Source organism: Panthera tigris, chromosome A2, assembly GCF_018350195.1.
Source record: "Panthera tigris isolate Pti1 chromosome A2, P.tigris_Pti1_mat1.1, whole genome shotgun sequence".
NCBI classification, from domain to species: Eukaryota; Metazoa; Chordata; class Mammalia; order Carnivora; family Felidae; genus Panthera; species Panthera tigris.
In genome coordinates this window covers 75,433,901-75,505,693 of record NC_056661.1, presented here as the reverse complement: position 1 = coordinate 75,505,693, position 71,793 = coordinate 75,433,901, and the positions used below count along the sequence as shown (strand labels likewise).

The 71,793-nt window shown below is 43.6% G+C and overlaps 2 protein-coding genes across 4 annotated transcripts in view; one reads left to right on the top strand and one right to left on the bottom strand.

The window, feature by feature from the left end:
* Nucleotides 1-8,539, bottom strand: part of SFRP4 (secreted frizzled related protein 4) — an 11,015-nt gene extending 2,476 nt beyond the window's left edge. The window contains exons 1-6 of one of the 2 annotated variants that reach the window (XM_042964177.1): nt 7,892-8,539; nt 6,464-6,544; nt 6,296-6,361; nt 3,972-4,170; nt 830-893; nt 1-39 (exon numbers count right to left, since the gene is read on the bottom strand). The exon at nt 1-39 is cut by the window's left edge and continues 208 nt beyond it. In XM_042964177.1, coding sequence (XP_042820111.1) covers nt 19-39; nt 830-893; nt 3,972-4,170; nt 6,296-6,361; nt 6,464-6,544; nt 7,892-8,336 — 876 coding nt within the window. In that variant the 5' untranslated portion in view covers nt 8,337-8,539 and the 3' untranslated portion in view covers nt 1-18. The remainder of the gene's footprint in view (nt 40-829; nt 894-3,971; nt 4,171-6,295; nt 6,362-6,463; nt 6,545-7,891) is intronic. The other variant, XM_007083040.2, reaches the window with a different exon arrangement.
* A 4,134-nt stretch (nt 8,540-12,673) lies between these two features.
* On the top strand, nt 12,674-40,362 carry EPDR1 (ependymin related 1). Of its 2 annotated transcripts, XM_042964203.1 has the most exons (4): nt 12,674-12,988; nt 37,088-37,296; nt 38,694-38,886; nt 40,243-40,362. In XM_042964203.1, coding segments are annotated over exons 1-4 (702 nt in total). In that variant the 5' UTR covers nt 12,674-12,689; the 3' UTR covers nt 40,244-40,362. The 2 variants fall into 2 exon arrangements, with proteins under 2 accessions (XP_042820137.1, XP_042820133.1); XM_042964199.1 differs by having other exon boundaries at nt 38,694-40,362.
* Nucleotides 40,363-71,793: the final 31,431 nt, after the last annotated feature.

Genomic DNA, 71,793 nt, shown 5'->3' with positions numbered 1-71,793 from the left:
AGCTCCACGGTTTTCAGCTCAGATGGAAGTCATGTTATTCTGAAATGCACAGAGTAGACGAGGCTATGTTCAAACTACCTTCTCCATTAAGTCAGTATTAACATAGACTTCTTCCTCGCACAGGCAGTAGTAGGACCTTTTGTGAACCTGACAGCACAAATTCTCCTACATCTATCTAAACGTATTTACAGGAGAGGGAATGCTTTAAAAACATTTCAAACCAATGACCTGATTTCTTTAGTTCTGGTGTGACAGCATATCTCTGGGCAAAAAATTATTCTAATCCTCTAATTGCATTGCGAATATTTCCATGATGATACCACCAAAAATCATGGATTTGGCCACAAAATGATTATAGTTGGTATATATAATTTATTTTGACAAAAGTCTCAAAACTATTTTAAATATGGGGAGAGATTATGCTTTGTACAGAGACAGTAGCATGGATTTTAGAATTGTGGGTTCACATCCTTACATGTATATGTCTGTTTTAATCCCACTGGATGTGAACTCTGCTCAAGTGCCTGTTTGCTAAAATAGTTAAAAACAAACAAACAACAAACAAAAACAAAAACCAAAAAAACAAACAAACGCTAATTTAATCTGGAAATAACCATTAGATGAAGATTGAGTGTAACAAAATCATCTTTGAGGTTGAAGTGAGAATAACTTTGTTCTTAACTACTTATTCGAAAGACAAATACTGATGCTATTTCAACCTCCTATGAGAGCCTGGAGATGGAAGAAGGTGAAGGAAGAATCCCCAGTTCTATAGAATTTCTTTACCTGCGCTTAAATCCATATGTGCAGGGTTGCTAATTATACTTACTATGGATCTTTTACTAAGTTGGTCTCTCCATTTTTCAACTAAACAGTTTTCAAGAAGCATCATCCTGAAAAAAAAAAAAGGAATTTATTTTAAGCAATTCCGACTATGAAAGGAAAAAGTTAAAAAAAATACAAAAAAATTGTCAAATCCAAAATTCGTTGTTTTCTTTTTCTTTTCTTTTTTTTCCTTTTCTTTTCTTTTCCTTTCCTTTCCTTTCCTTTCCTTTCCTTTCCTTTCCTTTCCTTTCCTTTCCTTTCCTTTCCTTTCCTTTCCTTTTCTTTTTTTTTAGAGACAGAGAGTGTGCAAGCCAGGGAGAGGGGCAGAGGAAGAGAAAGAAAATCTTAATCAGGCTCCATGCTAAGCATAAGACGTGAGGCTCCTTTTCACGACTGTGCGATCATGACCTGAGCCAAAATCAAGAATCAGATGCTTAACCAACTGAGCCACCCAGGTGCCCCTACAAATCAAAATTCTTTATAACCCTTAACTCTACAATCCACATATCCCCCATTTATATTTTACTAGCATTTCCTTTTATTCTGCCTTGTACCTATATTCTTAAATCACACTATATATTTAGATCACACTGTACCTTTCTTTTTATCATTCTATTATATGCATTTTCTCATATAATTAGAATACGGCTTTAATAACCATATAATATTGCAATAATGATACTTAGACGTCTCTTTCCCTACTGTCGAATCCCTTTCATTGCTTCGCTACTATTAACAGCTTTTTGTTGAATATCCTTGTATATTTACTAGTGTGCACTGGCTTATTATTTCCTTAGGACAGATTTCTTAAAGTAGAATTACTGGGTCCAAGAGTATGTACTTTCTCAAAGTTTTCTAAATCGTTTTCAGAATGGTTGAACTTTCATTCAGATCATGTTTTACTCTGGATTGGAGAATTAAAGAGGTAAATTTATTTACTATTTGTATTTCTTCTGGAACGTGTCCATATAGATTTATGTACATATTATTTATATATTGTCGTCTTAATGTGTTAAATATTAACTTACATGAACTCTTTAAGGCTACTCCCCCTTTGCCATAACTATTGCAAGTATCTTTCTCAACTTTTATTGGCTTTCTTTGGTGATTTTTATGTCCATGATATAATGTCATCAAAGGTATGTATGGACATTTCCTCTTGTAATTTTTTACATTAATTTCATGTTTGCAAAGTATTTTGTTATTCAGATTTCATACATCTATCTATTCACCTAATTTTACCCTCTATGATTAAGTTTTAAAAAATATCTCTTGAATCCATTTGAAATTCATTTTATGGTATTAGTATAAAGTGAAAATATGTACTATTTTTCCAAATAAAAACATTTGCAACATTTACTAACTAATATACTCACGTCTAATTGATTTGCCCTTTTTCCTTCCTAATACGTTACTTTATGCATTAGCATCTGTCTCAAGAATGCTTCCTCTGTTTTATTTATCTGCATGTCTACTCTTGCGCCACATGGTTTTAGCAGTCTAGCTTTGTTCCAGTTTTCTGTTTCTCCTAAGGCAGAAACCGATTTCCTTCCAAACGGTTATTTTCAAAATGTCCTTTACACGCCCTTGCCAGTTTGTGCTTCCAAATGATCGTTGTGTGAAGACACAACTCCTGATCATTCGAAAATATTTTTTATTGTTATTTTCATCAGAATGCCATTAAATCTATAAATGAACAGAAAGGATGATGGGAATCCAAATAGAATTTGATGACTAGCAGTCTGGTACATTCCCAGAACTGCACCTAGTCCTGTAGCAGGTACAAACACCATGCGAGAGAAGAGCCCAGCAACATTCAGTCAACATTCGTTCTTTAGAGAGACAAGATATAAGGAGAACAGTTTGAAAGCCAAGAATACCCATGAGGCACCTGGGTGGCTCAGTCGGTTGAGTGTCTAACTCTTGACTTCAGCTCAGATCATGATCTTACAATCGTGGGATCGAGCCCCGAGTCAGGCTCTGCGCTGACCGGGACGGAGCCTGCTTGGGATTCTCTCTCTGCCCCTCCTTTGCTCTCTCTCAAGATAAATAAATAAACATTAAAGGAAAAAAAAAAAGCCAAGGGTACCCAAGGGAGGGTACAGATCAGGAAAGACAGAATACAGATCAGGAAGGTATTCAAGTGAGGTCAGTTGCAAAAGGTGTTTTGAAAAAACAGTCCACAGCTGTACCCAGAAGAAACAGATGAGCATTAATGGCAGGGAATTAAAGGGAAGACTGGTTATATAAAATATGAATGATTCTGTTGGAGATGTATACTGTAGCCAGTTAGGGGGCCCATCCCGCACCCTGGTCTGAAGAGTTTGATTTTTACATTCTAAGGAATGTACCAATATATAAAAATGTGCCAAGAAAAGAGATGTGGGGAAACACACTCCCAGCTAGAGGTACGCGGATATATGTGGGTGAGCGTGAGTGCGAATGTGTGTGTGTACGCAATGATCTATCAAACAAATGTCATGTACTTATATTGTGTGTAAGGAAAATGTGGACCTGTCGTCTCAAATGGCCGTTTTTACCTGATCATTAAAGAGCTCTTTAAAAAAATTAAGTATTTGCCACACCAAGATTGATTTGAATCATTTGAAAAGAATTGTTTTCACTCATAGTAATTTATCTGCCTATGATTTTTGAAGTCCTTTAACGAATTCTGAAATTGATTTTTAAGCATCCCATTCAAATACTCATATTCCTACTGTTCCTTAATGCCACGGGGAATTAAATGATAGTTAGGCTACGTGATTATCGCAACAGAGGCATCTGTTGAAAGTGTATTTTTATTTACTGAACTATTTTTAAATTGTCTATTTATTTATTTATTTAGAAAGAAGGGGGAGAGAGAGAGAGAGAGAGAGAGAGAGAGAGAGAATCTTAAGCAGGCTCCACACTCAGCACAGAGCCTGACGTGGGGCTCGATCCCACAACCCTGGGATCATGATCTGAGCCGAAATCGAGAGTCGGGTGCTCAACCTACCGAGCCACCTAGGCGCCCCTTTAACTGCCTTTGTAAAAAGAACTACTGGCGCCGTTAAAAAAAAAACAAACAAAAAACACCACGACTGGTAAATGGGATTCATGCTTCCATTAAGCAGTGTGCGGTTTCCTCCCTCCCGCTCCGTGCCTACCTGGAGCGCCACTCGTAACACATGATGAGCACGTCTTGATGGGGCAGGATGTGGGGGCACTGGCAGGAAGAATTGGTAATGAGCGGGACCTGCGTCCGAGGGATGGGTGACGAGGACTTGAAGATCTCTTTCACGTCCACCACGGTCGTTACTTCGTTACAGCCGCTCCTCTGCACAGCTTTTATTTTGGCGTGAATGACTGCAATTTAAAAATTGATGGAAGTGTTGATGAGGCCTCTGCAGACAAATAGGGATGGTGTATTCACGCCAAGCCCTGAGCCTCTCTTAAAGAATCCCTCCTGTAATTATGGTCATGTCCAAGCTGCCCAGATGCAGGCCAAAAGCCCACACAATCATACTGTCAGCATTGTCTTTAAAGTTCTGGATCAGCCTGCAAGACGTAAGAGCAAAGCGACAGGCGGGCTCGGTCTGGGCTCTGCCTCTGGGTCAGCGGCTGCTCCTCACTGGGCTACAGCGAGGGTGTGAAAAGAGAACCTTGCAGGTTTTTCTCAGCCTTAAAAACCTGATGTCAGTTTTGTTTGGACGTTTGTTTGCCGAGAACATATCAGGAGATTCAGTTACATAGAACGTCAGTAAAAATTTCATAGAAAAAAGTAGACTCTGCCTTGTGATTATCGGAAGTGAGAATCGTATGTTCTCAGAGTCACAAGCCACTTTACAATTTGTATGGTCCAACAGCCCGTCTGATGCTGGGACTTCCTGTCTTCCAAAGGAAGTTATTAAAGCTGTAACATTTGTGACCTGGACAGAGTCTCTGAAGATCACTATTCTTAATCCTTTAATTTCACAGACTGTCAAAGCGAGGTCTGCGGCGAGCAGATGTATAACTGTTATTACGGATAGCTGTTAAGTAATCATTGTCTGATCAAGCTTAAAATTCTGGCCCTTTTGGTCCCTTGCTATTACTGCCTTCCATGGAATTGTAATCAGCCTAGCATGGATCTCTGTCTTGGATTCCGTCCTAGAGAGCTTGTTTAGGAAGAAGGCAACGGACTTAAATAGAAAATGGTTTCATCCTCAAAGAAGTTATGTGGCAATGACACCATGGACAGCAAGACAGTGAAACTCAGATTAGCAACTAGGGCTGGATAGTGTCAGAGGAGGGGCAAAATCGTTTAGATTAACGTAATATCTACAAAGAACAGTTTTCAAACGACAACAATAAAAGCTACCGGAAAAGTCAGTTGTTTTTTTTTTTTCTTTTTTTGGTAGAGTTACCCACATTGGCTATAATCTCAAATCTAACAACTTCACTAAGAGGTTATTTTTTCAGCCCTTTATATTGCCACGATCTTCCTACTTTCACATGCGATATGTAAGATAAGGTTTATGATTTCAAATTTCAGTTTGAAATATGGAAAACAAAGTTAACAAATAAAATGACCATTTTGCCAAGACAGTTCTGTTATTCCAGCAGAAGTAATTTAAGAAACGCAAAGCGGGGGGGTGCCTGGGTGGCTCAGTCAGTTAAGCATCTGGCTCTTGGTTTCAACTCGGGTCATGATGTCAAGGTTTGTGAGTTCGTGTCCCGCATTGGGCTCTGTGCTGATAGCAGGGAGACTGCTTGGGATTCTGTCTCCCTCTCTCTCTGCCCCTCCCCTGCTCACTCTCTTGCTCTCTCTCTCAGAAATAAATAAATAAACATTAAAAAAAAAAAAAAGAAATGCAAAGGAACATAAAACAACTCAGATATTTTAAAAGAACATATTTTCAATTAAATTTACTTTCAAATGAGAACAGTAGAATTACATTTACTTAAAAAAACTGAAAATAGACGTGTTGACTGTTCTTTCAAATAAGAGAGGAGGGCATTTAAACGATGTCAATACTTATAGCCAGAGGGTCTCATGATTAACCTATTTCTCTACAGTTCCTTTTAGGTGTTAAATATCTATAAGTGTTTATAACTAAAAAGAAACATGGGCAGGTCTTAGTTCCTGGGCCTCTGGGCCTCAGATAATCAAATCCATGGATCACTCACCCATCCTTCCTGCAGCAAGGAAACCTCAGGAAGAGAAAAAGTCAGTTGGGCTGTCCTGGCTGAGTGGCACCTCTCACCGAGACCAAGAGGACCTTGATGTCACATTTGAGCCCTGAACCACATCGCTGTTCTCCCTGGGTAATTTACGTTGTTTTTGCTTGATTTACCCAGAAGGGCAAGGCATTTTATAGTTGTTATTGTGCCTTCCAGAACCCACATCGTGAACCACGTTGGATTGGCTTTCTTTACTTTGGGATTGGCTTCGTGACTGGCTTTGTAATTGGCCAACTCGTCGAGTGAACGGCTTCATCGGACGACTTACCGTAGCTGTAGTTTTTGCTCAGATACGTCGCCAGAGTCGGCTTCACCTTTTTGCACTTGCAGCGGTCTGAAGGAGACGAAAGAGAGGCAGAGAGTCGGAAAAGTGTTCGGAAATCACTCTGGGGAGGAGGCAAAAAAAAAAAAGGGACTTCGAGAAGAAAGAACTCACCAGGGCTTAGGCGTTTACAGTCAACATCAAGAGGCCTCTCCTGTACCATCATGTCTGGCGTGATGTCTATCCACTTAACATCTGAAACACACACACAGCCGCATGGGTGTGGTCAGTGACTTAGCCCATTCACCCCCTGGAATAAAGAACCATCTGGAGAAATAAACTAACACGGCGTTACCAAAGAATAATACTACATTGTAAAAGTGGCATCGGCTTGTCAACTACTTCTTTCATACAGACATTCTTGGGCTTAGAAAAGAAGACTTTTGAGTGAGGTTTTGCCCATCCAGCACAAATTGATGTGAATGCCCGTCCATTTGACTTGGCTGACACATACAGCTAACTTTCCCACCCAAATCCATTTTAAAATGTTGGTTTTTCCAAGTGGACAGTTGACACTAATCAAAATATCCCGAATATTACCAAATCTCCACCTCTCATTTCCCAGTGCAGAAACAGTCCACAGCTATATAAGACTCCCCCCACCCCCCACCGGCCAAGGCATAACCCTCTATCATTTATATAATTTAAGCAACAAATATGTTTTTCTCTAAAGCTCTGAATTAGAGAAGAGTTTCGATTTTCCCTTCCTTATACTTCTCTTTCTTCACGTTACGGACAATGCTCTGAGACATAACCTCAGAAACTACACTAAGGCAACAGCATAATCTCTTTAAAAGTTCAGTAACCTGGGTCAGGGATAAAAAAAGCATGCAAAAATATTCTTAGGCTTGACTTCAAGAAGTGGACTTAAATTTGTTCCTTCGTCCTAGAAAAGCAGCAAAATGACCGAAAAAAAGAAGCGGAAGTTGATATCCAGTTAACCAAGATGCCGCAAGATAAGATGTTGACCGTGAAACAGACATCACAATTTTCCAGAAGGACTAAATTTACAAACTGCACTCCTCCTGGGGAGTGAAGCCTGCCACTGCTTTTTTTCCCCCCCCGAAAAGAGTTTTCAAGAGCTAGCACTAAGTGGAGAACCCTGATGGGGCTGTTTTAAGCATTAAACCGTACACGGAAAGCGCTGAACGCTAGCTCGGACCCCACCTATATACGTGTTCGTTGCTATTATTCTATCATTGTCAAGGAAAATGCTAATGGCTCTCTTTAGAAGCACCTCCCTACCCGCCCCCCCCCCCTTACATTCTCTATGGGACATAGTGTTCTTCCGCCCCCTACGTTTCTGGAGGGAGAGCAGACTTGTACCCACGTCAGGTCACCGCCCTTCCCACCTCCTCCAATTGTCGGAAGTGAGATTGGGTGGCGGGGGTGGGGGGGGTGGGGGGTGGGGGGGTACCGACAGCCCACCCACCCACTGGCATCGGTAGAAGGGGCCGCCCGGTGGGTTCTCCCGTGGAAGCCACAGCCAAGAATGCCCCCTCATCCCCCTCGGTCCTTCCTTTCCCTCCGGCTCAGGCTCACCCTCGGGGAGGTCGGTGACGATGGCCTCCGGCGAGATGCACACGCCGCGGTCGTAGACCGGCAGCTCTTCGCAGGCCAGGCTCTCGGGCCAGCTGTGGTTGTACATCTTCATGAGGGGCTCGCAGTCGTCGCGCGCGCGCTGGCACACCGACTTGCACGGCTTGATGGGGTCGTGCAGGAACTCCAGCGTGCAGATGGGCGCGTACATGGCGCAGAGGAAGAAGCGCAGCACCGCGCTGCAGTTCACGTCCACCAGCTCCTCGTACTGCTCGATGGCCAGGATGGCGTTCTCCTGCGTGCTGTGGTGCAGGTGGTTGGGCATCCGCGTGATGTTCCAGGGCATGTGCCGGCACATGGGGATGCGCACCGGCTCGCAGGGCGCGCCGCGCACGCCCAGCGCCAGGCGCAGCCCCAGGCACAACGCCGCCAGGACGGAGAGCAGCATGGCACTGCCCTGGCGCTCCGCCGCCCCGACAGGCAGAAGGGGCCCTCGGCTCCCTGCCCCCCTAGGCTCTCGCCCTCCCTTCCCCGGGGAGGAAGTCCCGCGGGGCACCGGAGAGGCTCTCCGCCCGCGCTGCCGTCCGCGGCGGTGCGGGGCCTCGCGGGCCGGCCGGGGGTATCCGGCGTCCGGCGCACTGAGCGCGAGCAGCGCCGGCCCTCAGCCTGTGGGGCGCGGACCCGCCCGGGCAGCTCCAGTCCCGGCCCCGGCAGCTCCGAGCGCGGCCGGCCCCGGCCATTGCGGGACCCTATTTATCCCGACACCTCCCCTGACGTGGGCTCCGAACGCTCCCTTGGCAGCGGCGGGCGCGGCGCGGGCTCCCCCTCGGCCGCCCCCCCCTCCACCCCCACCCCCCACCCCCCAGCCCTCGCTTCGCTGGAGCGGTGACATCATCTCCTCCGGGCCGCAGCCCAGGGCTGGAATCCTGCATTTCCCCAAAGTCCCTTCCTTTTTAGTCTGGCCAGTCTTTTTTCTTCGCACCAAGAGAAAGAGTCTCTGGCAGTCGTTTGGGACGCCGGATCCAAGAGGGTGCAGGAGAGGATTTGGGGAGAGGGAAGGACGCGATCTGGGCCCAAGCTGAACTTTGCGCCCTCTGCCTTAGAGGTTTCCCGAGTACAGAGTTGGAGGGGAAGGAAAACTTCGGCCGCCCTTTAATTCTGAAACACGCTTGCTTTCTCCAGGAGGGGGCGTGAGGAGCGCTGAGCGGCGAGACCACGGTGTGGGACCCGGGAGCCATTGTTGGAACAGGATGGACACCTTGTAGAAACAAACCTCCCCCAAGTTGCATGGAGTTGGGTTTTGTTATTGTTGTGTCTAGAAGCCAGTAGCTGGGGCTCAGGTTTTTTCCAGAATGGCATTCGGTCTGTACCTGCTCCAGGAACAGAGCTGCCAGAGGTGTAATAATAGCATCTTCCAGTGTGGAAATGTTTTCCATCCACCGACGTTCCCCTTCCTTCTTCTCACTCCCTATTCCTCCGTCCAACGTGAACGAAACCCGGGAGAAGGGGGAGAGTACCGGACATGACAATATGAAAAAAAAAAAAATTTCCCCCCTCATGCCCAAAGCGATTTCCAACCCAGCAGCCTAAATTCTTGATTTTTGATGTGCTTGGAAAGAAAGTATTTGAATTGAGTGAGAACCTGTGTACTATGGAAAGCAAGCGTGTATATTTTGTTTTCTTTTTTCTTGTTATTAGGAAGAAGTGATAAAACCGACGACTGGCTCAGGTCTCCACAAGAACCAAAACAAAACAAAAAGGAGGCTTTATTGTTGCAAGTATATTAATCTCCAGACAGTAAGAATTCCGGTATGTGGTATTTTCATGGGGTGTTGGAATATGAAAATGTGGTTTCTAAATGTAAATCTTTAAAAACATAGTCTAATTAGAATCCTGAACACACAGTAGGTAATTGGTTTTGGTTTTTTTGTTGTTGTTTTGTTTTTTTGTTTGTTTTCTTTCCAAAGCTTAGCTTGGTCACAGCTTAGCTGTCGTCACATTGTGACCCACAACGATAGTTTAGTTTGACTCTGACCAGGATTAAGAAATAAAAGGAACAGAAACTACAGCTGACATTTTATTGAGCATTTACAATGGGCTAGGTATGGGGCTAAGCACTTTAAATACACCGTCTTATTATTATTTTTTTAGGGCACGTAAATTAAACATGGCAAGTGGAGAGGACAAATGACACAAATATTATTTCGAGATTCATCCAAGGAGTCAGGTTCTATTTAGGGGAAGCCAGAGCGTCCAAACACAGCGTCGCCAGTCGCCAACTCGAGAGGTATGCCAGTTTCAGCTAGAACGGGACCCAAGCTCCCAAGATGCCAAACCAGGCCAGCGAAATATCAAGCACAGGGGATAACCCGGATGACATCGGAAGCCATTCCCAGCAGTAGAATCCAGTGAGTCGAAACCCCCTGGCTTAGTGAAAAATATTTGCAGCCCAAATTCCTACAAGGGAAGAAAGTACAGTTTTGAGAAACGGCTGAACTCCTGACTCTTTTCCTGCCAGGCGGCTGAAGAGGCAAACTTGGAGAGGCTCTTCCTTGCGCAGCCGGTTGAAACTTGCTGCCTCTGTTTAACCGCAAGTCCCAAGTCCCAATGCTGCAGGAATTTCCCTTTCTCCATGGCCTGTCTTTTAAGCAAGGCTGAGAAGAAGGTAAGAGGCCTTCTCTATAAAGCTCTTTGGCGTCCCCAGGGGGTCCACTGGCAGCCGGTCTGTAGCCTTTCTGCTTGGGGTGGGGCAGCAGTGAAGGATTCATCTGGAGATTCCCTCACCAGCCTCCCTCTTCAGGCCCTGCCTTAGCACTTAATCCATTACCCTGTACTTGACAGTGATTTGCCAATAGCTCACGTAACAGGAAGCTTCCCTGGTCAGTGGCTTCTCTCTGATGGTTCCTTTTCAGCCTCCCTAAAGGCCTGCTTCTCTGCTAGGGCTCCATAACCATCCTCTTCCTGCTCTTCACACACCCCCATCTCCAGGTTTTCTGGACCTCAGCACTGCTGACACTGAGGTCAGGTAATTCTTTACTGGCTCCAGGTAATTCTTTACTGGCTTTACTGGCTCCTTACTAAACTTCTGGGAAGTTTAGTAGCCTCTCTGGCCTCCTCCTACTAGATGCCAGTGGAAGCTCAGCCCCTACCCCACTATGACAATCAAAAATGTCTCCAGATATTGACAGCAGTACCCCCCACCCCATCCTCCCCTGCTGCTCTACTCTTGGCTTCAATTACCACCTAGATGCCAATAGCTCCCCAAACCAGACCTCTGGCCCTGCTGGTTTCTGGAAGTGCTTATCCAACGGTCCCTGGGGTATTTCCACCTGCCTATCCCACAGGCATCTCACAGTCAACCGATCCTAAACTGATTTGTCTTCTTTCCTCATTCAGGACTGAACTCCCAGTGGCCCCAACCAGAAAGCTCTTCCACCTTCTCTGTAGTTCCCAGCTCCGCTCACCCTCTCCCTTCCACCACTTGAGTTCGGATGTCAGTATCTGTCCTCTGGGTCATAACAGCCTCTCCCACCTCCTTCTCCCCCGCCCATCCTCTACACTCAGGCCAGAGTGAGCTTCCTAAGACTTACACCTGATGGTACTTCTCCCTGGCTTTCAAGGCCCTGAGCGATCTGGCTCCAAATCACTCTCCTTAAACACCAGCGCTTCACCCATTTTCTCTTGTCCCCTTGTCCTTCATCCAGGAATGTTCTCTCCCACGTCAATTGGCTCACTTCCTCGTCCTTGAAACAGAGCAACCGAAAAGATGCTACAAACTTGGAAAGCGAGGGTCTTTTTCTGTTTTTTTAATGTTGCTTCTTTTTTCTTGATTCCATGTGGTACATCCTGATATTACAAAACAGGGGCACCTGAGTGGCTCAGTCGGTTGAGTGTCCGACTCTTGGTGTCAGCTCAGGTCTTGATGTCAGAATTGTGAGTGCCAGCTCTCCGAAGAGCTCCCTGGTGGGCTCTGTGCTGGGCATGGAGCCTACCTAAAAAACAAAACAAACAAAACATAAGCCATAAACCCAATTAACTTTGTTCTTGATGCTAAACTCCCAGACTCACACACCTCCAGGGTTGTGGTGTAGTCAGGTGATGGGTGAGGGCTGCAGTCTCACTGCAAGCATATCCTGAAGACAAGGTCTCTGAGTCCTATGCCCAAGGGCAAGGGCTTATCCCCTAATACCCCAGGCGCTAGACTAAGAGTGGTGGCTTGAAAATGGCCACGATGCATGACTGCTATCATTCCTTCTGGAAGGGACCCTTCGATTTCTAACTTGGAGGAAGAAGGTGTCAATTTTGACAAAGGGGCAAGGTGTGGGGGGCACAGCAAGTGAAGCGGCACTGCCTTCCCGACTTCGAACTTGAACTTATCTCCTAGTTTGTGGTTATCTGCTGCGCGCTTCAGTTACTGGAGGAAACGAATTTCTTCTCACCGTCCTGCTCCCCACCCCGCCCCCCCTTTAGAACGCGGATGCCCTTCAGGATGCTAGTGGCACCGCTGCCACTGCATTTCCTGTTGGCAGCAGAGAGCAAAGCGAAAACACGAGCCGCAGCGGGCAGCGGCCCAGGCAGAAATAGCTCCCGCGATTCCCCGGAGCCTTCCCGGGCCGCGGCCCCGGCTCCCGCACCGAGCGCGACCTGATCCCAGACCTGGGCAGAGGCCGCGCGGAGACCACACGCCCGCACGGCCCCGCACGCGGCGGACGGTTGCGCGGCGCCCGGACTGCTCAGCGCCCCCTGCGGCTCGCGCCGGCCCTCGGGGGGGGGGGGGGGGCGGCGAGCGCGGCGGACGGCGATGCTGGGGCGCGCTCCGCTCCGCGTGGCCCGCGGGGCCCTGGGCGCCTGGCTGCGGGGCGGCCTCTGGATCTGGGCGCTGGGCGGCCTCTGCGCCCTGGGGGCGGCGGCGCTGGGGGCGGGGGCCGGGGGCGCCCCGGGGACCCCGCGCCCGTGCCAGGCGCCGCAGCAGTGGGAGGGCCGCCAGGTTCTGTACCGGCAGAGCACCGGGCGCAACAGCCGCGCCCTCGTCTCCTACGACGGGCTCAACCAGCGCGTGCGGGTGCTGGACGAGCGCAAGGCGCTGATCCCCTGCAAGAGGTACGGGGGCCGCGGGACGGGCGGCGGGGGCGAGGTCGCGGGGGCCGCGTCGGGCCGCTAGATTTCCAGCCGCTGGCGGCGCCTCCCTCTTACCGAGGAGAAACTTCGCGGGGAGGGTGGCCGGGGCCAGCCCGCTTGGGGGGCTGGGAGGAGGGCTGGCCCCACTGCGCTCTGAGATCCCCAGCGGGGCGGTGGCGGGTGAACAAGGAGGTAGGGGTGGGATCGCATCCCGGCGTCCCGGGGCCCAGGTTCGCCCAGGTCCGCACGCTGCTGAGTCAGGCTCTCGGAGCCCCCTTCAGCCTAGGGCGTGTCACCTGCACTATCTCCTCTCTTCCAGGAGCCATCTGCGAGGGAGGCGCGCAGGATGTGTATATTTTAAGAATTCTTGTTGCATTTTAAAAGCATAGGGCAGCACTGCAAAAGGTGTGGGGAATCAAAGAAAATATCATCACCCCGTTACAACAAGTGACATTTTGGTCAACTTCGTTAAATTTTTCTAAAGCAAGTTTCACACACTGTGATTAGAAACCATGATCTTTCTTTATACAAGCTCACTTATGCGTTCTTATTTGCCATTTTATTGGCTGCCCCCCCTCCCCCCGCCGAGCTATTTTAAATAGCTGCACAATATTCCAGGGAGGAGCGATGCCATTTTTTTTTCAAGGCCATTGGTCCCATGATTCACCTTTCCACGTCTGCTGCGACAATGGACGTCCTCTTCCTGAGACCTCCTGTTGCTCCTGCCCCGTTTAAGACCTGATTTCTATTTTGGGATCACTACCTGTCAACTCCACAGCTTTCCTGTGGAAATTCGTATGTGTGTGTGTGTGTGGCGGGGGGTTATGCGGGCCCACCTGTGTGGCATTTGCATCATCAGGAGGTAGCATGTGACCTCCATGGTTTAAGGGCCCAGAGCAGTAAGATCTGGGGCAAATCTTGAAGGAAGTACCGAGGGAACAGAACCTTTCAGAACAGTATGTTCGAGAATGGGAGCTAATGCATTTGGAAAGGTAAAACATGAGTCCTGAGGAGATCTGGAGCAGCTGAGTCACCATGGGGGCCTGGGAATATCTCTGAGGCCTTTAAAGAACATTCTGGTTCCGTCTCAAAGGACATAGTAGCAACAACCAATGTTTGAGCGTTTATTATACACCTGGCACAGTGCTGAGGACTCTCCATGTGTTACGTGAAAATCTTACAACAGTTTACCAGTGGAAGCTTTATGGATCTCTGTGTTATAGACAGAGAATCTGAGGTCTAGGGAGATTCAACATGTTTCTTTCAAGACCCCACAGCTGGGACTCGAGGAAGCTGGGTGGTTTCTGACACCTGTGCTATATTACCAGGCTGTCATTCATTCATCGTGCATTTTTTTCATGGCAAGCACTTTGTTCAAACAGCGCGGGTCCTGGGCCTCAGGGAGGTCACAGTCCGGGGTTGGAGTCACACGAGGAAAATTTCCACTTGGTGAGATGAAGGATATAAGATGGGCAGCTAACCCAGGCTCCCTGTGGGAGCTGAAGCATGAGTGAGTCTCAAAGCCAGTGCCAGTGACCGGAGAAGGGAAGACTGCCGGGGGCGGGGGGGGGGGGGGTAGGGTGGGGTGGGGTGGGGTTGCGGATATATTCCAGGACATTCTGGAGCACACAGGGCTGGATGCGTTCCAAGAACTGCAGACGGATCACTGTTAGGACTGCAGACAGAGGATGTGGAGAGGTTGGGACCCACTGAAGGATTTTCAAACAGTGTAATGTCATAATTGCGTTAGGGACTAGTCACTGGGCGTATGGTTTCGAATAAAGGAGAGCAAGAGTGGAGGCAAACACGTGATCTAGGAGACTCTGGTCAAGGTCCGGGTGGAAGATGGGTAGCGGCCATGGAGGCAGTGAGAAGCAGACTCGTTAGGGAAGTATGGAAGGGGTTTACCCACAGAGGAGGTGAGGAGAGAGAAGAGTCAAGGAGAGGTGGCCATTTTTGGCTTCTGATGGCGTGAAAGAGATACCGGCGCCGTTCACGGAGATAGGGTTGGCTTTGTGCGCTTCTGATCCAGGAGAAATCGCTAACCTTTAGCGCCCTGATGGGCAGGCTGGCACAGTAGTGGTGTATCGATGAACAAGGTCGTGTTGCAGCCCGACTGGAATGGCCCAGAGTACACTGCTGAAGCAGAGTAGTGTGGCCAGGAGAAAGGTAAGGGTCCATTCCCACAGAGGTAGTATTTTCACCATGTAAGAGGTTAAGCTTCAGAGGTGGATAAAGCTGGGTGGAGTGCAAGCGTCCTGAGGCGGGTCTTTGGGGGAAATTGCTAAAGCGTTGTGAGCCTCAGTTTCTTCATTTACAAAATGGAAATATCAGTGGTGTCTAATTTACTGGAGTGTCCTGGCGTTTCAACCAGTTCAAGTATGTAAAGCACACGGCACAGTGTATGACACATACCAGGTGCTCAGTAGGTGGCTGCAGCTGTACGTGGCCCGCCTGGTCAATTGACCCTGGCCCAGAGACTCGCTGCCAGCCCGTGGGCTCAGAAACTTGATCAAGGGCCCTTCCTTTGGGAGCTGACTCACAGGAAGCAGGCTTAACAGCTAAAACGTATATTTGAGTGAGTGCTATGGCTGGCATGGGGGCCAGAATGCTCAGATCCACAAGACGAGGTCATTCTCTCCCTGTAGGCAAGCCAAATTATAATCAGGAGGTTGTGAGCAAAAAGTGGGAGCCAAGTCACTGAATCTAATGATTGCTTGCTCCAGGCCAGGCTGTATGCGCAATGTTGAGCTTTCCATCCTGAAGGAGACAGGCCAGCCCAGGGTAATGGGGCTGAGATTAAGTGATGCGTTCATTTCCACCAGACAGATGTCTTGTCACTGGTTCTCTGCTACCCCAGCCCTGCTGGTCCAGACTCCCTCCACTCCGCATGGAGTCTTGGTGAGTACTGCTCAGGCTGTCTTAGCAACCCTTCTTCATCTTTGACTCCATGATCGATTGCTATAGCCTTTATGTGTGTGTGTTATGTCTTTAGTGGGGTTGCAGCCAAATCTTGCTGGCCTAGAGGTTTTTGTCCCCATGCGGTGATTTCTCATTTCTCTGTCCTGACCTATCAATTGTTGATTTCACAGTTTAGTTTTTAGAAGGCAATTTTATTCCCCATCTTCCCAGTTTCCTGGCGAGGTTCCGTCTCACAGTCCCATCTCTGGCCTTACGTCAGATGTAGAAAAGAATGTTTAAGTGCGTAAATGCATTTTTAAGCTCTTTAAATGTAGATTTGCTGGAATAAACTCAGAAACTTTTTCAGGTATTAGCAGTCCGGCCAAGAAACCAGATGTTATTTGAAGAAAATATGGATGGGTTGTCTCTTCATATTTATTAGTAAGCTGAGAAGTAAGTTTTAGAATTGGATCAACTTCTTAAGATTTTTATTTTGCATCCAGATAGTTTGGAAAATCCCACTGATAGTTACTGTGGAATGACTAGGATTTTCCAGGCTCTCTTTTCCCTGAGATGATGGAAAAGATTAAACAACTTTATAAGCTTCAGATAAGACAGCCTCAGCAGAGAATGGGAAATATTAGTAATTGATACTATTTTGTTTTCTGCTTCCAACAATCCTTCCTGACTCCTTGGCTAAACTCACAAGTATTACATCTGGAAGACCCAGGAAAAGAAAGAAGATTATTTTCATATTTCAGCGAATGTGTTGAATTTTGTGGAAGAAGCAGTGTGGGATACTGAATGAATTTTGTTGGGCCACCAGTAGCTTACCGCGCCCACTTACAAAATGGTGGCTTGGCGGTGGGAATTAATGGTGCTACTGATACAGAGTGAGCAGAGAGGGGTTAAGAGAATATGCCTGGGTATGGTAGGGATCATATCTTAGAAGACTATTTGACTACCAGTCCTACAGGTTCAGGGATTTTGGCGGGGTGGGGGGACGGGTAAAAGATGAAAAGAAAATAGATTCTCATTCAAATTCTGATCAGTTCATGTCAGTCTCAGTTTTCCCTGAGAATTCTATTCTTGGAGAGCAGAATATCATTTCTGTTTTGTATTTTTAGAGAAAGCCACACAGTGTTGTGTAGAGAGCACGGACATGCAGTGAGAAAGTCATGGGTTGCCAGACATGGCCTCTAGCCCTGGCTTCACCACTTGCAATGCGATCCCTTACTTCTCAGGATATCAGCTTTTCATCTTTGAATTTAATTTTAATGATCTACAATGTTTATACTAAATACTCTTAGGCCTTCGTCCTTAGAGATTAAATGATACTAATCATTTAATGATTTAATGATACTAATCGTGCTTTTATTACATCAGGCTGATTCCTGTTTCTACCATGATACAATGAACTTGACATGGATTCTAATTTTTTTCTCAGCTTGTCCCTTTGTGTAGATAAAACCAAAATGCTTTTTCTTTCTTCTCTTCTTCACCTATACCTGTGTTCAATGGGTAGAGGAAAGAGGGGCCACCCTTAAATGCTTTGGTTGCAAACTCAGAAGGCTCTCCTCTGAGTGGGAGCCCCGAGTACACCAGGGCATGAATAGCACTGCTTCCAGAGTGTTCCTCCACGTATCTGCTTTGAAAGATTAATTCCAAAGGCTGTTATCACACTAGGTAACTCCAACGATCATTGTGTTTCAACAACAGGATAAGGGTTTTTTTTTTCCCTCCAAATATCGAGTTTTATTTTATTTTGCAACCATCCCGCTCTTACAGAAAGGTCACAGTGATAGTACACAGCCACTTTTTCCCCCTGAATCATTCGAGAGTGAGTGGCCCACTTGATATCCCCACGACCCCCAGATACTTCAGCATGATTTCCTGCAAACAAGGATATTCTTCCGCGTGACTGCAACGCAGCCCTAAGAATCAGGAAATTAACACGGATTCATTTCTACCATCTGAAATGCAGTTGTTCTTTTATGTTGTGTATCGCAAAAAGGACCCAGTTTCTATTCAAGCGTTGCATTTAGGTGTCCCGTCTGGAACAGTTCCTCGGTCTTTCTTGCACTTTTGACGACAAACCAGTTGTTTGGTAGAATGTTCCTCACATTTGGGTTTTTGGTTGAAAGTTTCCTTACGTTGATATTCTAGTTATTCACCCGCGGCAGGAGTATCACAGAGGTAGTACTCTGTTCTTGCTGTACCCTGTGATCACTTGGTTCTCTTTGATCGCTTGTCACTTGGTTAACTGATGGCTGCAAAGTTTCTTCAGCGTCAAGTGACACCTTTTCACTTTGTAATGAATAAGTATTTTGTAGGGAGATATTTTAAAACCACGTACACATCCCATTTTTCATGACACCGAATTTATTCACTTACTTATATCAGCACACCCTCAAGGATTCTCACTGTGATGCATTTGCTCTCATTGTTTGGTTTGATGTTCACATTGTCCCAGATCTGGCCAGTGGGCACCGTTCTAAGTTGGCTTTTATGTTCTTTTAACAAGCACCTCTCATTCTTTGAGCACTTTTTTTGCTTTTTTGCTTTTTTTTTTTTGCCACCATAAGACATCCCCAAACCATCTGTACTCTCTCTGCTAGAGTCTTGGAATAAGCCAAGATTTGAGCCATTTCTCAAGAAGCTCTGGTTACTTTTACTGGAGGATAATATTTGGGTGCCAAGATTTCTGCTTTCATTATGCTCATGGCTATTAGGTGGCTGTGCTCCCAGACCCCTCTCAGTGGACAAAGGAAGGGGATGTAGATTTGAACACACCCACATGCACACACACACACGCACACACACACACACACACACACACAGTCACTCACTCATACACATACACATAGATTTACATGTACATACGTTGCTAAGCTTCCGGTTCTGATCCATATATGTATTTGCCTAGAACCTCCAGTTCCACCCCGCTACCACATGGTTTGTTTTCATAGGCCCCTTCTCAGAGAAAACTGGCTCCCATTATTCAGTTGGAGTAGGTCACTGATGGTGCATTGCTGTGATGTCCCTTCCTGACATGGGTGCCCTCCTCACCGCACTGGGCTCTGCACCCTAGGCCGGGCCATGCAGATGGCTCTCTTGCTTGGCCCTCCCTTGTGACTTTAGACGACATTGTTGAACGAGGGGAAGGCAAAGATCAGTTTATGTTTTTTTATATGTTTGCCTTCTTTTGGATTTCTCAGGGTGGTATGGTTGTAAATCCTCAGAATGCTTCTGTGTGGCTGGGGGAGGTAAATTCGTATGAAGGGCTCCGTGGATTTATTTCATCACCAACCTTGTTTTGCATAGATGAGGCCTTCCATCTTAAGAAATCATGCCTTTCAGAATTTCAGAATGACTCTTTTTTGCCTTTATTCCCTCCTCTTGCTCTCTGCTGAGATCAAGAGCCAGCATTTTCTTTTATTATTAGCTCAGGAAGTCTGACTGCTTGTGGCCTTTTGATCCTCGAAAATAAACCATGCTGATTTGCAAAAGTGAGTTTTTCTTCAAGGAAGAGATGTTCTTGGAAGCCTGTAAAGTTTGCTTTGAGTCTTAATTCAGTGGGTGTGTTGACCCTGGATTTCAGAGAGTTGATGCTGGGAGGCAAAGGAGAAGCAGGCAGTGAGGAGCACTTAGTGCCAAGGAAGACAAGCCCCACACGGTAATAGGGCTGGTGGGGTGTAAGACCAACTTATAACTAGAAGCCGGAGGTGGTCCCCCAACTTTTGTGAAAGCGTCTTTACTTCTCTCCGTCAACCTTGAGCTGTTTCTTCCTGATTCTGCCCTCGAAGATGGCGGTCGGGGGCACAGTGCCCGAAGATCTGAAAATATTCTACCAATTAGTGGTTTGTTTTTCCTGGAATGAATGGGATTGTCTTCTATTTCCCCAATTCCAGTAAAAATCTTCTAGTTTCCCCTTTATAATTTCTTTTATTTTACCCATCTTTAAAGAAAAAATTCCTCTCTTTATCCCACCAGCTGAAACACCATGCTCCCCTTCTATTTAAAGCAAATCTCACGCTAAGTCCAATTTTCGCGCCCCCTCCCCGCTGCTCCCTTGAACCCCCTCCGACCAAACTTAGAGCATCATACCTCTGCTGAGATTGCTCTGCTCAAGTGCAACCCGTTACTAATCGAATGATCTTTTATCAGTCCTCCTTTTACGGTGCTCATTTCCTCCATTTTGATATCTTTCTTCACAGGGTCTTCAGGACCCCACGTTCTGCCGGTGTCCTTTCTTCTACGTCATTTCCTTTTCTTCTCAGTTCCTTTTGCTCTTCCTCCCCTTCTTGCAGACCACTGATGGTAGAATGTCCCAGGGCGCAGGCTTTCCATCCCTTTACTTTTTTTCTTTTTTTTAAACAATTTTTTAAATGTTTTATTTTTATTTTTGAGAGACAGGGAGAGACAGAGCATCAGTGGGGGAGGGGCAGAGAGGGGTGGGGGGGAGACACAGCATCCGAAGCAGCTCCAGGCTCCAAGCTGTCAGCACAGAGCCCGACGCGGGGCTCAAACCCACAAACCATGAGATAATGACGTGAGCTGAAGTCGGACGCTTAACCGACTGAGCCACCCAGGTGCCCCTCCTTCCCTTTACTTATCTGTCTACACTCCTCTATTGGTGCCCTCAGCTAGGTCATGGCTTTAGATGGCATCTCTGCACAGAGGACTCCCACACGTGTGTCTCCAGCCTTGAGTTCCCCCGTGAGTCCTGTGTCCTCTCCCCTGAACCTTTATATCCAAATCCTGAGTTGACCTCTTCCTTTGGATCTCTGACCGTCATCTCAGACTCAGCATACTCCAAACCGATGCCTCCCCTGAAAACAAACAAACAAGCAAATCAAAAATCATTCTTCTTGCAGGTTTCTAAAGTGCAGCTAACTGCAACTCCATTTGCTCAGGACCAGCTCTTAGGGCCATCTCTGATTTCTTCTTCTCCCACATGCCACAAGTAATCCATAAAGCAAATCCTATTGACTCTAATTTTGATAGAGACTCACCATCTGACCACATGTTCGCTACCATCCTGAGAGTCAAACCCTCATCGTTCTTGCCTGGGCTTTTGGCACTAGGCTCCTAATGGGTCCACCTACTTCGACCTTTGCCCCCTTTCTGTTCTCAGCACGCCACCTTTGAATGATGATTCTGTTAAAAATATTGTATCATATCGCTTGTCTGATCAAAACCCTCCAATGCCTTTCTGTGTCTGAGAGTAAATGTCCTTACGCGGGCCTGGCCGCCCTAAGGGGTCTGCTCCCCACCCCCTCCATCCCTTGTCCCTGACCTTGTCCTGCAGCCTCCCTGGTTGCCAGCTCGCTCCCCCGCTGCTGGCACTTGTGTTGTTGTTTCCTGTGCACAGAAGGCCTTTTCCCTAAAAAGCTGCATGGCCCCTTCCCAAATTCGACGGTCTCTCCTGCCAACATTCTCCTACACTCCGCGTCACTGCCTTACATGCTCAAGAGGCTTACCGCTATCTGACTTACTATTTAATGTTTTTTCAACCTGTTTTCTCATCTCCTCTGCCTCCCCTTGCCCCAAACAAGGCTCCATTGTTAGGACTTTTGCTTGGGTTGTTGCTGTATCTCTAGCACCACAGAATCAGATTTTGGGGGGAATACTTGAATGAGGGGATGACTAATAACGATGACATATGTATCTATTGTAGAAGGATAAGCAAAGAGGAAAAAAGTTACCCATAACTGCTCAACCAGTAAGACTACATCTTCCGAATAGCCTAGGAGATTTTTAGATGCCCAGCACGCATACCGTAACACATACTGTTTCACAACAGGCTTATTTTCACTGAACAACACACTGGGCAAGCTCATCCATACGGACTAGTCCCCTTCTCTCATCTTTGAACTGGCGTCTCCTCCTTTGGGTCTCAGCTCACCATCTCCTCAGAGGGACCTTCTGCGACGCCCCCACCAGCCACTCTCCATCACATCCTGTTCTGATTTCCTTGGGGCATGATCCCTGTGTGACATCGTCTGGTCAGTTCATTTGGTGTTTATTGTCCATCTCTCCTCCGCCAGTGAGAGAACTTTATTGGTTTGGCCGATCACCCAAACCTCGGCACCTGGAAGTGCTTGGTGTATCGTAAGACTTAGTTCATGTGTGTTGAGCAAGTAAACACCGTTTTGATGGCTTTGGGACGACTAGCGTTATACGTGTTCATGGTGGAAAATCTAGACAACACAGAAGAGCAGAATAAAGATCGCTTATAGTCCCGCCATATAGACTTAAGAATCCTGATGCATGTGCTTCTGGATTTCTTTTCCTACTCCTGTGTATGAAATTTTGAAATTAAGAGGGAAACATGGTCTGCATTTTTTTTATTTAACAAAATGCTGTGCATGTTTCTCATGCTGTAAGTACCTATCAACGGAACCATTTCTTTCTTTCTTTTCTTTTTTAGTGTTTATTTATTTGCGAGAGCAAGAGAGGGAGTGCAAGTGGGGGAGGGGGCAGAGAGAGAGGGAGAGAGAGAGAGAGAGAGAGAGGGAATCTCAAGCAAGCTCCATGCTCAGTGCATGATCCCACGACCCTGGGATCATGACCTGAGCCAAAATCAAGACTCGGATGCTCAACCAACTGAGCCACCCAGTCGCCCCAGCAGAACCATTTCTGATGACTGTGTGGTATTCTAGCTAATGGATAGAGCACAGCTTCTTTAAGCTGTGCCTTATTATGGGATAGTTATGTATCTTTCCTCTCTATTGTCCACATAGCATTATCAACTACGGGTGAGATGGAACTTAGGAGGGATGAACCACGAACCCATGACTTATGAGGCCATGAACCACCAGACTAGCTGGCGAGGCGTCCAGGTTCAGCCATGATGAATGCAAGGCCTTTTGAGTTTGCCTGAAAATACTTGCAGGGAGGACTATATAGACTACTACATGTATAACCTTGTATTTGTGTGCAGTTCTACGTGTACCATTTTTTAACGCATTTTGGATACATTCCTAGGTAAGAAAATGATAGAAAAGGGATTTGCACATTTTTAAGTTGTGACGACTTTGCCCTTCAGGAAATTGTTCCACCTGGCAGATATTTCAGCTGGCAGAATGTGAGTGGTCATGTTTCCCACACTCATGCCTGTAGGCGGCTATTTTTTTTTTAAGATTTTTAAAAATGTTTATTTATTTTTGACAGAGAGTGAGAGAGCAAGGGAGGTACAGAGAGAGGGGGGGGACAGAGAATCCAAAGCAGGCTCTGGGCTGACAGCAGCGAGCCTGATGCAGGGCTCGAACTCATGAACAGTAAGATCATGACCTGAGCCCAAGTCAGACACTTAACCGACTGAGCCACCCAGGCGCCCCAGGAGCCTAATTAATTTTTTTAATGATTTCTAATATGATAAAGAAAAAACAAGGGCAAAATGACATGCCTGTGGTGCTGTCACAGCCCTAGTGACTCTCACTGTGTTGTGACTGTTTCTGAAATTTTACATGTAAGTCTCTTACGGGCTGTTGGTTTAACTAAGACACTCCATCATGTTCAGTAAATATTTTTCTGACCTATTTTATAAAGAATTTATTCTAATTGGGATGGATATGAAACTTCACCAACCTAGTGGTTTGTACTAATAGATTGCTTTACGTTAAACCAACTTGGCTCTCCTAAAGTAAATTCTAATTTATCGTTATGTATTAGTCTTTTAATAGTCTGCCTGATTTGACTCACTAATATTTAAGATGTGGTTTTAATCCACAGCCACAATTCAGCTTGTGTTTTAGTTTTTAATTTTCTTTCTGTATTTTAATGTAGAAAAAGCTTTGTAAAATGATAAAAGAATTGGCAAGCTTTCTATATGTCTTTATTGCTGTATAGCCTTGAGGTTGGAAAACATTAATTCCCGAAACCATTAGGACCCAACTCCTTTTGGAGAAGTAACTCTTTGATCTCTTAAACATCAAAGATCTAAGATCTCACTAGACCTCTGTAAGAGTTTTTTTTTACCCCCCTCTGGTTATTTATTCACTTAATTGTATGCTTCATTCTGCATTCGTTTTGGTTATTTATATTTTCCTAGAAAATCTTCCATTTCATCAAGATTATATTTATCACCCTAATACATTTGTATGTGATGTTCTCCGAACTCTGAAACAACTCCACCTTACCTATCAATATCCTTTTCTTCTTCCCAATATTCTGCATTTGTATTTTCTTTTCCCTCAGGATTACATGTTTAACAATCAACTTGTGGATTTATGGAATGGTTTCATGGTTTATTAATTATCGTATTCTACATCATGTATCTCTTTTGTCCAGAACAATTCTTGACACCAAATGGCAGTGCCCACCCATATTTTGAAAAGGTCTGTAAGCGGGCTTGAGGTGGATCCCACCTAGGAGAGCATACCAGGACCTCCAGAAATGGATCCTCCGGGTTCCTTTCATCCATGAGCTAGTCCCCAGCTCTTCCCTCATCAAACACTATCTTCAGTGTTTCTCTTGCTCCACAGTCCTGGTTTTGGAGAATTTTCCCTCATATGGGCATTGAGAGTTTCCCAAGCGCTGATGGCTTCCTTCAGAAGCAGTGCCTCTTTGAAGGGAGAGGCCGTGTGAGGAATCTGACCCCCAGCAGGGTGCCCCCCTGGCCCTCAGACCCTCCAAACAATGGGGAAGCTTTTGGACAGAGGGCTTCTAAATAGGAGGCAGCTGTCGCTGGACAAAAAGGCTGTGCTGCCCCATTCACGGAAGGCTGCTTTTGTTGTGGCTGACACTAGATCAACTGGGAAAGTTCCAGAGTGTGAGCTCTGCCAATGAGTGAGAACCGTCAGTTTGCCCGAGAGGAGGCACCAAAGTAACTCCTCCAAGCTCCTACAGTGTCTTAGTTCAGGCTGCTGTAACGAATACCAGAGACCTGGTGGCTGATAAGCAACAGAAGTTCATTGTTTACAGTTCTGGAAGGTGGATGTCTGAGATCAGGGTGCCAGCATGGTTGGGTAAGGCCCTCTTCTGGTCGTAGACCTTCCGTTGTATCTTCACATGGTGGAGGGCGCCAGCTAGCTCTCTGGGGCCTCTTGTATAAGAGCACTAATCCCATCCATGAAGCCTCTACCCTCAAGACCTAATCACCTCCCAGAGACCTCAGTCCTCCTGCCATCACCTTGGGCATTAGGTTTTCAATATCAGTTTGGTAGGGTTAGGGGAGGGACTCAAACACTCAGATCATAGAACCCAGAGAACCTGCTATCCTGGAGCATCTCAGAAGTTGCCAAGGAAGATGCTGTCAGATGGGAAGATGGTGGAGGTACAGGGCCAAGGGCACATCAATTTCTTGGGCTGGCATAGCATCATCAGCTACAGGTGAGATGTAACTTAGGAGGAATGTATGAGGCACCCTGAACTACCATGCTAGTTGACATGGCATCCAGGTTCACCCCTGATGAATGCCAGGCCTCCTGAGTTGGCTTGAAAATACTTGCAGGGAGGACTGTGGTAAGCGAGACCATCTGCATTGACTCCAAAGCTTCTAAAACAGTCCTCCCACCCCCACCACCTCACCGAGTCCCTTACTGCGAGATACATTTTATATTCCCAGGAATTATAAATTCTTCTTCCCAGAATGTCTCACCAAGGAGCTGATTATCCAATCAAGTTGTGAAAGGCAGATGTTCCTCTGAGGAAGATGCCAGAGAAACCATGGAGTTCTCTGAGTTGGAACAGGGCAGTGGACCAGTAGACAGTTTTACCAGCTCACCCTCTGGGGAGGAGAGGTGCTGGGGAGAGAATCTGCTCCAGATTTAATATCCACTGAAATGCCATGTTGAGCACCGTGTTCTGATGTGGCTTATGTGTTTCTTCTGCATGTGGGAGTCCTCTCTCTCTGAATTGAGCCTTCTACCCATCCCCTTTGTCATACACTGTATTTTGGATCATGATCCCCCCTCACCCCCCTCCGCCCCATCCAGCGCCATGTATTGTCTGGCTTGCCCTGAGGACCCCCAAGGAGCCACCCTCTTGATGTCTCAGTTCCCCTAAGGAGTTAGAGGGTGAAACTTGGGAATCCACTTTTCTGTCACCAGAACACAATTTCTTTTGTAAAGGACGCGTGTTTACTTAGGTCCCACTCACTATGTCGAAAAGAATTTAAAGTGTTTGGATGGTTTCTAGTGTTTCCTTCTTTCACTAGGCTGAGTCAAGCCTCTATAAGGTCAACTTCTTCACTTGTTAAGCACAGAGGACTTTTTATTTTGTGAGTGTTTGTACAAACTTCTAAGTAGCTTTGCCACAAAAGAAACGTAGATTATTTTATTCCTTTTATTATTTGCTGCAATTTCTTTTATGCTAATATTCTTATCTACCTGAATCCTTTATTTTGATTCATGTTTATGTCAGCTAGAAAATGTATTCAATTAATTTTCCTCCGCAAGGGTACTGGTGCCATGGTATACTTCCAGAAAGTTTGAATGTCTGAGAACATCTACTTATTGCTATTTTGCATAATGGTAACTTTGGGGTGTATACAATTCATTGGATAATAGGGGCACCTGGGTGGCCTAGTCACTTAAGCACCTGACTCTTGGTTTTGGCTCAGGTCATGATCTCACAGTCTCCTGAGTTCGAGCCCCGTGTCAGGCTCTGTGCTGGCAGTGCAGAGCCTGCTTGGGATTCCCTCTCTCTCTCTCTCTCTCTCTCTCTCTCTCTATCACTCCCCTACGTATGCTGTCTCTGTCTCTCTCAAAATAAATAAGCAGTTCATTGGGTAATAATGGTATTTTTTGTTTAAAATTTGCTGTGGCATTTAGAGCTCTAGAAGAGAAGTCTGATACCAAACTGATTTTCGTTTAGTTTTAATAATTTTTTTTCTGCCCTAATTTTTGTCGGTTGTTTCTATTATTATCCTGGAACATCATTAACATCTCCAGGCTATGTCTAGCTCTAGAGGAAATTTCATCTGCTGTTTCTGGAGCCTTGATACTCTCCAAGCAAGAGGGAAGACATTCTCTTTGTTCCTTTAGAATATCTCTCTACTTACATGTATTGGTTCTCTTACATCTGTTCCCCCCAAATTTCTTTTTTTTAATATTTATTTATTTCTAAGAGAGGGAGAGAGAGCAGGGGAGGGGCAGAGAGAGACAGAGTGACAGAGGATCTGAAGTAGGCTCCACACTTTCAGCACAGAGCCCGACGCGGGGCTCGAACTCACAAACCATGAGATCGTGACCTGAGCCCAAGTTGGATGCTTAACCAACTGAGCCGCCCAGGTGCCTCATGTTCCCCCAGATTTCTTAACTTGTAAAAAAAATTTTTTTTTAATGTTTCTTTATTTCTGAGACAGAGAGAAACAGAGCATGAGTGTGGGAGGGGCAGAGAGAGAGGGAGACCCAGAATCCGAAGCAGGCTCCAGGCTCAGAGCTGTCAGCATAGAGCTCAACGCGGGGCTCGAACTCATAAACCGCGAGATCATGACCTGAGCCAAAGTCGGTTGCTCAACCGACTGAGCCACCCAGGCGCCCTGATTTCTTATCTTTCCATTAGCCTTTTCATCCCTTCCTATGTTTTTCCTAGAGTTCTGGAATCATACCTTTTAATGTGCTGTTCTGTTGTTTGTTTGTTTGTTTGTTTCCTATAGCCCAAGCATTCTGTATCATCTCTGCTACATTTTCTATTTTGATAATCATGTTTTTCATTAGAGAGCTATCTTTGTGGTCACATATTCTTCTTTTTTTTTTCTTAAATTCAGTATCATCCCAAATCCCAGTGAAGATAAAAAATAAGATTTATATTTTAGAGTCATTAACGTTAGCTGGAAGAATGTCTGTGTTCATATTTACACACAGTGGCAACTGATAAGTTTCTACTGAAAAGCGGAGTGCTGACGGTATGAATCTGACTGTCCTTGTACCCTCCCAACCTTCTTAATACCTTCTGATGCGTAGTTCCAGAAATCACTATGTACCATGGCAACATGGGTACCTTGGTGCTAATGAGGATCTTTCTTTTAATGTTGAAAAAAAAAAAAAAGACAACTTGAACTATTGTCTCATGATAATTTTTCATTATCTTCCATCAGCGGGAAGAATATATGCCTGTGCCAGTATTCCTCCTGAAACATTTTTTGGGGAAAAAAAAAACCGCTTCAATTTCTTGAGCAGGCTTTTCCTCTTTTGAACTAGAATCCAAGCAGTGGAGGCCCGTCACCTTACAGCTTCTTAAATTGCACGCAAAATTATTCTTTGATTTTACTTTTCCTAGGGCTGCATTCTCAAGTAATTTAATATTCCTTTTGTTGTATGTGGTTGGTATCAGCCTACACAATGAGTTTGTGTCTAACACAACAATTTTGAAATAGCGTTTTTCTTTTATGTCTCATAATTACTGTAGGGTGTAACTCAATCCCGGTACACGCCAGAATGGCAAGTGGCCGAAGCTCCATTCTTCCGGCCTCGAGTCACAGAGCTGGCATGAATTGCTAATATATTATATTGCATATTAAACGAATCCAGAGTTGGTCCAATTTCTTCCATAAAAGCCAAAGTCCTTTTGAAATCACAATATAATATCTGTACACTCCCTTTTCTGTAATTTAAGATATCTTGGATGGCCAAGCAGTTATACGTGGATGGGAAGAATCACAGTGTTAGTGAATTAGGACAAATCTGATAGGAGATCAGACCTGGAGTCCAATCCCGGCACATTATTTACTACTTAGTTATTCTCTGAGCCTCGTATTTTCTCATCTGGTTAAAAAAAAGAAAGAAAGGAAAAAGCTAATAACGTGTCAGCCAGCTGAATTTGCCAGTCTGTAACCTCTGCCTCAGACTGTATTTTTTTCCCCTTGACTACTCTGATTCAAGACAGAAAAACAGTTGCCTCCTGGCTGTACGGGCAGTAGCTATTAAGGTTTCTCCACACCCAGGTCAGGCTCTGGTATTGTGGGTCCTGGGATTAGCCAAATCCTTGGGCCCTGCTCATTCTGGAATGAAGGGTTCCCAGAGAGCTGTTAAAAAAAAGCATCTGATAGATAATAACTATAAAGCAGTGGATTTTACTTATTTCATCTAGGGTGCTTTCAGCTGCACGTGTCAGAAAATTGACTAATGGGGGCTTAAACTATGAGTATCGTTGTAGTTTACCTCAGAATTCTGGTGATACTTGTTCCTAGGTCTGACTCAACAGTATCATCAAGGCCCCTGGTTCTTCTCCATCCATTTACTCTAGAATGTTGGCTCAGAGTTGCAAGATGGTGCACTGACTTGTTGCCTCATGGCTTTAAGATGGCTATCTCCACTCTAAGCATTATATCCTTATGTTCAAAGACAGGAAATGAAGGACATAGAGCAGGACAGGGAGTCTGCTTTTTTGGGAAAAGAGAACTCTCCAGGGCATTTCTTCACCCAACAGACTTCCTTTTATATCTCCAAGGCCAGAACCAACTGTACCCCCAGCTCCAAGGGAAACTAAGGAAGTGAGTAGATGAGTGTACTTCCTCAACCTCTATATTGAGAGGCAGGCAAGAGAGAAAGGGTCAGATGCCTGCAGGGCTGCTACAGAGGGGTCCGCTATCGCATTCAAGATTGGTCTCCCCTTCATCCTTCACCCCACCTGGATGAACTAGACCTTCTTTGTTACACAGCCGATCTGGTCTTACATACACAAGTCAAATGCGTAGTTTCCCTATTAAACATTAACGGGTGATAGTAAACGTACCCACTGCCAGACTTTTCTACAAAGCTATAATCCCTTGCATTTATATAACAATTTTATATCTGCTGTCTCAAATCATCTTCATAAAAAACTTTGAGCTTCAAATTTTTGGTCTTTCTTTACATATGAGAAACAGGGAGATTAAAATTATGATCGCAGGTCACCAGTAGTAGATTGGGAACCTGGATTTCTTCACCTCAGCTTTTTTTACAGTGCAGTTCATGCTGTCTGTAAACCTTACCCTGAACTAGACAGAAAGATTTCCCCCTGCCTTAGTATAGTTGGGCAAACTTTTTAAAAAATGTTTATTTATTTATTTTGAGACAGAGAGAGAGAGCAGGGGAGGGGCAGAGAAAGAGAGGGAGAGAGAGAATCCTAAGCAGGCTCCATGCTGTCAGTGTGGGGCTCAGTCTCTCAAACCCTGAGATCAAGACCTGAGCCGAAACCAAGAGTTGGACGCTTAGCTGACTGAGCCACCCAGGTGCTCTTAGTTGGGTAAATTTTCAGTACTTTTTTTTTTTAATTAAAAAAATTTGTTTTAATGTTTATTTATTTTTGAGAGAGAGAGAGAGAGACAAAGAGTATGAGCAGGGGAGGGGCAGAGAGAGGGAGTCACAGAATCCGAAGTAGGTGTCCAATGCGGGGCTCCAACACACAGACGGCAAGATCATGACCTGAGCGGAAGTCAGATGCTGAACTGACTGAGTCACCCAGGCACCGCCCGCCAGTACCTTTCTAATGAAAAAAAAAAAAAATGAATGAAGCTCTACATCCAGTTAAAATTCCTTTTGGGAAACAATATCTTGTAAAATATAAAATGGGAATTTTATTTGATCCAACAATTCCAGTCTATAAACTTTTCATAGAGTTGTAAACAGAGAAAGCCAAAAGTGTTTACCTCCAATTTATATTCAGCTTTGTTAATATTAACAAACTGTGGAAATAATCTAAGTGATCACGAGTAGGAGATCACTAAAGCAAAACATGGTGTGTGTGTGTGTGTGTGTACATAAACACACATGTGATGCATGTGCATATATACACAAACACATACACACACATATATACATATATACACAAGCATATACATATATACACATATATACACATACATATACACACATATACATGCATATTTATACACGGGCACATACATATATATATATACACATACATATACACACATATACATGCATATGTATACACAGCATTCAAACACTAAGGGGGCACATCAAAGCCACAAATACCAGCTGGAAGCAGCTCCCACTGAGGGAACTTGGGACAATTTGAGCATCAAATGGAATAATGACTTTGTCGTGCATTGAGTACATAAAAATCCTTGTGTCCTGGGTGGTGATTGATAGATAAATAGATAGATGTCATTTGTTATACCATTGGTACCAATCTACCAATCTCCAGCGACAATTGATTCAGGAAATGGTTTTACCTAAAACCATGAGGTGACAATTATTGGCTAACGGGCTGTTCCCCAGCTTCACCAAGTATTGCTGATCAATTACTTGCTAACTGCGAAGGGAAGCACCTCTATGCTGAAGGCATCTGGAGTAAGGACAGGACTTGGTGATCAGAGTTGGTAGCATTGATAGTGGCATGGGACATCACCTGTCTTCTGATGTGATGCACCAGGAGGTACACAGCCCACTCAATTTCTTTCCAAGAATCTTTAGCCCAAAGCACATCAAGACTTTAGAATCCACGCCTAGTTTGGAGGAGTGACAGGATATAGAGGAACAAGTTAAATTAGGAAACTGACAAAAATGTAGAATGGGGAATATGTGCGGATCTGGAATCTTCAGAGAGTCAAAGGCCACATTAAAAATAAAAAAGATAGTAGTGTTCCAGATTTTTAAAACAGTAGAAACATAACAACCAAATATATTGCTTGAGACTTGACTGCATTCTGATTTTTTTTATTTTTATTTAAAAAAATTTTTTTTAACGTTTATTTATTTTTGAGACAGAGACAGACAGAGCATGAACGGGGGAGGGGCAGAGAGAGAGGGAGATACAGAATCAGAAGCAGGCTCCAGGCTCTGAGCTATCAGCCCAGAGCCCGACGGGGGGCTTGAACTCATGGACTGCGAGATCGTGACCTGAGTTGAAGTCGGACGCTTAACCGACTGAGCCACCCAGGCGCCCCGACTGCATTCTGATTTTTATTTTATTTAAAAAAATTTTTTTTAACGTTTTTATTTATTTTTGAGACAGGGAGAGACAGAGCATGAACAGGGGAGGGTCAGAGAGAGGGAGACACAGAATCTGAAACAGGCTCCAGGCTCTGAGCTGTCAGCACAGAGCCCGACGTGGGGCTCGAACTCATGGACTGCAAGATCATGACCTGAGCTGAAGTCGGCCGCTCAACCAACTGAGCCACCCAGGCGCCCCTGCATTCTGATTTTTAAAAAAGAGTTTAAAATACATTTTGGGGGACAATTGAATATGGGCCAGATATTAGCTGGCATTAGGGAATGAATTTTATTTATTTATTTATTAAAAAATTTTTTTAATGTTTATTTACTTTTGAGACAGAGAGAGACAGAGTGCGAGCGAGGGAGGGGCAGAGAGAGAGGGAGACACAGGATCCAAAACAGGCTTCAGGCTCTGTGCTGGCAGTACAGAACCCAATGCGGGGCTTGAACCCACGAACCGTGAGATCATGACTTGAGCCGAAGTCGGGCGCTCAACTGACTGAGCCACCCAGGCGCCCCTGGGAATGAATTTTAATTTCTTAGGTGTGATAGTGGTAGTGTGGCCAGAAGGCAGAAAGTCCTTGTTTTCGGCAAATACTTAGAAAAAGCTAATATAGCAAAATGTAACAATTATTGAATCTAAGTGGTAGACACAAAGGTGATCATTGTACTAGTCCTTCAACTCTTCTGCATTTAAAAAATATTTCAGGGGTGCCTGGGTGACTCAGTCGGTTGAGTATCCGACTTTGGATCAGGTCGTAATCTCATGATTCGTGAGTTCGAGCTCTGCGTTGGGTCTGTTGCTGTCTGTTGCCCCCTTCGGATCCTCTTTGCCTCTCCCCTGTGTTCCCTCTCTCTCTCTCTCAAGATAAACATTAAAATAAAAAAAATTAAGGTAAAGTGTAGGTTAGAGAACATTATATTCGCCCATTAAAAAAGACATTAGATTCACTCATTTTTGTAAAACGTGTCTAGTACACATAATGAAAACTCAGTACGATATTTGCACAGCCATGTTCATAGCAGCGTCATTCACAATAGCCGAAAGATGGAAACAACCCAGGATCCATCCACAGATGAATGGATAAGCAAAATGTGCTATATGCATTCAATGGAATATCAGCCTTAAAAAGAGAAGGAAATTCTGACACGTGTTATCACATGGATGAAACTTGCAGACATTATCCTCAGTGAAATAAGCCAATCACAAAAGGACAGCTACTGAATGATTCCACTTGTAGGAAGTCTGTAGAGCAGTCAAGTTCATAGGGACAGAAGGGAGAAGAGTGGTTGCCAGGAGCTGGGCGGGGGAGAAATGGGGAGCTGTTTCATGGGCATAGAGTTTCAGTTTTGCAAAACGAAAAGAATTCTGGAGACTGGTTGCACAACAATATGAATGTACCTAACACTATTGAACTATGCACTTAAAAATGCTTAAGATAGTAAATTTTATGTTCTATTTTACCACAATTTTAAGAAATTTAAGTGAAAATATCACTATATGTTTAGCCACAGAGGCAAAGAGTTGTTATTTTTGTAAGTTCGAGTTTCTGGGCAATTTTTACTTCATTTTCCATTTCTGTACTGTTTGGATTTTTTTTTTTTAACTTTGAATGTGAATCGTTTTACAAAAACCAGACATCCATTTTCAAAAGATCTAAAACTTCTGCAGGTTTTCAGTGTTTTGGAGAACATGCGGGTGGTAGAGGCTAATATTTAGGAAAATGGATTTTCAGGAAACAACAGAAATGGTCAATGTAGCCTGAGAATTTTGTCAGAAGCAACAAAAATCCTTGGTCCCACGAGGCGAGCGGCAGAATGGAGCCCTGCCTGGGCCCTGCGTCTGCATTGAGGCTGCTGTGAGAGCTCAGCCTGCTGACCCCTTGGCCGGGCCTGGATGGCCTGACCTCGCTCACAGCCCAGGCCTTGCAGGGCCCTCCCGGGAACTGTGCTTTGCTTGGAGTCTGGCCAGCAAGGAGGAGTTTGCAGGCTGTTGTTGACCCAGGCCTGGCCTGCCCGCCTTGTCCTCCAAGCCCTTTCCAGCACCTCACCTTGCTTGCACCCCGGGGGTGTCATTTGTGACTCCCATCCTTACAACTTCCTTTGCTTTAGAGCCAGGCTTTGATCTTGCTTCCCGGGATCGAGTTTCTGTTGAAGACAGTCAGTCCTTTGGGTCTCCGGAGGTAATAACCCGCACAGCATCCCAGGCAGATGATTCATTTCAACCCTGGCTGATCTCTGCATTTTGACCTAATGGCTCTATCAGGCTCCGGAGCCTGTATCCTATTTGCGACGGAGAACTTTACGTCTGAACTATGAATGTGTTCCCATAAACACCCAAGCCACAACAGCACTGTGAAAAGCTTCTTTTCCAAAACTGCCTATGGATCAGTACTCGCTTTTCTACCCATATGGGATTTTGAAAAACAAAAAACAAAAAAACAGTTATACGGTTGTATTTGGTTTCCCGTTGAATTAATATTTTCTGTCTTACTTAAGGCACTGTCAACATAACCTCGGTATCAGATTATGGCCTCTTTTTAAAATACTAAATATTTTGAAAGCAGAAAAGTTACAGAGAACACTGTAACAAACACCTGTGTTCAGACCACCCAGAAGTAATAAAGGTTAACGTTTTGTAACGATTCCTTCAAGTCTAGAGTTCTCATTTTGAAATTAAATTTTACCTCTGTGTGTGTATGGGCAGAGCTGGCCTCGGGACAACGGCGCAGCTGGCAGAATTCCTTTCCCGCTGCCCCTTCCCTTCCCCAGCTGGTGGCTGCCCGGGCAGGCGGAGGTGGCCAGGGGTCCGCCATGACACCGCATGACACACAACACAGCTGTCCCAGTGGCTGTTCTCCAGGGCTCTAGGTGGAAACCGCGGAGTCCTCAACTATCTTAGAGATGAGTCCTGGTTATGAGTCACACAAAAAGTTCCAAGCAGAAGAAAGGAAAGTTTATTACAACAGAGGACACAGGAATGCATCCGGGGGGACCAGCTGTTGGAATCCCCGCTTCCTGGTGCCTCTCTCTGCTTCATTCTTCCCTCTTGCTCAGTTCACATGTTGGAAAAAGCCTCCCAGAGCTTCTGAGTTTACATATGACCTGTGCAGGCGCAATTCCACATGTTTGTGGGTGAGGATCTGATGGTCTTGCCCTGGGCGGGATGTTCACCTCTGGTCCCGTAAGCTCCGTGGAGGGGAGCCCGCCCATGTATGGCCAGAATGGCTGCCAGGCTCCCACCTTCTGCGACCTGTGGGTTTGGGAGCTAAGGGCTGTTCTCAGGAAGGACCCCGCACCTCTTCCGCCCATGGTGCATATCTTCCAGGGGGCAGTCACTACGCTTTGAGAAGCACGCCATCGGGGTTTCAGCAAAAGTGACGAATGGCTGTCTAGGCTAATGCCTGGGACTTGGGAAGGCACAAGGGGCGGGTGCTGATGGTGAGGAGAAGAATAAAGAAGACAGTCACCTCTGAGGGCACACGGTGTTCTGTGGGGCCCGCTGTCAGAGAGGATCGTAGAACAGGATCTCTGTACAGAGTCCCGTGTTTATGAATGGACAGTGCTCTAAAATTGATACGGATGTCTTTGTACTCCTTTTTTTTTTTAAATAAATATTTATTTAGAGAGAGTATGTGCAACTGGGGGAGGGCAGAGAGAGAGAGAGAGAGAGAGAGAGAATCCCAGGTAGGTTCATGCTCTGTGTGGAGCCTGACTCGGGGCTCAAACTCATGAACCACGAGATCATGACCTGAGCAGAAATCAAGAGTCGGAGGCTAAACAGACTGAGTCACTCAGGCACTCTGGGTGTCCTTATGCGAATGTTTAGACTGATGTGCCAGGGATTTTTCTGGGCATGAGAAGACAGTGACAGTCCAACCCCATCTCCTTCGAAGGGCTTTCAGTAGGGTGTGAACCCTGCATGTGTATTATAATGAGAGGTTGGCTCCACGTTTATGGGAGCACTGTCGGAGCAAATGAACACTTCCTTTTCTTTCTGTGATCACTCCCATTTCTAAAAGTCTGCGCTTGGGTTTGACCCTCATAAGCCATTTCAAGTGTTTCCTGGAACGAAGCAGGATAAGTATACCTAAATCTATAAAATGAGGTCATGTGTACATTTCCATACTGGCTCAGTAGAAAACGGAAGCATAACGCTAAAATAGTGGTACTATTTTTTGACCACATAGACAGTGATCATTTATAATAGTTTTTCTAGAAAATGCTTTTTAAGCTCGGACTTGGGATGGTGAACATTTGCCCTGGAGGCAGACGTAGGCTGTGATGTGGAGTGAGCCTCACATACCACAGATAATATGTTGGTTGTCTTTTATTTGCCCATCGAAAGCACCCTCTGTAGGCTCTTCACTGTGTGAGTTCAAGGCCTGCAGCCTCACTCTGCTGGACCAGCAGCAGTGGCCCGAGTCTCAGACTGATGATCAAACACATTTCAGAGGACTCCCCCTCCCCCCATCCCCCACCGTTGGCTTCACCCAGCACCAGGATTGCTTAGCTTTAAGATTGATGCAGGATTGGTGACAAGGCCGTGTGCTGGGAGACAGGGCACATCTGCAGACTCCTGGCCCAGCCTGGGAACACCTCTGGCTCGCTCCACACATGGGGCGTGCACGTGGGCAGGAGAGACGAGGCCTAGAGCATGTGGACAAACTGTGTGGAAACCAGTCGTTCTGGGGTCCCCTCACCTTCTGCCTGCTTGTCTCAGCCTCCTCCAGATGTGGGAGGAGGGCCCCATTTTCACACCGCTGTGCCTCACCCCAAAACCCATTACTCATGACTGACAGTTGAGACAATGGGGCACAGGTGTGTGGTCTGACCTCAGCATCTTCTCGATGCCCTACATAGGGCACCCCAGTAATGCCAGATTCAGTGCTGCAAGGAGAACTGAACCAAGCCAAGGATCAAATCCTCCTGCGTCCCTGTGCTACAATGTCACAAACCAGCCGTTAACCCAGGGCCCCGTCTTCCCCATTTTGTAGCCTAAGCACAGAGTCTGGCATATAATAGGTGCTCAGTTATTCAATATTCAGTTTTGAACTCTTAGTTTTAATTATTTTGTATTTAGGTTATCAAAGTGTCTAGTGCTCATAAATAAATAAATAAATAAATAAATAAATGTTTTTTATTTATTTATTAACAAGCCAAACTGTTTTTTTCTGCTTGTTCTATTCCAAGAGTAATTCATATTGCAGGCCTTTGGATGGTGTGCTGACAAAAGGCATGACGACTGACAATAAAGTCCTGATATGGTCTCTCTATATCTGTCTTTCAGATTATTTGAATATATTTTGCTCTATAAGGATGGAGTGATGTTTCAGATTGAACAAGCCACCAAGCAGTGCTCCAAGATCACCCTGACGGACCCCTGGGACCCTCTAGACATTCCTCAGAATGCCACCTTTGAGGACCAGTACTCCATAGGGGGACCCCAGGAGCAGATCACCGTCCAGGAGTGGTCCGACAGAAAGTCAGCTAGATCATGTAAGGCTTCAAAAACTATCCAAGTGCTGCGTCCCAGAAAGCATGATGGGAAAAAAGGTTAAGTTCACTAAGGAAGGTAGTTAAGGAAATTGACAAGCTTAATCAAATTGTTTAATGTCCCCCCCCCCCCAACGTGCTTAATCTGCTAGTGGTTTAGCTCCAGGGTATACGCATCACATTTGAAACACCTCTGCCTTCCAGCACCACCTGTACCTTTCTGCCACCTTGGCTGTTAGGGGCTTAGCCTTGGCTCTGACGTTTAATGACCCTGAGATCTAGGACGCAGAAGATGTCTGTCTAAGGTATACGTTCGAGTCCCCATATCACTTCCTGAAGTTACAGTGACCAGATCTTCTCCTGTCATTCTGAGTGTCTGCTTTTGCGTATAGACGGAAAGCTGTTCTCGGTGGTGCTTCCATATGCCCACCCCGAAGCTGTTTCGAACACACAGGCTTTATGGTACCTGCGGGAAACAGTCGAAAACAGTGCGAAAACAGTTCCCTCCGTCCCCGCCGCTGAGTTTAGCGTAGAATTAGCATATGACCTAGCGATTCCACTTCTGAGTGTATATCCGAAAGAACTGAAAGCAAGGACTCAAGAAGATATTTGTGTACCCATGTGTATAGCAGCATACTTAATGACAATGAATGAATGAATAATAATTCCTCCAGATGGTGGAAACCAACCCAAGTGTCCCCCAGCAGGTAAATGAATCCCCGAAACGTGGTGTAAACAGACAATGGAGTATTATTTAGCCTTAAAAAGGAAGGAGATTCTGTCACACGCTACCATGTGGATGAACCTTGAGGACATTACGCTGAGTGAAATAAGCCAGTCAGCAAAGGAAAACCACCATATAATTCCACTTACATGAGATGCCAAGAATAGTCGCATTCCCCCAGACAGAGAGTGGAACGGGGGTTGCCAGGGGCTGGGGGAGGAGAATGAGGAGTTAGTGTCAAAGGGCACAGAGTTTCAACTGGGGAAGATGAAAGAGTTCTGGAGATGGAGGTGGTGATGGCTTAATGCCGTACTTAATGCCACTGAACTACTTAAAAATAGTTACAATGGTAAATTTTATGTATATTTTCCCACGAGAGAAAAAGAAAGCAAACAACACAGGCATTTTGCCTTACCTTCTACGTTAAAAAGTCACCCCCAGGGGGCGCCTGGGTGGCTCAGTCAGTTGAGCTTCCTACTTTGGCTCAGGTTGTGATCTCACAGTTTGTGAGTTCGAGCCCCGCGCTGGGCTCTGTGCTGACAGCTCAGGGCCTGGAGCCTGCTTCGGATTCTGTGTCTCCCTCTCTCTCTACTCCTCCCCTGCTAACACTTTGTCTCTCTCACAAAAATAAAAATTAAAAAAAATTTTTTTAAGTCACCCTCTCTTTCTCTTACAGATGAAACCTGGATTGGCATTTATACAGTCAAGGATTGCTATCCCGTCCAGGAAACCTTCACCAAAAATTACAGTGTGATATTGTCCACGCGGTTTTTTGACATACAGCTGGGTATTAAAGACCCCTCAGTGTTTACCCCGCCGAGCACCTGCCAGATGGCCCAGCCGGAAAGGATGGGTGAGGATTGCTCCTGGTAAGCCCGTGAGCACAGAAGTGGTGGCCTCCGACGTCATCCCCACCTTGAGAGGGATTTGAGGCTTTTGAGAAACGAGAACCTTCACTGGAGATAAATGTCATCATTGTAGGAAGATGCACATCGATAAGAGGTTCTTTGTATATATGATTTTTTTGACGATTCAAGCTTTGTTTACAGAAGGGAGTGGACTGGAGAATGGTGACAAGAATGGGAAGAGAGGGCAACCCTGGGGGTTTCAGACAGGTGCACAGCCTGTGCGGGCGCTGTGTGCTTCTGCGTGTGCAGGTGTATTTAAGTGTGCTCTCTGCCTGTGCAGGTGTACCCAAGCGTACTGGCGTGCATGGGCGGGGGTCAGCAGGAGCACTTTGCCTTGGCAGGGAGGAGTGTTTCGCTACTGACTTGACTGAGGACTGCTGGACTGCTGCCACGTGGTGGTAATAAAATGCAGGACGATTTTGGTCAGCTTTACTATAAATTTTTATGTGCTCTACAGATAACAGCTCCTTTATTGCCCGCACCGGGGTGGTGACTGCTCCCCCAGCCCCGCCTCCTGCTCCCATGGCCACTGACAAAGTGATTCCTTAAAATCCCTTCCAGACGTAAGGGCTTTATGGCATGACCCCACTGATGGAAATTTGGGGAGGAAATGAGAGGCTGTAATGCAAAGTAATGATTCCTCCAAGAGACACTGTAAACAAGAGGGTTTGAAAATCTTACCTGGGTAAGCATGAGCCACGTATGCTTTTTCTATGCAAGAGTATTGATATGTATGTGCCGAATCACCACATATTTGTCAGGGGACCTAGAAAGATGGATAGTATTCTCCAAATAGCTTTGAATTGGAAGTCAGGAGACTGCTGTCTTCAAAATCCAGGAGTGGAGTTCCTTTGTACTTGAACTCCTTGGGTTAACGAAACGCACTGTGCTTTCCCTCACCCGGGCCTTCCCGGGGCACTGTTTCACAACCTCTTTGTCTATATGAGCTCCGTGTATCCCTGCCAGCTCAGCTCGCACTTGACCTTCAGAGAGCTGCTCCTGAGCCTGGATCGGGTGCCCCCGATAGCTTGAGCACGCTGTTCTCACAACACTGCCTCGGCTGTGTGTTAATTTCCTACTTACTGGACACTATTGCCCACTAGCCTGGCTACGAGCTCCTTGAGTACGGGTACCACGTGGTGTTAGCTTTTATATGCCCAGCACCGAGTAAGTGCCTGGCACATGGTCAGTGCCCTAAACATTTGTAGAGTGGACGATGCCAGCCTGTCTGGTCCTTAGTTTCCTCATCTGTTCAAGGGTTGGGTTGGGTTTGCTGACCTCTGGGGAGAGTCTCAGTAATAAAATTTATTATTCTAGATTCTTCTGCTATCGTGTTTCATCTGGCTATCATCTGTTAGTAGGAGAAACGTGTGACATCTATAACATGCTGAAACCAATCTGTACTACAGTTTATTTCAATAAACAGATTTAATCGCATTTCGTGTTCTTTCATATATTTACTCTTGTCATATATGTGGATTCTCTTGGTTATTCGGGGGTTCAAACTCTGCTCTGATGAATAACGTGCTTCCAGTGATCGTTATCCTCTCTCAGAGGCTTGCTCTTCCCCTCAAAGCCCAGTTGCCTGGGCTGGAAGCCTCAGGGGCGTTCTTGGCCCATTTCTCTCCTTTATCCTCACAGGCGATCAGTGTCCCCAGTCTTGTCAGCGTAGCTCCTGCGCGTGCCCTCGGCCTCCATCCAGGTCCAGGTTCTTCTGCTCACTGGCCTTTGCGAGATCTTCATAGCTTCTGTCTTGCCCTGCTCTTTTCTCTTCAAAGCCATCCTCTGCTCAGTCCATCAATCAGTCAGTTCCAAGGCGGTACTGAGACCCCCGTTATCTCCAGGGCCCACGCCCCTGGAGTCTCAGAGCAGAGCGAAGCCCGGGCAAGGCCGGCATCTGGAATGCGCAGATGGGGACTTCTAGCTGCCTTCCAGCCGGTCCAGCCTGGTAAAGCCGTTGTCACAGTGTCTGCCCACTTCTTATCTCTCCACCCACAGGATGGTCCCCAGTCCTTGCCGAACTGCCCATGTCCTCTCAGCCCCGGATCTCTGTCTCTGCCCGCCCCAGTGCACATTCCCACTGGCAGGAGAAAGGAAAGGAACTCCTTTTACTTTGTGCAGGGACAGGCAAAGCAGGTGCCCTTTTTTAGTAGTTAGGCCATTCTGCCGATATGAATACAAAGGCCCTCTTGCAGAAGGATTTTACATCTGCGGGACTTGACTTCACCTCTGTTGGTGCCCCGTCCTCTGGGTCCCCACTGTGTCAAAGTGAGGGGGAGGCTCCTTAGTGTGGTGCCCCCGGTCCCGTGGATCCGGCCTCCCTCCTTTCCCAGCCTCAGCGCTCACACTGCTCTCTCTTTCCCAACTGCCACCCGAGCCTGAGAAGCAAGGCCTGGGTCCCCCTGGGTGGCAGGAGGCCTTCCCTAGTCACCACTCTCTGGGACATCAGAGTCAAAAACAAGAGGGTCTCATCTGTCGACGTGGCATTGCTGACGACGAGCCGGAGGAGGACCCGGCGCCATGTTGGGCACACCCTGCGTCATGTGTCTCTGACGGTCAGGCCACCTGGGAGCCACTTCTACGTCTCCCGAGACAAGTTGCCAGGACCCACGAAAGTGCTGGCGTGTTCTCTACCCTCTGGCTTCTACTCGGAAGGCCCATCCCCAGTCAGAACCAGCCCTCCTGCTCCTGCTGGCCCACGGGGAGGCGAGGAGGCCTGGCCTCTCTGTCCCCCACTGCTCCCTTATCAGGGTGACTTTCTGGCAGGAAGTCTTGCTTTTGGAGATAATGTTGCACTTCCTAAAGTTGGGGCACGTTTTAAAATTATTCAAATGTGTCAAGAAGGCCAAAGAGTTGGGATCTCTGAGGGTGTTTCTGACAAAGTACTCTTAATTTGCCACCGCACCTAAACTCCACACCCTTTGGAAGGTCATTTACTTACCTCTTGCTGCATTTCCTTTATAAACTCCACCCGCTCAGTGTTCCCTCTGTGATTTTATTTTTATATATTTTTAAAAGTCTATTTATTTTGAGAGACAGAGAGAGAGAGAGAGAGAGAGAGCACGAGCACAGGAGGGGGGCAAAGAGAGAGAGGGATAGAGAGAGAAAATCCCAAGTATGGAGCCCAGCTGTGAGATCATGACCTGAGCAGAAACCAAGAGTTGGGTGTTCAACGTACTGGGCCACCCAGGCGCCCCACCCCTCTGTGATTTGAAATCCCTTTGCCTGTGTGTTCACCTGTAATACAAAGGGTGTTCTTCACTTTTTCCAAGTATGTAGGTCTTGTCTTCCTCCTTCAGTTGAAAGCAACTTCAATGCAGGAATGGTGTCCTGGCTGTTCTCATTGAGCTAAAATGACATCAGCTGGAGGAGGCAAAGAGCTGCCTCAAAGTCTCATGAATAATGTATGAGATTTAAAGGCATCTCTTTAAAAGACAAACTTGGCTTTATATATGGATATTCTGGCATCAATAATCTTTTCTACCAAGAACTGTGCTAGGATAATGACCAAAATACATTTTTATTTGCTTTATTTTATTATTATTATTTTTTTAATTTTATTTTTTATTTTTTTTAATTTACATCCAAATTAGCATATAGTGCAACAATGATTTCAGGAGTAGATTCCTTAGTGCCCCTCACCCATTTAGCCCATCCCCCCTCCCACAACCCTTCCAGTAACCCTCTGTTTGTTCTCCATATTTAAGAGTCTCTTATGTTTTTGTCCTCCTCCCTGTTTTTGTATTATTTTTGCTTCCCTTCCCTTATGTTCATCTGTTTTGTCTCTTAAAGTCCTCATATGAGTGAAGTCATATGATTTTTGTCTTTCTCTGACTAATTTCGCTTAGCATAATACCCTCCAGCTCCATCCATGTAGTTGCAAATGGCAAGATTTCATTCTTTTTGATTGCCAATACTCCATTATATATATATATACCACATCTACTTTATCCATTCATCTATCGATGGACATTTGGGCTCTTTCCATACTTTGGCTATGGTTGATAGTGCTGCTATAAACATGGGGTGCATGTGTCCCTTTGAAACAGCACACCTGTATCCCTTGGATAAATGCCTAGTAGTGCAATTGCTGGGTCGTAGGGCAGTTCTACTTTTAGTTTTTTGAGGAACCTCCATACTCTTTTCCAGAGTGGCTGCACCAGCTTGCATTCCCAGATTTTTATTTGTTTTAAAGCAGAATTATTAGCTCAGCTACAGGTGATGAAAAAAGGCTGGGCCTATAATTTGGGGGAAAGTGATGCTCACTTTTACGGAATCCCAATTTAAAAGTTTACATTGTTTCCATTAGAGCAAAAATTAACGCATATTTACAATATATTTCATACTTAATGGTGGAAAACATAATATAGTCTCAGCAATTGAAAAGTGGGCTATAATTATTCTGTAAGTTAGTAACAATTTTCAATGAATACAACATACACAGTATTTAGGTAATCTGAACATATGTGTGTGTGTGTGCTAAGCTGCCACGGCAGCTACCTTATTCCCAATGGCATACTCTTTATTTATTTTAACACGCATTTGTTCAAATCACATAGTTAAGTGTTCTTTTTGATTTTTTTAACGTTTATTTATTTTTGAGACAGAGAGAGACAAAGCATGAACGGGGGAGGGTCAGAGAGAGGGAGACACAGAATCTGAAACGGGCTCCAGGCTCTGAGCTGTCAGCACAGAGCCCGACGCGGGGCTCGAACTCACGGACCGCGAGATCATGACCTGAGCCGAAGTCGGACGCTTCACCGACTGAGCCACCCAGGCGCCCCACATAGTTAAGTGTTCTTATCCTTCCTTAAGATAATTTGTAAAAAATTTTTAAAATGTTTATTTATTTTTGAGGAAGAGAGAGAGCATGAACAGGGGAGGGACAGAGAGAAGGTGACACAGAATCCGAAGCAGGTTCCAGGCTTTGAGCTGCAGCACAGAGCCTGACATGGGGCTTGAACCCACAAGCCATGAAATCATGGCCTGAGCCAAAGTCAGTCACTTAACTGACTGAGCCACCCAGGCACCCTCTTAGGATAATTTTTGATGGCAAAATAGGTACTCTTCTTACGAAAACATTACTGCCATCAGTGTAATTTTCAGCTGAGCTCTATAGTTTCAGCAAAGAAAATTATCAAAAAAACAAATAATAAGTCAAAGGGTTATTTTGTGAAATGGTTTTTTGAACCTGAGGTACTTCATTTGGTAACTTCTCAATCTGCTTGTACTCAATCTGGGTACTAGTTTCCCAACCAGGAGGCACCAACCTAAACTACTGAAGTTTATAGTTAACTAATATATATATTATATATATATTACATCATTGTAGGGTCTCTTGGTTTTGTTCTACTCCTTGTGGTGGAAATGGTGTCTTTGCTTGGAGTCATGCCATATTTGTCCTATCTTATGGAATGAGATAAGTTTCTCATCAAAGACAAGTTTCATCAAATTCCATCAGGATATGCAGAATTTCAGGAAAAACCAAGTTTTTAAAAAATTACATTGAAACTTTTGATGAGCAATAGACTCAGATAAAAGTTATTTCTCGGGTGCCTGGGTGGCTCAGTCGGTTAAGTGTCCAACTTCTGCTTAGGTCATGAACTCATGGTTCTTGAGTTTGCACCCCACATTGGGCTCTGTGCTGACAGCTCAGAGCTTGGAGCCTGCTTTGGATTCTGTGTCTCCCTCTCTCTCTGCCCCTCCCCGGGTCATGCTCTGACTCCCTCTCAAAAATGAATAACATTAAAAAAAAAGTTATTTCTGAAACATTCTGTAATCACATGGTCAATACGTATGTGTGATCAACGGTCGTAAGTTTGTCTCTTTTCAGCAAGGCTCTTTGTTTTGGCAGAAACTTTTGAGCCTAAAGTGTTAAACGACATTTTCTTAGTAGCTCTAGCCTCTTTGAGGGCTTGGGAATAATAATAAAGTGAATACATAGATTGGTCTGTCTTGCACAATCTCAGGAAACTTTAATGATTTATGGTATACATTAGCATCATGGAAGTGATGATGAACTCAAAGTGATGTCTCAAGCCCAACAAAGCTGTATGCTCTTATGAAGTTTATTTTTGGTTAAACTGCCCTTCACTTAACCAGCTTTTATAATTTCCCCTCAAATCAGCAACTACACACAAGTTCTTATCACCAGAACTCATGCTACATAAAAAGCAACCAATAGCACTGCAAAAATTTCAGATGGGTCCCAATACTCCTTATGTGTCCTATGTAATATCATCACATATCATGATTATAGAAATCCTATACATTCTAGCACACATGATGTATATCCCAAATAGCAAAGAGAAGTGAAAAATAATGATAGATTGAGGAGGAGAAAGGGGAAGGGAAGGAGAGGAAAAGGAAAGGAAGAGAAGGAAGAGGAGGAAAAAGAGGAGACATCATTTGGTTTATCATCATAAATTCTCAATCCAAAGCTATTGATGTGTATTGAATAAACATGAGAATAGCTCAAGCCATTTCTGAAGCAACACTTTAGTGATTTTCAGTTCAGATAGCTCCCCTTTAAGTTAGCATTTCCATAGTGACAGTTCTTCCTTGAACCATGAACCACTGGCCCCTTCTACCAGAAATTCAGAATTATTCCCATGCTTGGGATCTCTGCACCTAATAGTAGATGTTGCCATTTAATGAGGAAGGAAAATAGCTTGAAGGAGAAAACCTACTGGTCTGGGGAATATTGCTTTTCAGTTCACTAAATGTAAAATGATTTTTATTTTGTCTACTAAGAGCAACTAATGTTCAGTATTCTGGTGTGCTCAGATGTGCAATAATTGAACCTAGTGGGACACTTTTCAGTTTAATCTTTATGGAACTGTATTATTATGCAGACAGTTCTTGGATCACAACGGGTTACCACATGACTTTGAAAACTCACTAGTCTATCTTACTCTTCCTTAACCCCTTTATCTTCCTAGTTTAGGTGTGAGAACTTTGTATTTCCTTAGTCAAGGGCTAGGAAAAGTGGGAAACAATTTAGATAATTTATATAGTTTGGATAATAAAAGAATTTAGTATGGTATTTGCAGTGGATGTTCCTGGAATGGAGATAAAGTTTTTTCCAGATTCTTGCTATATATAGTCATTCAGTACAGGCAGTCTGTTAAAAAATAAGTTTGTTAATAAATTGTCCATTTAGATGAATCCCATATGTCTCTGGAAGAGTAGAAGTAACACTTTTACTGAATGAAGTCAGACATAAATGGGCTAAAACTTAGTTGCCTCCCAACTTGGAAATAAGGTTAAACTCTGTGATAGAAAGAATAGGACCAACTCATAACGAATGGATAAATGAGCTCTTCAGAGATTCAAGCCACAGAAGGAGAAGGTCTGCCTGCCCAGGGCTGAAAAACTGGAGAAATCATGAAGTTCAACTAAAGCAAGATTGCCACAGGAATGCAGTCCCCGCCAGGTGCTGCCAGAATGGGGTGGGTGCACTGGAATGTCATCGTTTTGTTTTAGGACAAAATGTTTTAGCAGAAAGAAGTTGGTTTACATGGAATTTAGTTAGGAAATTAAAGACCAAGGGGGCGCCTGGGTGGCTCAGTCGGTTGGGTATCTGACTTCGGCTCAGGTCATGATCTCGCAGTCCGTGAGTTCAAGCCCCATGTCGGGCTCTGTGCTGACAGCTCAGAGCCTGGAGCCTGCTTCAGATTCTGTTTCTCTCTCTGCCTCTCCCCTGCTTGCCCTGTCTCTCTCCTAAAAATAAAATAAAAACATAAAAAATACATATATATTAAAAAAAGGAAATCAAAGACCAAGGATTTGGCAGTGTTTACCTAACTGTGTCCAGGAAGAAAATGATGGGATCTGGCAGATACATGGAGAATGTTGGGGACAAGTATAAGATTAAAGTCATGTGTTGTTACTTTGGCCAAGATCCAGGAATACCCAGGTTTTACTTCCTTCTTTCTGTCAAGGATCCACAGAGGCGCGAGCTCAGAAGGCAGGGCCAAGCGAATCATTACCATTATTGAGCTGGGGCTTTGGCCTCCAAGTACTTCTGTAGAACTCTAGGGAAGTAGGCTGGACCAGCTGGAGGAAGTAGAAGCCAAAGAAGCTTCAACCCGGAGCAAACTAAATTATTAAGTCTGTCTACTATATTAGGAACCGCAGCTCACATAAATCTTAGCATTCCCAGTTGAGCAAAAGGGCATAGAGAGCAGACCCACTGGCCCCAAAGGAAAGGAGCAAGAGCATGGGAAGAAAGTATCGGCCTCAGTGCCTAATGCTACCTTCCTTAAACCTTGGCAGGTCAGAGCCATAGCCAACCTGCACGAAGAAGAACGCTCAAAACCAAGAGGAAGATTTAGCCAGGTGTATGGGTCAGGCAGAATTTAGTACACTTCGTGGCCTGGAATATTTTTACAGACTTGGTGGATTCCTTTCTGGTTGGAAATTTACTTCTCGAGAAATCTCGTGAATGTCCTAAGTGGCAGATTTAAGTATTCCACTCACTGGAATGGCTGAAAACACCACTGTAAAATAATGCATTGTTGTTCTAACATATATACCAGCCTCTTACCAAAGTTAAGTTGCTTACTATATTTCAGCATCTGAGAAAGGCTGTGTGGTATAATAGAAAGGACGATGGTTTGAAATCATCCATACCTGAGTTCAAATGCTGATTAGGTCACTCATTACCTGCGACAAGTTATTGAAACTCCCCATGAGCCTAAGTTTTCTCTACTTACTTCTTTAAAGGGTTTTGTTAGTATTAAATGAAATCCCATTTATAAAGTGTGTAACAGATGGCTTGGCAAGTAATAGGCACCCAGAATGTTAGATACTTCCCACCTTTGGTGAATTTCCCCTGAGAGTCTGACCAATCCTCCACGAATCAACAAAATCAAATTTTTGTGAGCTTGTAAGTCATAAAAGGATTAGATGTGGTTTATAATGACCCATGAAGTTGGTGCCCTCTAGGGACTCACCTTGGCCCATTAACTGGCCTGCTTTCTGAGATACATGTCTATTCTCCATTGTTTCATACCCACAGGCAGAATTGTGTGCCCCCTAGCCACACTCAGGTACAATTAAGGATATGATAACCTTAGTTTGTAAAATAACAGTGACCTTCTCTTAATATTTATGGTTCCCATGGTTCTTGGCATTTTATATACAATGCACCAAGGATAGAGAAAATCAAAATAATATTAACCTCAATCTTAGAGAACATTAACCAGCACTTACTTTTTGTCAGGGTCTCCATCAGAGTTTTATGCTGATTATCTCATTTAATCTTTACAACAACCTTTAAGCTAGATACTATTATTATTACCATTATTCCCATCTCTTAAATGAGAAGACTGAGGTGCACTTCAAATGCCTTTGACTTGGGAGGATAACTGATAACAATTTTAAAGTATTATTTTATCTGGTAGGTGTATGCTATTAGCATGTTACTTATAAGAGTCACATTTATTAAATGAAGAAAAGGCTAATATGAACACATAAAAACACAATTCTCTACCACCAGTTTTGAACATGGGCTGAATATAAAACTATGTCACTACCACCTCTGTTTGATTGCCAGCTGGGTTGTGGTGGCACCTTCTTCTCTTTCCCCCAATTTCATGGTCAAATGTCCACTTAAACAAACAAACAAACAAAAATATAAAGTTACAATAGTACTAGAAACAAGAAGTGTCCATCAGGAGTTTGCCAAGGTGTGTAAGAGTTACCACTAACTAGCCATTAGAGTGCTAGGCTGAGCAAGGGTCATGACCATTTCACTTCTGAGGCTTTGAAGAACAGAGTAAGTATGAATAAGGTAGAAAAGTGTTCCCACCAATGACTACCACTCCTGCCAAAGGTCTGGCCTGATCAGTCAGAAAGCAGCTGGTGCCTCCCCTACTGGGAAACAGCTATTTTCTGAACTCCATCACTGGTCCAAATTATCAGGAACCCCTTCATTCATTAAGCATTACTGAGACCCTCCTGTGTATGAGACTTCCTTCCAGGCAGTGGGATACAATGAGGGACAAGACAGGTACTGTCCCACCTCAGGGAGCTTCATTCTGGCAGTGAGCGGGCAGGCAGGCACAGACGGACCATTTACAAGCCAGAGAGTGACAAGAACGACACAGAGAACAAAAGGAGGGTGATGGAACAGAGTGAAAAAATAGCTACTTCCAATGCAGATGGTCATGCCAAGGACTCTGACAAAGTGCCCTTTAACTAGACATATTAACATCAAGAAGCAACTGGTCATGGAAAGATCCAGTGTCTGTGTGCAAGGAGTTCATCTTGTTTGAGGAAATGTATAGGCCCAAGTGGATGCAGCCTTGTGGGCAAGACCTTCAAAGAGAGTGATTCTAGATGGGGCTGAAGAGGCAGGCAAGGGCCAGATCCCAGATGCTTGGGGGACATAGCATGGAGTGTGGACTTTAAAGTTCTTATTTGTGTATTATGAGAGAGAGAGAGAGAGAGAATAAACGAGAGGGGGGTGGGCAGAGAAAGAAAGAAAGAATCCCAAGGAGGCTCTGCACTGTCAGCACAGAACCTGACATGGGGCTCAGTCTCACGAACTGTGAGATTGTGACCTGAGCCGTGAGTCGGACGCTTAACTGACTGAGCCACCTAGGCGCCCCAAGGTGTGTGGACTTTATTACGAGGACAATGGGGAGCTGATGGAAGGTTTGCAGCAGAGGACTTAAAAAATCTGACCTGTATTTTAAAAAAAGATCCTTCTGTCTGCTGTGTGAAAGTGGACTATAGGGGAGTGGGAGGGAAAGTGAGAACAGGGGAGGCTGTCGTGGTTGCCCAGGGGAGGGATGGTGGCAGCTTGCACAGAGGTGGCAGTGGTGGGCTGGGGAGAAAGGACCAGAGTCAGGATGTGTTTGGAAGTAGAGCCAGTGGGATGGATTGATGGATTACATGTGGAAGGTGAGGAGGAAGAAGGAATCAAGGATATTCTAGTCAAGTGTTGGTCACGATTCAATGTATATCAGGTTCAGAGAACCGGATAAAGAAAGCAAGAGAAAATCTTTCCTCGGTCTAGAAGAGTAGTGTGTGCGTGTGTGTGTGTATGTGTGTGTGTGTGTGTGAATTATTAGCACTATAAGGAACACTGATTAGTTACAATGTACATATATGCATGGCCATGTCTGCCTGTGATGCTGCGTAATAGGTTATCCAATTGAATTTTTTTTTTCTTTGCATGGAATTGTGCTGAGGACAAAGTTTAGAGAGCCACCAGCACTTGAAGCCAGCCACTACCTTTTTTTTTTGTTTTTTAATTTGTTTTTAAATGTTTGTATTTATTTTTGAGAGGGAGAGAGAGACAGAGACAGAGCACCAGCAGGGGAGGGGCAGAGAGAAAGGGAGACACAGAATCCGAGGCAGCCTCCAGGCTCCGAGCTGTCAGCACAGAGCCAGACATGGGGCTTGAACCCACAAACTGCAAGATCATGACCTGAGCCAAAGTCGGACACTTAAGCGACTGAGCCACCCAGGCGTCCCCCACCTTCTTTTACTAATGGAGAATTGGCCTGCTATAGATCGAATATTTGTTTCCTCCCCAATTCATGTTGATATCCTCACTTCCAAGGTGATGATATTAGGAAGTTGCCTTTGGGACACAATTAGGTGAACGGGATTCATGTTCTTACAAAAGAGGCCCGAGATTAAGTGTCTGACTCTTGACTTTGGCTCAGGGCATGATTTCATGGTTCATGGGTTTGAGCCCCACATGGGGCTCTGCGCTGACAGTGGAGCCTGCTTGGGATTGTCTCCCTCTCTTTCTGCTCCTTCCCCACTCTTTCTCTCTGTCTCTCTCAAAATAAATAAAAAATAAACACAAATTAAAAAAAAAAAAAAAAGAGGCCTGAGAGAGATCCCTTGCGCCTTCCACCAGGCCAAATACCATATAATCTCACTTATATGTGGAATCCCTCCCACCCCCCAAAATCCTAACTTATAGATACAGAGATCAGGGGTGGGGGCTGAAGGGGTGAAATGTGTGAAGGTGGTCAAAAGGTACTAACCACCAATTATAAAACAAATACGTCATGGGAATGTAATGTACAGCATGGTTACTGGAGTTAATAACACTGTATTATGTATCTGAAAGTTCCTAAGAGCAAATTTCAGAAGTTCTCTTCACAAGAAAAGAATGGATGTTAACTACATGTGGTGACCACTTTGCAATATGTACAAATAACAAATCATTACGTTATATAGCTAAAACTAATATAATGTCACGTGTCAATTGAATCTCAATTAAAAAAATAAAATTATGTTGAAAAGCTTTTAATCACATTTCCGCCAGTGTTTAAGGGACACTTTGGTAATAATACCAAATATTTTGGCTTTAATACCCCACCCAGCCAAACCCGGACAGTCATTTACTACTTTTAATGTGAGACTGATTCACGGATTCCCTGCTAGACTTCATTTTTCTCAAGTGCGATCCCTGTTTTAAACTTTTCTTACATTCGCTGTAGTTATTCACATAAGTAAAAGATAAATATACATTTGCTAATTGAACTAAACTTATAAAACAATAAACTCTGAGAAGAAAGAGACTCTAGAGGGTTCTGGGCCCATAACCACAGCTACAATTTAGGATTTAGGGCTTAGCCCCATCAAGGAATGTCACCGAATCCCCATCTTTCCATTATCCCAGTTGTAGCTGAGGATAAGCTGAATAAACTTTGAGGTTGAAGATTTTAATGACTGTAAGTCTCCTTTAGAATTCTCTGGATGTACTCTACTTCAGGATGCCAATAATAATGGTAGATAATCATGGGACAGAGATGGTATTATTCAGTTCATCCCTATCCTTAGTGAAGTTGTGGGGGAAATGGGAGGGGGTGTGACAGATGCAAATAATGGAATGAGCTTTTACTGGAAAACAGTTTTTAAAAACCAACAGTTCTCATGTATCTGCCTGGGAGGATTCTTCTTCTTCTTCTTCTTCTTCTTCTTCTTCTTCTTCTTCTTTTAGGGAAGATTTCTTGGAATGAGATTTCATGGTTGCATATTGAATATTCTTTGTCTTTTAAAAAAATGTATTTATTTGTTATATACGTATTTACTTTTATCCCAGAGACCTTGGGCAATATCCTATTACTCGTGAAGCCATCTGTTACACACTTTATAAATGGGATTTCATTTAATACTAACAAAACCCTTTAAAGAAGTAAGTAGAGATAACTCAGGCTCATGGGGAGTTTCAATAACTTGTCCCAGGTAATGAATGACCTAATCAGCATTTGAACTCAGGTATGGATGATTTCCCCTGATGAAGCTACTCTTTCTAGTTATAATAATAGTAATGGCCAACTTGTTTATAGCATTTACTAATCACTAGGCACTGTCTTAAGAATGTTATAAGTCCTAATTCACTTAACTCATAACAGTCTTAGTAGATGGATATTTTTATTATCTATTTTATAGTTAAGGAACTGGAAGCACAGCAACAGTCAGTAGCTAGGTCAAGGCCACAGAGCCAGGAAGTGATAAAGCCAGGATTCACACAGGTCAGGCTCTAACCACTATGTAGAGCTTTGGGCCTAAAGCAACGAAGCTGAACTACAACCAGGGACAGGGAACCTGTGGGCTTTTAAGTCAAACCACCCATGTGAGATTCTGGTCCAATCTATCGACCTCTCAGGGTGACATTTTCCGTAGCCATAAAAATGAGACTCCTAATAATTACTTGACCGGTTTATCAGAGTAAAAGATAATGTCTGGGCAAAGAACTACAATAGTGCCATTCAGGCACTCAGCACATATGAGATTCTGTCTTTAATGAAATAAATCTTCAGAACAAGGAGAATCTGCTTTATCTGGTTCCCATACATCTCTGGGTTCCATCCCCATTCTCAGATGCCCCATGCTGGAGATGAGAGCAGCATACATGTGACCTTAACTTTCATGTCCCATGGCACTGCACATTTGGAAGAGCTGTCACTCATACCCACACGTATTTTGGCTCTAAAATTGCACCTGAAGGAGACAAGAGGGAAGGCCTTAACTAAACTGAATTTTCTGACATTTTTCTACGGCAAGTGAAGCAGGGTGATAATTTTAAGTATTACTTCCTTCCGGCCTCAATGAAGCAAAACCCAAAAGCTTTTAAGCTTTTTTAGAAGCTGCAAAACAGGGGCACCTGGGTGGCTCAGTTGGTTGAGCATTCATCCAACTTTGGCTCAGGTCATGATCTCGCAGTTCATTGAGTTCGAGCCCCACATCAGTCTCGCTGCTGTCAGGGTAGAGCCTGCCTTGGGTCCTTCGTCCCACCCCTACCCTTTTCCCTCCCCTGCTTGTGCTATCTCAAAAATCGATAAACATTTTTTTTTTAAAGCTGCAAAACAGGGAATTATGGCATAAAGATTCAGATGCGTTCAGACGTTCAGCAAAACCATTACAACAACGCTCACCATCCCACAACCCCAAGTGAGATTAGCTTTGGTGAGCTCCAACCTGACAGAGAGTGTGGGCCTCCCTGGGCCACTGGCCCACAGCTCACCATTAAATGCCTCATACCCTGGACTCGGCCTGCTGCCCCTGCCCAACGAATTGCCTGTGGACAGCCTGCCTGTGACCAACTAGGACCTTGACTGTGAGGATGGTAGAAGGAAATACCTCACTCTCTGACCAATAGGCCACACCTGTTGGAAACTCGTGTATGATCCAGCAGGGCTGTGGGCCCAGCACCACTGCCGCACTTGCCATCAAGGAGCAGTGCTCAGGAGACAGGTGCAATGAAAGGCGTCGTGTTTGGAAAACAGCACCTGCCAGTGACACAGGCCTCTAGCAGCTCTTGCCTGTATTACTATTATAATACAGGAGCTGATGCTGCCAAAGGTATAATTCTCGGAGTACTCCATGGAACGAGTCATTTAGTCTCTACGATGGCCCTTGTTACCTCTTATGGTGAGGCGACTGATTCCCAGAGAGATGAATTGACTAGCCATAGCCAATAGCCCTCTCTCTAGTACTCTGTCCTCTGTTGCCAATCTGTGATGGCTTCCCACAGCTCCTGATTTCTGGAGGAAACCAGAGACAGCTCTATCACACAGCTGCTTTCAGGGACCTTTAGGGTCTAGCTCCTGCAACCCCCTCCACTGTCTACTTTTTTGCCCTTCCCATTCCACACTCAGGATGTGATGAATTGTGTTCAGGTCTTCAACTGTATTATATTCTCTGTTGCCTCAGGACCTTTGTACATGTTTCTTCTGCCTGGAACCACCTCTCTCTCATCTCCTGGTACCAGGGTAATCATTACTCAGACGTTGGGATAAACTTAGGTCCAGTTTTCTACCCACCTAGAAGTGGGTAGTTACCCCACTATTTGCTATATAGTACACTCTTTTTTGCTTATAATACAACATTTAACTTTATTGTATTGACTGCTATGACTTGGTTTCCCCCTCTAGATGGAAGGCTTTGTGTGGCCAGACTTTGTCTGAAGAACATGGAGCCAGCCACTGAGTGGGTGAGTTTTTTGATGAATGAGAGATTGACTTGCTTTGCTGTCTCATCCATACTACTGTCCCATCCCTAAAAATCCTAAACTTCCTATTGATAATTACCATCAGTACGACTTAATCAGTCCTTTGTTGTCTCTATCTTTGCCTAGCAAGGCAAAAATCCTTCTACACCAAAATCCTCATTTCAAAAGAAATTATAGTGGCACACAACGAAAGGAAAACAGTAGAAAGGAAGAGTCTTTCTTTAGTTTTTTTAAAAAAGCTATTCTCTTGTTTCCCTCGAAGCCACTGACACATGTATAACCCTGGTCTCTCGGTAGCCTCATAACCCCGGAAACCACACATCATGTGCTTTGGATCTCACATATCACTCATGCTAAGAGGCAGGGTAAGAATGGAAAAAGCATTGGTTTCAGGGTAAAACAAACTCAGGCCATATTCCCAGCACAACTGCTCTCTAGATGCGTGGACTTGTGCATGATGTTAAGTCTCCCAGGGTCTCGATTTCCTTCCGTCTGAAATGAGCATACTAACATCTACTACACGGAGTGGCTACGAGGGTTCAATGGAGAAACAAATGCCAAGTGTCTAACTAAGGCTGAACATGTAGCAAACAGTTACTGATGCCAATTTTCTTCTCTCTCTTCTTTCTTTGCCCTTATCCCAGGGGATTTGGGTGCAGGAATATTACAATGTCTGTGCAGGAACTATTAACCTGGGCTTTAGTGAGTCTGTGGCCACCCTGAAGCTACGTGCAGAGTTGTGTGATACAGGGGCTTTGTATTAGTTTCCTGGGGCCGCCTTAACAAAGGGCCACAAGCTCGGTGACTTAAACAACAGAAATTTACTGTCTTGTAGTTCTGGGGGCTAGAAGCCTCTCTCCTAGATTCTGGGGTCCTCAGGTACTCTTTGACTTACAGATGCTGCTTTTGCTGTGTCTTCACATCATTTCCCCCTGTATGTGTCTGTCTCTGTGTCCAGATTTCCTCTTCTTATAAGGACATCAGTTATGTTAGATCAGGGCCCATCATAATGGCCTCATTTTAACCTTGATCATCTGCAAAGGCCTAATTTCCAAATAAGATAACATTCACAGGTAACTGGGGGTTCGGATTCCAACATATCTTTTTGGAGGAGACACAATTCAACCCACTGCAATATCCATAGCTTTAACTGGATTCTTAAAGGAGTCTATAGCCCTTCCAAAGATTAAAAGCTAGTGGCTAGAAAATCAGCTTTATGGCTTATCTTGTATCAGCCGAGCCAGCAAGTTCATAGGCTTGAGATGTGCCAGGGTGTATCTTGAGTACCAAATCATGGAGAAACACCATGGTGACTTTGATGGGGTTGCTTAGGCATATATTAATGGTCAGAGAATACATAAAGTCTCTTTCCACACCAGACATGATTATGATTGGCCATAACTGCTATTTGGTTAAAATCCTGAGGGCTGTACTAAGAGTCTCGCATTCAAAAAGTTTACAATCTGGGGTGCCTGGGTGGCTCAGTTGGTTAAGCATCTGACTTCGGCTCAGGCCATGACCTTGCAGTTTGTGAGTTTGAACCCCGCATCGGGCTCTGTGCTGACAGCTCAGAGCCCGGAGCTTGCTTCAGATTCTGTGTCTCCCTCTCCCTCCGTCCCTCCCCGACTTGTGCTCTGTCTCTCTCTCAAAAATAAATAAACAATTAAAAAATTAAAAAAAAGCTTACAATCCAGTGGGTGAAATATTTTTATCAAATAACACAAATGAATGAAAAATTATAAATTGAGATTAGTTATAGAATAGAAAGAAATATGATTTTATTATAGCGTATAATTAAGGAATTGGCTTGGCCTGGATATGTCAGGAAAGGCTTCACAGAGGAAATGATGCTTTATCTGGGATTGCAAGGACCAATTAAAGTGCACTTTAGGGGAAGAGTATTCCACGCAGAGGACCAGCATGTACAAAGGCCCTGTGGTACAAGAGAACGTGATTCATTACAGGAACTAAAAGAATGCTCTATTAAAGCTTCCATTACAGGCTGGAAAAGAGAGTTGGAGGTAGGAAAATGAAAGAATGGCATGAGATGAGGCTGAAAGGCATTTGCGCATAGTGAAGAATTTGAGAACTTATCCTAGGAGAAAGAGGAAACCATTGAAATGTTTCTCCGTCTTATTCAACCTGTATGTTAAGCTGTACTCTTAGCCCCCTACCACTCATAATTTCTGGAACTTCTTAGCCTTGGTTGTTTGAAGATACTAGTTTATTCTGTTATATTCCAGTTACTCTGACTAGCCTTTCAATGTAATTTTTCTTTTCTGCTAAAATATTGCTTTCCACCCTCTTCCTGAGTGATCTCACCTGTTGCATGGTTTCAGCCACCACCCTTCTGCAAATGCCTCCAAAACTTTTCCCTGGGCTGAAGTTGTCCTTCTCATCTGCTCACGAAAGAAATACTGCACCCTTTTGGTCATGTGAATGTCAATATGGTCTTGAACCCTGTTTTATAACTCTGTGGGTAACTTCTTTTTAGAAGATGTTACCAAATCCACATCCTTTGGACTATGAACATGGATTTGCCACAGGACAAAGGGGAATGAGTTACCTTTAGGGAGGCTTGAGCAGTGATTGGAGGGGTGCTCTCAGCAAGGTCTCCCGCATCTGTAATGGAAACAGTTGATGGATGGTTTTCCCTTATGCTGTCTCCTGACACAGAAAACACATGCTTTGAGTTTTCTGAGGTTTCTGCTCCTCTTCCCTGAGGGACCCTGACTCAGGGTTACAATCACCCTCTGCTTACGTCCATGTGGGCATAGAGCATCACCCTCACTGAGCTGGTGTGGGAGGAAGCCAGCAGATTAATGCACTTGAAGGTCGCTGTGGCAAGGTCTACGTGAGTACTGGAAAATAAGACTGAATTGGCAGTCTTGGTGGGTTTGATGCTCAGAGAGTGATGCTTCTAGGGTATCTACTGCAGAGGGTAAACAGCAAGAACAGGGGAAGAAAGGGAGAGAGAGACGGAAGAAAAAAGGGAGGGAGGAACAGATTTAAACCAGTATTTACTGAACAGTGCATAATCTACTTTCACAGATATACTTTATTGTATCCTCACAAATGGTCTAGAAAGGTAGGCATTTTTTTTTATCTTAATGTTTGCAGCTTCAGAACATAAAAATGGGTCTCTTGAAATTAAAAAAAAAAAAGACTAATAACTTATCAGATGAACTGGGAATCCACCATTTTTCTTTCTTTTGTTTGATGTTCTTTCAATGGTACCACAAAGCCTAGGTCATGGATTTGGTGAATTAGCAAGAACGCTTGAGTCATATTGGTTTCTGTCACTCCCATGAGGATTCAGCCCCCATTGAATTCTCTGGGCTGTTTCCTCAAGACACTTTGTCCTGAACCTATACATTTAAGTTGAACCAGCTCATCCAGAAACCCAAAACATGTGGCTGACAGCAGGTCTGGCAAGCCAGGGTCCCAGCATCTTATTGGAGACAATCACCTCTGTGCTATCTCTGAAATCTCTCTCATTCGGTGCAGTTCTTAACTTCCAGTCAAGTTTTTCTGCCTGATTTGGCTCAGTTCATGGTCTCTGACACTTGGACTTGTTTTTTTCCTGGCTGTAACCTAGTACTAATTAAGGATTTGCCTCCTGGGCCACTCTTTGGTCATACTGTACTTATTTTAGGTCCTTAAAATCTTCATGGCCCTACCTGAAAGCAGAATTCTCATACTTATCCTACCTGGCTGATACTCCACATGATCCAATGCTGAACCCCTTTAGGGCAGGAGAGAGCTCAGAGAGAACCACATAGGGAAGATCTTCGAAGGGTTTGGGGCGCTCTTCCAACTATACCTTCCTTAAAGAAATTGTACCTGCCCCACAGCAAGAATGTTTTGTTAAGGAATTTGAAGTGAAGTTTGTCCTGCAAGAACGCTCTAGTCATCATTAATGGAATGTGTTGGGCAAATGCTCATTCACCAGTATGTAGGATGAATTCCATTTTACTCAACTCAGCCATTCGGTCCTTAAATCCAAAAGGTGTTTTTTTGTTTTTTTGTTTTTTTACAAGCCTCCATTAACAATCACTTCCCAGCCAGGAGTTCCAGTGTTAAGTAATCCCAATACATGAGTCTCTTGTTCTGGATTTGTTTTTCTTCCATGACCAGCATTTTGCCTTCATTACCTGTGTACTGTGAATTCCTAAAGGGGTACCAGTTCTCATTGTCACCTCCAGTCATGGCTTGCAGACACTGCTGAATCATTCTCTGCACCTCACTTGCTGTTATTCCATATTATCCATATTTTGGCACTGATGGAGGCATGGATCCAACCCCTTTCCGTTATTTCTGCAAACAAATTATTCAAGGTCTTTACTGCAGTTGGGGGAAGACAGAGGGAATTTACAGACAACAGAGAATGCATCCCAAGATCGAACATGACAACTTAAGAGTATCTTGGAAACTGCCCCATGTTGCTTGGCCATCTCTTCAGCAACTGCATCTTTTTCCTTTTCTCTTTCCAGTTCCTATTCCTGCCCTTTTCTAATTGAGAGCAGCGTAGGACTTTCTTTCTTTCTTTCTTTCTTTCTTTCTTTCTTTCTTTCTCTTTCTTTTTCTTCCTTCCTGCTTGCTTTCTTTTTCTCTTTCTTTCTTTTCCTTCCTTCCTGCTTTTCTTCTTTCTTTCTTTCCTTCTTTCTTCCTTTCTTTTTCTTTCTTTTCCTTCCTTCTTGCCTTTCTTTCTTTTTTTCTTTCTTTTTTCCTTCCTTCCTTCTTTCTTTTTCTTTCTCTTTCTTTCTTTCTTTCTTTCTTTCTTTCTTTCTTTCTTTCTTTTCCTTCTTTCCTTCCTTCCTTCCTTCCTTCCTTCCTTCCTTTCCTTTCCTTTCTTTCCTTTCTCCTTTCTTTCCTAACCAGTGCACTCAGTGACCATCTCAGCTGCTATCCCAAGTGGTTTGTCAAGGTGTTTTGCTAAGTTAAGGCAGCTGTTTCCATAAGAGCCAGTGACTAAGATGATAGTTGTCTTTGACAGAAGGTAAACACAGAGCAGTTCTTGTAGCTGTAGACGTGCACCCACGTGGTTAAAAGTGGAGACCCACCAAACAGCAGATCTGTTTTACCCTACTCAGCAGGTGTTTGTCTGTTTTACCAAAGAACTATACTCCAGTCTTGGTACTCATGTCTCTTCAGAAGAAGCATGTTTAAGTCACTCCATGTCTCCTCCTTGCAAGCAGCATGATGAGGAGCGTGTGGGGCAAATGCACAGCCCGGGGAATACTTCTGACCAACTCTGGGATGCTCTCTGCACCAAAGTCTCATGCCTTGGCTTCAGTGATGAACAAGAAAATTCCCCAGCTGTCAAAACTTCGAGGTCATCCTGGACTCTAAAATTTAGGCAGGGGAGTACATGAATTGCTTTGCCTGACAAGCAAAACCAAATCAACCAGGTATTAAGACAATTTTTTAAATCCTCTACATCAATATTTAAGCCACTCTGTATCTCTGGAAACTCAGCGCAAGTCAGTCGGAGGGAGTCATGAACTTGTAGACCAGAAGCAGGAAAAGCAGTGGACGCTTTATTGTGGTCCTTGTGAGTTATTAAAATACATAGGCTTTAACAGAATTACATGTGATTCACCTTGGTTTAGGTTTCCCAGTGTGAAAGGTTCTATAAATTTTTCTCCCTGGAGTGTTCTGAGAAATTCGATCATTAAGTTTGAGGGGCTTTCTGAATTATGATTATTTCTAAGTTACCCCACTCTTTAACTCTTACTCTCCTTTAAGCGCCAATAAATGTAGATTTAATGAGTGGTTGAATAAACAAATGACTGAAAAAGGCAGAGAGAAGGAAATAGGGGACACAGGCAGGAGACAGTGAGAGAGAGAGAGGGAGAGAGAGAGAGAAGAGAGAGAGAGAAGGAGTCGATTTGAGTAATTCTTTTAATTAAAACATTATGTAGAATAATCACTATCACCAAATAAAAATGTGATATTTAAGGAGGACACCCATCCCATCGGTAATGAAAAGCAGATATTATATTCAGGATGATATGCCATATCATAAGGCAGCTCAGTATATCTTATTAATAAGATCATTTGATTAATAACAGAAGGAGCCTTTCTGGTTAAATCTAAGAAAAAAGTATGAGGGAGCTCCTAGAAACAAAAATCAGTATTTGCTGTCCCTTAGAGGCCTGCGTGCATCTGTTTTACTTTTTGTGGGAAAGGGGAAAGAAGATTCTGGATGGCGCTACTTCCTGTTTCCATGACAACCCTCCCTCAACGTTCTCACAGTACAGTAATAGTGTTTGAAAGATCCACTGATCAAATACTGTTTTATCTAAAACTAAACTAGAAAATATCTATGGAGAAAAAAAAAGGCCATCTCGTGGTTTTATCCTCATCATTTTCTTTTCCTTCTTTCCCCCTCCTTTCTTCAAAACTACCAATCAGCATAAGTACAAAAGAACCACGGCCTAACCACAGGGTTTGATTCAAGGAAGGCAGAAATTTCAGCTCATAAGCCCCAAAATAATAAAGCCAGTGATTCAGTAAAGAAAAGGAAAGTAATATTCCCGTGGAGAAAATGTTGCCCCGAAGCCTTGACAGTGACCAAGAGGAATGATTTCCCAGGTAGCTCCCGGAAGGACTGTTACCAAGTGATTTCTGTTCTTCCCTGCCCTGAGGTTGTGTCTGGTGTCACAGCTGAAGTAAGGCCAATGGCTGCTTTGGAACTGTGAGCTTAGCCTTGTTTGGGCTGAGACACAAAGTGAGAGGTGTGGCTGGGGCCCCTTTGCTCAAGCTCCATATGACACTGATTGTCATGTGACATGTGTGGGGCCCTCTCTTTGGTTTTGTCTCGCACACATTTTAGGACACATATGAAGCGGTATTAGGATGTCAGGAACCAAGGGGTACAGATCGTCAAGTTTCATAGAGGCAAATGACTCAATTTTCATTTCTGAACCATGGTGTGGCAATAAGTCCAGTGACAATACTATTTCTGGAGCTTTTACTTTGACTCAGAAATTTTACCAAACGTCTTAATATGCATCGTGATATTCAATGACCGTCATTTTAGAAGGCAAGGACTATTATTATCACATTCTGGTATCCAGAAGAGGAACCTGCGGCTTATACAGGTAAATGAATGGTCTCAAGGTCATGGCAGAGCTTTGGTAGGAAGTCAGGCTGTCTGCATAAAAAGCTTGTGCTTTTAACTGCTATGCAATATTACATATTTATTAAAGAGAAATATTTTTAAAACTCAGATATGAATACATACATTTGTGATCCGTAACATTTAAAGTTTTGCCCACTGGTTTTTGAGCTGTGCCCAGGTTTAGAACCACTGACGGTGGCTGTCAGGGATGGTTCTTTGGCTACATTTTCTTTCTTTTCTTATATGTATGTATATATATATATATATATATATATATAATATATATGTAATATATATTATATTTATATTATAATATATTTATATTTATATTATATATATACATATGTTTATTTTTGAGAGAGAGAAAGAGAGTACAAGTGGGGGTTGAGGCAGAGAGAAAAGGAGACACAGAATCTGAAGTAGGCTCCAGGCTCTGAGCTGTCGGCACAGAGCCCGATGATCTCGCGAACTGTGAGATCATGACCTGAGTGGAAGTCAGACACTTAACCCACTGAGACACCCAGGCGCCCCTTTGGCTACATTTTCAATCCCATTTGTAGCCACTCCCACACCACTACTACAACCACCCTCAACTACAAATCTTCCTGGAATATACTTTATGCTGTTGTTGAAACTGTGCCATCTGCCTTAAATGCCCTTCTTCTTTTCCAGGAGCCCAAGTCCTACTGACTCCTTAGGGTCTAGCTCAATAGTCACCTTCACTCAGTAACTGGGAAATGGCAGGATGCTGAAGTATGGGTCTTGAATGACACTGTGAACCTAGCATGTGTTTTGGTGCAACTGATCCTGGTTGGAGTGAAGTTGCACTGGTTTAAGGGGTCCTTGTGTTTGCCAAGTGAGGGCAGACAGTTCTAATTTTCGGCATCCGCTGTAATTCTCTAAGAGCAGAGGAGGATCTCTCTCTGGGACAGGGAGAGGGAGGGTGGCTGCAAAAGAGGCAGCGGTGCAATCCTCTTAATTCTCAAGAGAGAAGATTTAACCATGAGGGAGGCCAGCGCGTTCCACGTAAGTGGGAAAAGTAGTTTGTCCAATGGGCCACGGGGTCCTCATGAAACTGTTTATACTCTCTGCTCCTTTTCTGCAGTTTAGCTGTATTAGAATGACCTCATAGATGGCATATTGGGTTTCTGTGCCTTTTGCAAGGAAAAGTAATAAGCATATATATGCATTTGCTTTTTTATATCACCATCGTTGGGTATCACATTAGACACCTTCTGTACAGTAATAAGCAAGCCCTAAATCCCAGCGATGTAGACCAAAAAAACCCCACTTACTTGGCGCCTGTATTTACAGATTAGCAGCTGCTCATCATCTTGGCAGCTCTGCTCTTTCAGTCTTCATTCTGGGCCTTAGGTTGAAAGAGCAGCCCTCATTTAAGACATACTGTCTCTGGGGGCGCCTGGGTGGCTCAGTCAGTGGGGTGTCCGACTTCGGCTCAGGTCATGACCTCATGGTTCGGGGTTCCAGCCCCGCGTCGGGCTCTGTGCTGACAGCTCAGAGCCTGGAGCCTGCTTCACATTCTGTGTCTCCCTCTCTCTCTGCCCCTTCCCCGCTCATGCTCTGTTTCTCTCTCCTTCAAAAATAAGTAAAAACATTTAAATAAAAGAGACATACTGTCACTGTGGCAGACAGAACGAGCAAGAGAGTGGTGAAAACGATCAGTGGCTCTTAAAGCTTCTCCTTGGGAGTGGGGTACACAACGCACACTCACGGACCACCGACCACCAAATCAACTCACATGACTGAACTGAGGGCAGTGGAGCATGAATGCGGATCCCACCTCCTGGAGCTGCCAGTCAAATTGCAGGTGGGGATGTATGCTCTTAAAAGAAGGGTGAGTGAGAAGTTGTTAATGGTTATGCAGACTGCCAAAGCTACTTAGATACTACTTACAATGTGTGTGATGTCTATTGTTAATTGTGATGGGCTGAACTGTGTTCCCTCAAAATTCACCTGGTGAAGTCCTAACTCCTAATACCTAGGAATGTGACTGTATTTCAAGATAGGATCTTTAAATAAGGGATTAAGGTTAAATGAGTTCACTGAAGTGGGCCCTAATCCTATGACTGGTGTCCTTAGAAGAAGAGGACATTAGGGCACAGACACACAAAGAAGGAAGACCATGTGAAGACAGGGAGAAGATGGATATCTGTAAGTCCGGGAGAGAGGCCTCAGAATGAAACTAACCTGCTGACACCTTGATCTTGGACATCTAGCCTCCAGAACTGTAAAAAAATAAATGTCTCTTATTTCAGCCACCCAGACTGTTGTACTTTGTTATAGCATCATCCTACAGGATGATCTTAGGGATGAACAAATTAACATATTTAATGACGTCGTTATTTCCTCTTTTAGTCAACTAACAACTGTAAGAATAATAATCCCTAATAAATATTAAGTACTTATTATGTGTTAAGAATAGAATTAAAAATTCTACATATATTATCTGTTTTATTGTCTCAAGACAATTCTATGTTGTAGGTACTAATATTATCCACATTTTGTATATGAGAAAATGGTATAAATATGACTGGGAATGGCACCTGGGTGGCTTAGTCAGTTGAGTGTGGACTCTTGATTCTGGCTCAGGTCATGATCTCACAGTTTATGGGATTGAGCCCTGCGTCGGGCTTTGTGGGGACAGTGGGGAGCCTGCTTGGGATCCTCTCTCTCTCTCTCTCTCTGCCCCTCCCCAGCTCACACACACACACACACACACACACTCTCTCTCTCTCTCTCTCTCTCTGTATCTCTCAAAAAAAATAAATAAACTTAAAAAAAAACATGGCTGGGAGGGTTTCAGTGACTTGCACAGGTCTGTCCCCCATGTGGAGAGGCGTGATCTCATTCTACGTCATCTGATTACAGAATTAGCTTCCTACTGCTGCCATCAAGGGACATTAGGACATCTCATAGTATTATTAATCTCAAGAAAGTTAAAGGAATGTAAAAATGTGAGTGAACCACAACGTGTGTCTTCAGGAGTTGGCCTTCCAGTTAACAAAACAAGAGAAGAAAACAGCTATAATCCTAGGGAGGATAAGAAAAATGTTATGTAAAAGGCCCTATCCAGAATTATTTATCACTTGGATGAAGAAATAGATGGCATGATAATAAATGTTGCTGATGATGCAGCTGGAAGGAGCAACGTATTCCTTGGATAACAGACTCAAAATTTTAAAAAGAAGATGAAAGAAAACCGTCTTGTCAGAGAGGAATGATTGGCCAAATCAAAAGGAATGATGTACAATGGATAATTAAAATGAACTCTAAGTCCAAAAAACAGCTGGATCAGAACAAAAGATGAATGTAGACTGTTATGTAAGCAAAGGGCATCTAGCTTTACTATCCAGCTGTGTCACTCATTGTGGACTAAATCATTCAACAAACATTTACAGAGTGCTTCCTCTGTGTTTGGAACCAGAGACAGGAGGATGATCAAGCGGAACTTAACACTCAGGGTGCCGTCAGTCCAGTAGAGACAGAAACAGAAGTACTTCATTATAAAAGAATCTGGTAAGGTGCTTTTGAAGGAGTCTGGATGCTGCATTCATGATATACAGAAGAGAGAGTAAATAACTTCTATAGGGTCAGCGGAGGAAAGTTGGGATGACATTTGAAGTTGCAATGAGAAGGAGCTTGCAGAGAAGGGAGCCCATAATAACCTAGAAGGAAGGACCCATATGTAACAATTCAACAGTATGTAAAGTTCAGGCTTAGAACAGCTCAAAGTATAGGTTTAATCATGGGCTATGTGATGGCGCTAAAATATTGGGCTGGGGCTGGGTTTTGAAAGACAGTGCCAACTACAACGTTTGACCTTTCTCTAATATGTAAGTAACAAAGGATGATGAAAATTTCGAGAGTAGCAACATCACAACCTTTGAGTTTTTGGAAGATGGTTGTTGCAAGCAATGTAGAAAAAAGATGGGAAGTTGGGTATTTTCACTGAGATCGGTTAAGTGGTGATTGCAAAAAAGTTGAAGCCTGTTCTGCTAATATTCATACTAAGGTAACAAGAGTGGGTAGGTCCCTTGTCTTGTCTCAAGATGAAGTTTTGAGCTTTTGTTCTCATCTGGCATTACCGATGTTTAAGGGCTGGTTCCTCACACCCCACCACCGTTTATTCAGATGTCCAGGGTTTCACCTTCTTTTAAGGAGATTTAGAAAGTTCTAGACTATTAAAAAGGAATGTGGTAGAGTTAAAGTAGGCTGAGTAAAACCTCAGGATATACATTGGTGACACCCCTTTATGGATATGAACGGGTCAGAGTGAGGTGCACACAGCTTTCGCTAAAAGACCTTCATGCTAACATTTCTCCCAGGCAGGATGACAGGCAAGGCTCTGTTGAATGACGATGGGTAGCTCTCAGCATTGGCTTGGCTTCATCACCTGTTCCTCAGTTGGCCATCATGGTCTTTCTTCCAGTAGAGACTGAGTTCTTTCTAAATGTGATCTCTGCTCTTCTCTCTGTGATCTCTCCAGGTTGTTCAGAAGGTCACTCTGACCTCCATCTTTGTCAGATTCTCAATCGTCCTATCTACTCCCTGGAATACTGCAGCCCTAATTTATTACTTATAAGCTAATTTTATAACTTGATCTTTTAAATCTTTGTGTTTCGGTTCTCAGAAATCATTCCCTCAAAAAGCTTGGTTCTTATAAATCAAAAGCTCTCAAAACTATCATCTTCAAAAAAATTCATTATTTTTATTTATGTTGAAACAAAACTTTCCTTCAACTCCCCTCTTCTTATTTCCCTTAGAGTGAAGGGCATCTCTGACAGTTTTGGTCCTAAATAGGGACATACATGATCAGGCAAATATTGAAAAGAAAAGCATATTAATTAATTTTTTTCAAAATACAGTCTGATTAAAATAATTTTTATTTTTTATTTCTTTAAATGTTTATTTATTTATTTATTTTGAGAGAGAGAGTATAAGCATGGGAGGGATGGGGCAGGGGCGGGGATGGGAGGGGCGGGCAGAGAGAATCCCAAGCAGGCTCCGTGCTGTCAGCACAGAACCTGATGCAGGGCCCAATCTCACAACTGTGAGATCATGACCTGAATGGAAATCGGGAGTCAGATGCTTAACTGAATGAGCCACCCAGGTGGCTAGACTATCTTAAAATAATGACACCAAGTTTTAAGTGTGGTGCCTTCAAGGATCATATATAATTCCCATAATTAAAAACTTGCTCTGAAGCATTGGCTTTCAAAATATCTAGGTGCAAGAATCACTTGGGGACTTTAATAAACATATAAACTCCTGTTTCCCTATCCTCATCTTCTCTTGGAAACTTTGTGGCAGTAGTTATGGAACCCAAGAATCTGAATTTTAAATAAACAGATGCTTAGAGAACCATGCTATCCTCTGAGAAACCTGTCTAAAGCTGTGGTCTTTAATGTGAAGTAAGCATGAAAAATCCAATTGGGTGAGGAAAATAGTATCACTTTGTGGTGGTACTATGTTTTACCGATTGACCTGGCACCCTCTCTGAGTCCATAGGTGAGGTAGCCAACCTACGCACATGGACTGGCAGAGAAAGGTCCTTGGAGAAAAATATGGGTGCTACTTGGCCCCTCCGTCTCACATTTGCCCTTACATACTGCACTGCAATTTTCCTGGGTTACATTATACAGTCGTTAGTAAATGAATCCCTACAAAATGGACAAGTGGCATGATTATATTCCTGAATAGAAGCCACAGATGGAAGAGAACACTCCTAATAAGATAATATTTTTCCTACTTGTAGTTCAAAGAAAAGACTTCATCAATCATGTTATAAAACACAAAGATGATCTAACCAGATATGAAAAACATCAGCCCATATAATGTTAAATGATTAAAAAATGTTCCTGGTAGCTAGGAGCCTACACATAGCATCGACAACAAATCTTACCCCAAGTGTGCATTGTACCTTGTGTATTAACTAAGAAAAAGATGAGATCATCAGGATACAGGACATTAAAAAATCTAAGCATCTAGGGGCACCTGGGTGGCTCAGTTAAGCGTCTGAATTCGGACTAGGTCATGATTTAGTCTGAGCCCCTTGTCGGGCTCTGTGCTGACAGCTCAGAGCCTGGAGCCTATTTTAGATTCTGTGTCTCCCTCTCTCTGCCCCTCCCTTGCTCACACCCTGTCTCTCTCTCTCAAAAATAAACATTAAAACAAATTTTTAAAAAGTCTAAGCATCTAGAATGTTATTAATTTCAGTTATAGATATAACTTATAGATAAATGATAATACATATATTCCAGTTACATTCTAACATCATTTTTCTCTTTTGGCTGATAAGTATGCGTCATCAAAAATGTTAGACCTCTTCTTCAAGCAGGACTTTTCAAAGTGTGGTCCATGGACAGGCAGCACCCATGAACTATGTGTTGCAGGTGTATGATAAATATAGCAATTGAGATTCAGTGTTTAGAAACTTTTATAGTTATTTGACAGAGTAACTTCATGTCTATTAAATCTAACAATAAATAAATTTAACTTGTATCTTGATTGTTTTTGTTTTTTCATTTCACTTTTTCTAATAATTCCTTTTTATTTTGCTTTAACAAAAGTAGCAGTGCATGATGGATTGGAAACTAAGGGGGAAAAGGCCTTTAACCATAAATCATTTTCTATAGTATAGAAAAACATGTAAGCTATCTTAACATTTTATAAAGCTAGCATATTCCTGATAACTAAAACCTGACAAGTATCTCACAAAAAGAAATACACCATGGACTATTATGCAACCATAAAAAAGGATGGGATAGTGCTATTTGCAACAACATGGATGGACTTAGAGGGTATTACACTAAATGAAATAAGTCAGACTAAGAAAGACAAATACCATATGATTTCACTTATATGTGGACTCTGAAAAAAAAACTAAATGAATAAACAAACAGCAGAATCAGACCTATAAATATAGAGAATCAACTTATGGTTTCCAGAGGCAGTGGGGTGGAGGCAGGGGCAAAATGGAGGAAGGGGCGCGGGAGATAAGTCTTCCAGTCATGAGAATAAAAGGTGCAGAACAAGAAATAGTCAATGATATGGTAATAGCATTGTATGGTGACAGTTGGTAGCTACCCTTATGGTGAGCCTAGCATATAATGTGTAAACTTGCTGAATAACTATGTTATATACCTGAAACTAATGTAACATTGTGGGTCAGCGACATTCAAGTAAATAAATTTTAAAAAGACATTGTGGGTCAGTGACATTCAAGTAAATAAATTTTAAAAAGAAATATACAGATTAATCCTAACTATAAGTAAAATATTAGCAAATCGAGCCAACCTTAAATGAAAATACTAATAGGCTATGACCAAGTAGAATTTTGGTATTTTTTTCTCTTTATGTTTTGAATTATAAGATAGTTCAATATTAGAAAATTCATCACGATATGTTGTTATAGTTTAAAAGAAACAATAACATAATTATCTTGCTTTTTTGAGAGAGAGAGAGAGAGAAAGAAAGAGAGAGCATGAGCTGGGGAGACAGGGAGAGGGAGAGAGAGAGAGAGAGAGACAGAGAGACAGAGAGACAGAGAGAATCCCAAGCAGGTTCTGTGCTCAGTGTGGAGCCAGACGCAGGCTCCCAGGTCAATCTCTCGACCCTGGGATCATGACCTGAACCCAAATCAAGAGTCATATGCTCAACTGACTGAGCCACCCACGTACCCCTAATAACATAATTATCTTAATAAATACACAAAAATTATTTCATCAACAAAGCAGATTATTAAACAGTGAGGAGTACAATTTTTCATAATTATACATCTAAATATATTTATTTATATAAATGAATAGAAAAATATCTGTACAATTACAAATCAAAATGTATACAGTGGCTATTTTTGTTTTGGTTCACATTTCTCCTCTTCCTCCCCCCCCCCCTCCACCAGCTTCACCAAGATATAATTGGCATATAACATTGGGTACATGATGATTTGATATACATATATATTATGAAATGATTGCCACAATAAGGTGAGTTAACACATCCATCACTTTGCACAGTTACCTTTGTGTGTGTATGTGTGTATGGTGAGAACATGTAAGATCTACTCTCTTAGTAATTTTCAAATAAAAAATATAGTATGGTTAACTATAGTCACGATACTGTATATTAGATCCACAGAATTTCTTCATCTTATGACTGAAAGTTTGTACCCCTTGACCCAAATCTCCCCATTTCCTCCACCCCAGGCCTTGGAAATTGCCAATTAACTCTTCTTTCTATGAGTTCAGCTTTTTTAGATTCCATGTGTAAGTGAGATCACATAGTCATTGTCTTTCTCTATATGACTTATTTTACATAGCATAATATCCTCAAGCTTCATCCATGTTGTCACAAATGGCAGAATTTCTTTCTTTTTTGGGGCTGAATGTTATTCCAGTGTGAGTGTGTGTGTATGTGTGCATGTAACATAATGTCTTTATCCATTCATCTGTTGATGGACACTTAGGTTGCTTCCATGTCTTAGCTATTATGAATAATGCTGCAATAAACATGGGAGTACAGCTATCTCTTTCAGATATATATTTCATTTCCTTCAGATATATACCCATAAGTGGGATCACTAGGTCATACAGTTGTTCTATTTTTAATTTTTTGAAGAACTTCCATTCTATTTTCTATAGTGGCTGCACCAACTTACATTCTCACCAATAGTGTACAAGGGTTCCCTTTTCTCCACATCTTCAGACAAATAAGCATTTGTCATCTCCTGTCTTTTTGATAACAACAATTCTAAAGATGTGTGATGATACCTCATTATGGTTTTTATTTGCATTTCCCTGATGATGAGTAATATTGAGCACCTTTTCATGTACTTGTTGGCCATTTGTATATTTTCTTTGGAAAACTATTCAGAATCTTTGCCCATTGTTAATTGGATTATTGTTATTATTATTGCTTTTGAATTGTATGAATTCTTTATATATTTTGGATATGAACTCCTTCTCAGATATACAGTTTGCAAATATTTTCTTCGTTCTGTGAGTTGTCCCTTCATTTTGTTGATGGCTTCCTTTGCTGTGCAGAGCCTTTAGTTTGATGTAGTTCCACTTTTTATTTTTGCTTTTTTTGCTGTGCTTTTGGTGTCATATCCAAAAATTCATTGCCAAACCACTGTCAAGGAGCTTTTTCCTTATGTTTTCTTCTAGGGACTTTACAGTTTCAGTTCTTACATTTATGTATTTAGTTGATTTCAAGTTAATTTTTGTGAGTGGTATAAGATAGAGGTGAATTTCATTTTCTTGAATGAATGAATATCCAGTTTTCCCGACACTTTATTGAAGAGAATGTCCTTTTCCCATTGATTATTTAGCTCTAATCAACTGGCCATATATGCATGGATTTACTTCTGGGCAATCTATTCTGTTCCATCGATCTATGTGTGTTTTTATGCCCATTCCATACCATTTTGGTTACTATAGCTTTGTAATACAGTTTAAAATCAGGAAGTATGACACCTTCAGCTTTGTTCTTCTTCCTCAGGTTAGCTTTGGCTATTCAGGGCCTTTTGTGGTTCCACAGACATTTTAGGGTTGTTTTTCTATTTTTGTTTGAAAATGCCATTGGAAATTTGGTATAAATTGCATTGAATCTATAAATGACTTTGAATAGTATGTGTATAGTAACAATATTAATTCTTCTAATCCATGAACATGGTATATCTTTCCATTTGTTTGTGCCTTCTTCAATTTTTTTAATCAAAGTCTTGTAGTTTTCAGTATACAGATATTTCACCTCCTTGGTTAAATTCATTTTGTTGATTTTGATAGTATTGTGAATAGGATTTTATTTACTTTCAGGATACTTCACTGAGAGTGTATACAAATGCACTCTCTCTATGTATATGCATTATATATTGACGTTGTATCCTGAAACTTTACTAAATTTGTTTATTAATTCTACCAGGTTTTTTTTGTGTGTATGGAGCCTTTAAGATTTTGTATATATAAGATCATGTCATCTGCAACCAGAAACAATTTTATTTCTTCCTTTCTGATTTGGATGTCTTTTATTTAATTTTTTCTTGCCTAATTGTTCTGGCTAGGAGATTCAGGATATTATACACCAAAATTTTTACTGTGGTTGTTTTTGTTGTGATCCAAATTTTTGATAGCTACTTTCTAAACTTTCTGTAATAAATGTAATTTTAGGTAATAAGTTAAAACAAATATAGAGCTTTGCATATGTATGGAGTTTAAGTTCCCATAAAACATGT

Excerpts from the sequence above, each read along its gene's own strand:
- EPDR1 (XM_042964199.1), top strand. The coding sequence starts at position 12,690 with ATGCTGGGGCGCGCTCCGCTCCGCGTGGCCCGCGGGGCCCTGGGCGCC. Across the intron at positions 12,989-37,087 it reads GCGCTGATCCCCTGCAAGAG|ATTATTTGAATATATTTTGC; the intron begins GTACGGGGGCCG and ends TCTGTCTTTCAG. Across the intron at positions 37,297-38,693 it reads CAGAAAGTCAGCTAGATCAT|ATGAAACCTGGATTGGCATT; the intron begins GTAAGGCTTCAA and ends TTTCTCTTACAG.